Source organism: Phaseolus vulgaris, chromosome 10 (assembly GCF_051622355.1).
Source record: "Phaseolus vulgaris cultivar YP4 chromosome 10, ASM5162235v1, whole genome shotgun sequence".
NCBI lineage: Eukaryota > Viridiplantae > Streptophyta > Magnoliopsida > Fabales > Fabaceae > Phaseolus > Phaseolus vulgaris.
The window spans coordinates 16609729-16681817 of record NC_143507.1 but is presented as its reverse complement, the minus strand read 5'-3'; the positions used below and the strand labels follow the sequence as shown (position 1 = coordinate 16681817).

The 72089-nt window shown below is 38.3% G+C and overlaps 2 protein-coding genes across 2 annotated transcripts; one reads left to right on the top strand and one right to left on the bottom strand.

Annotated features, from left to right (window-relative positions):
* The first annotated feature begins 47327 nt into the window (after positions 1–47327).
* Positions 47328–47966, top strand: LOC137817847 (uncharacterized). The gene has a single exon (XM_068621072.1). It carries the CDS (start codon positions 47328–47330, stop codon positions 47964–47966), a length of 639 nt encoding a protein of 212 aa, XP_068477173.1.
* An 18034-nt stretch (positions 47967–66000) lies between these two features.
* LOC137817845 (uncharacterized) lies at positions 66001–67357 on the bottom strand. Its single transcript, XM_068621071.1, has 2 exons — positions 67310–67357; positions 66001–66555 (listed from the first exon to the last, which is right to left on the bottom strand). The coding sequence occupies exons 1-2, from the start codon at positions 67355–67357 to the stop codon at positions 66001–66003; spliced, it is 603 nt and encodes a 200-aa protein (XP_068477172.1).
* Between the last annotated feature and the right edge of the window lie 4732 nt (positions 67358–72089).

Sequence of the window (72089 nt, the reverse complement as noted above, 5' to 3'; positions counted from 1 at the left end):
TTTCTTCTTCTCTGGCACACGGGTCGGACCTTGGGGTCCATGGTGAGGCGGTGGCATAGAAAATCTGGGTCAATGCCTGGCATGTCCGAGGCGAACCATGCGAAGGCGTCCAGATGGCGCAATATCACCTCTGCCACCTGGTTTTGTTCCTCTTTGTTTAACGATCTACCCAACTTGAACGTCTTACCACCGATCTGCCTCTCCACCACATTCTCAGCCGGCTCAGGCCGCCTCTTCCTAGCGTTCTCTACGCGAGATACGCCTACACGGTCTTCCTCCATGGGTATTGCCTCCACAGGCTCCTCCTCCATGGGTACCGTCTCCACAGGCGCCTCCTCCATGGGTGGGTGTTCCACCACCATGAAGACGCCCCTCCTTGTTTTAAGGCTATTCTCATAGCACTTCTTGGCTTCTTTCTAATCGGATTTGATCACGACCACCCTTCCACTGAGGTCGGGCAGCTTCAACTTCATATGGCGTGTAGATGACACCCCCCTCAGCCAATTCAAGGTTGGCCTTCCCAACAAGATGTTATATGCCGAGTCGGCGTTTACCACCAAGTATCTTATGTTTTCTGTGCGAGACGCAGTGCCATCTGTAAAAGTCGTCCTCAGCTCCAGATAGCCACGCACCTCCGCCTAATCCCCTGCAAAACCATACAAACATCCCATGTATGGCCTAAGCTGATTAGCAGACAGCTGCAACTTATTAAACGTAGGCCAGAACATCACATCCGCCGAGCTGCCCTGGTCTACCAGCACTCAATGAACTTTCCTTCCCGCAGTTACGACCGAAATCACCACGGGGTCGTTATCGTGTGGGACGACGTCACGAAGATCATCCTTCGTGAACGTGAGATCGACATCATGCGAGTCGTCTGCCACCTGCTCTGTTATTGACATTACTGAACGCACGTACCTCTTGCGCTGAGAGGCAGTGCACCCTCCACCCGAAAATCCACCTGAGATGGTGTGGATTTCCCCGTGGATGGGCATCTCGTGGGCTTGGTCCTCTGCTGATGCTGTCAAGGCCTCGGTCCCTGATGACCCCGCCAGGTAGTCATTCAGGAAACCGCTCTTCACAAACAAATCCAGTTGATGGCCCAATGCCAAGCAGCTGTTGATCGAATGACCAAACGCCTGATAGAACTCGCACCATGCATCATTGTGCAGTCCCAACACCTTATCCTTCTTCGTCGGCATCTTCAACCTATCCGCTATGTTGGGCACAGTGATCAGGTCTTTCAACTCCACCACGAAGTTGTGCCTCAATGGCTTGTTTCCCCCTGAGCGCCCCTTGGCCTAGGGCTTCCTGGCCTCATAAGGCTGTTTCCTTCCCTGAGTCTTCTTGCCCGCCACGGCCTCATGCACTCTCATGGGTTGTGCACGCGGCGGTGCACAACGATGTGTGGGGACCACGCACGCGCGCTTTTCAACTACTTCTCCTTCTATTGCAATGTGCGCCATCGCACGACGCCTGATTTCAGCAAAAGTCTTGGGGCGACTGCTAATGAGCGATTCGCTGAACGGTCCAGGGCAAAATCCCTACTTGAACGCATGGACTATCATCGTCTCATTAGTGGTGTTGACCCTCACCACCTGTGCCCCAAAACAATTAACAAATTCTTTCAACGTTTCCCCATGATACTGCCTCACATCAAAAAGATCATAAGAAATAGGTGGGGGAGCGCTGTTCGCGATGTACTGTTCCTTGAACAATTGCGACAGCTGTGCAAACGAAGTCACGTGGCCATCTGGGAGACTGATGAACCAGTCCATCGCCACCCCCACCAACGTGCTCATAAACAACTTGCACCTCGTCAGAACCGCCAACCAGCATCATCTGTGTGTGAAACGCAGTGAGGTGCGCCTCTGGATCTTCCACCCCAGTGAACGTAGCCTTCGGCCCTACGAACGTTGATGGTATTACCGCATCCATGATTGTCTGCGAGAAGGGCATGGGGAACTCTCTAGGAGGCGTAAAGCATTCTTGATGCTCTGTTTCACGACTCCCAGACTTGTTGCGCAACCTGCGACGTAACTCCTCGTTAGTGTTGTGCAACTCTTCGTTTCTATCTTGCTAAGCCGCAAGATCCAGCTAGATGCGCTCCTGCTCTGCCCTCAACGCCGCCATCGCCTCCTGAAGGCCCTGCATCATCCCCATCACCTGCTGCAAGGTTAAGGCCTCATTCCCTACGCGCGCTGTAGCACTTTGCCTGGTATTCCTCATTCTTGGACGCTTCTTGGAGAATCTTGGACTGTTCTGTCAAATCTTGGAGCTTTCTTCGGTGAATCTGAGCAAACCTTGAGGATTCTTGATGAACTTTTCAAGAATCTTGAAGAACCTTCACGAACTTCCACGACTCTCACTGAATCTTCTACTTCTTGCGGTGAAACAGATGTTTCGGCCGGTTGACTTGGATCACCTTCGTGCGTATCTTCGAACTACGCTTCAAGAGCCTCTTCGCTTTTGTTCCAACGTTCCCTTTTCTGCGCCATGAACACCTGAAACAGAGAGACAAATGGCGCCCTCACGGCCGTTTGCACTCTGACGATCAAGTCAGCTTACTGTACAGGAAACACCAAACACCTCTCGTCGCAGACACCGTAAGATCAATGTCCAGAGAAAGGTGTAATTGAATTCTCTCAAATGTGTTAACTGGTATGCGAATGTGTGAAAACGTACCTCACTTTGTCTTTTGTAAAATCTTATATACCTTTGCCAGTGTTTCTGCCACGTGTCTGCCTCTGACTTAAGCTTCTCTGTGTGTGCACCTTCACGACATTGTAACCCAGACTTAGGCAAATCCCAGTGCGTGAGGTGGCCCTCTCTAAGTGCATCTGTCGCGGGATGATCCCTCGGGCGTCAACTCATACGCCCAATATCTGAGGGGTCATCCATGTTGACGTACCCTGCCCTTTCACGTGCCATGCATGCAGATTGCCCCTAGGACGTGACCCTTACGAGTCATATCGGTCCCAGTGGTTCTCTAACTGTGGTGCGCTCCGCCGCTTCCCCATACCCAATGCACGGATCCTTCGTGACCGGGGCCCCTCCATACTGGTAGCTGGGGTGTGGCTTTCAAGCCACCCTTTCTAACTCGTATTTACCCTTCAGGGTGCCGAGGTCCGAGGCCTCCACGCCCTAACACGGTGTCGCCTCCTCCTCGGCTCCCCTTGCCTGTGAGCCTGGTAAGGCTCCTTCCTGGTCAATTGAACCTCCTTTGTGGGCCTAACCCTCGGGGTCCCATTTTGACTTTTGGTCAACGACCGAGACCGAGATCCGGACGGTACAAATACTAATAATATTAATAATACTAATAATATTAATAATACTAATAATACTAATTATATTAATAATACTAATAATACTAATTATATTAATAATAATATGTATAAATAATATTAATAATAATATGTATAAATAATATTAATAATAATATGTATAAATAATATTAATAATAATATGTATAAATCTATACCTATATATAAAGGGGATTCTCCTCTTAACTGTTCTTAATTTTTTTTCCTATTTTATCCTTATATTAATATTTAATTTTATTATTGTATTATGGTCATTGTGTCATTTCTTATTCTCCTCTTAACTGCTCTTAATTTTTTTTCCATTTTATCTTTACTTAATAATTTATTGTATTAATTTATTTTGGTTATTTGGACATTTTATGATTTCAAAAATTAATAAAATAATTTTTTAATTTTAAAATTTATTTTATTTGTTATTATTTAACTGGAGAGAGTGGACAGAGTGGAGAGAGTGGAGAGATTGATTAGTTACTTTTCTGTTTTAAAGATCTTCTTCTCTATTAAATAAAAAATTAAAGATATTTGTAATATTTTGTGGACCACTTTAGCAGGAGAGTGGAGATTTGGTACGTTACTTTTCTGATTTAAACTGATATTCTTTTTTATTAAAATTGTAGAATTTTAAAATTGATTTAAGAAACAGATTTTATGATTCTACACTACACATAACCCACGTATCCTACTTTCCACTTTCTCTCTCCTATATAGGTACCTACTACCCACTTTCTCTCTCCACTACACATAACACCTTCTTTTTTTTACCATACTTCTCACTTTCTTTTCTCTTTCCTTTTCACTTTCATGTAAAATCATACTTTCATTTCTTTGATTAATCTTTCTGAAACCCTAATTTGACATTTGTTTCATGAAATTGTAATTGAAGTTTGTGACTCAAAAAGTTGCGCGCTTCATCACAACAATAGGTAATTCTCTTTATATGCATTTCAATTTGTAAAACACTAATTTGTCTTCTGAAATTGTGATTGAAACATGTGACTAGAGGGATAAGAAGGACTCAACAAGAGGAGACAGAGGTACATGATGAAAGTCATCATAAGACCCTTTTTGGTAACAATTTTATGGATTTAAATGAAATCATACAGAGCATTAACTAAACTATATTCTCATTTTCTCATAATTTACGAAAAAGTTACTTCCAATTTGATTTTAAGTTTTCTGTCATCACCATTTCTTTATCTTTGCTCTTCCTCTATATTTTCTTCTTTTAGGTTTTGATTTTTGAAATCATCTTAACTTTTCATAAAGTAATGATTTTAGAGACCACCTTCAAAATAGGTTCTCTCACCAAAGAGCATTATGTAGAGAAGGTATGTCATCGTGTTCTTAAATTTATGTTTTACATGTTATACTAATATTTTTTTTGTTTTTTTATTTGTTAATTGTAGAGAGTTAATATTCATAGCAAAATAGAGGAATCAGAGAAGGAAAAACTGAGTTTCGTTGTCGCACTCACTCCCCCAATCGTAAGGTTCTAACACGAAGGAACATTAGATTTGGGTTCGAAAGATGAGAACAATTTAAACGAGTCTCTATACAGGTCCAAGGGTCCAAGGTGAAGAAAAGAGAAGCAGATTTCATTGCATTTTCTTCTTTTGTATATAATATTTTTCAAACAAGGATGAATTTTTGGTTTATTGTTTAATGGTGTCATATGTATTGTAATGATTGTCATATATTATTGGTTGTTTATAGACCTAATGAAAAATATTGGTTTAATTCCTATAATTGATCAAATATTAAAAATTAATAAAAAAAATATGAAACTCACATTCTATTTAATTATTTTTTCGATTGAGTTTGTAGTTTTAAATAAATTTTAACTATTACCAAATACATATATTTTTATCCATAATTAATAAAATATTAAAAATTATAAAAAAATATGAAACTCAAATTCTATTTAATTATTTTCTATTTTGAGAGACGGTTTTGAATTCAAATAGTAATTTTGAATTTTAAATTTTGAAAATTCATTCATTCTCTTTACCATATGTAACTTTTAATTACCGCTCTCCACTATTTTATTAACCTACTCTTTAACTGTATACTCTTTAACTTCTCATTTTAATGTTATGAAGAGAAATTGTTTTTGAAGAATAAAAAAATACTAAAGAAAGAAAAATAAAAAATGCGGATACACACTACTCTTTTAACTGTATACTCTTTAACTTCTCATTTTAATGTTATTAAGAGAAATTGTTTTTGAAAAATAAAAAAAAAATACTAAAGAAACAGAAATAAAAAATGCGGATACACAAGCACGTCAGTATTTGTGTTCCCGCTAGTAATATAAATAATAATATGTATAAATAATATTAATAATAATATGTATAAATAATATTAATAATAATATGTATAAATAATATTAATAATAATATGTATGAATAATAATAATAATAATAATATGTATAAATAATATTAATAATAATAAGTATAATAAAAATGTAATATGACCAAAGAACTTTTCTGGTCTAGTGGTCAATGTTTCCTTAGTCACTAAAAGGACCTGGGTTCGAGTCCTGCCTGTTGCAGTTTGCTTCCAATATTAATATTAATTAGGGACTTGGGTTCGAGTCCTATCCAGTGCAGTGCAGTTTGCGTCTCAATTCGACTTCTCTATAAAAAAATGTTGCATCAAAATACGTCTTCTCTATAAAATGTTTTATTCGTTTTCTTCGTTGCTTAATTTCGAACAAGTGTCATTCTTTATGTGTCTCAATTTGACTTCTCTTTCAAAACTTATGATTGTTTGTCTTCGTTGCCTTATATCGAGCCACTTTAATTTTTTATTCGTATGAGCAAAGTCAATTCTTATCGAATTCACTTTTTCAAAAGTCCAACTTCAACTGGGAAAGCTCAACTCACACTAGCAGAAGCTCAACTTTTTTTCAAAAACATCTTTGGCCTTTATAACTACGTAAATATTGATTTTATAAGTAAGAGCAAGGTCAATTTTTGTCGAATCCAAATAAAAATTCCAAAAATATTTCCTTTATCTTTAATATGTTTTTTGTTTATTTTCTCGAGAAAAAATAAACATTCTACAAAACCATACATTCATTTTCCAAATTTAATTAAAGGTACTTAGAATGAACGTTGTAGGTGCTCACACCTTTCCTACACGTATCTAACTCCCGAACCCTAAATCTGATTTCATAAACCTTTTTTGGGTTTCCTGTAGTGTTCCATAATAAACTGTGGTGACAACTCCTCTATTTTCCAAAGTTTTAAGCTTTTTCATCGTCCCATCGTAATCGTGGTTGCGATAAATGATGGCTCCATTGGGATGTCTTTTTCAAGAGTTGATCCTTATTAACTAAATCAATAAAACGAGAGTGGTTTTCAGAGTGTTTATCTTTTCCTTTTCTTTTTGTATATATGCATGCTTGTTTATTGTAATTTTTTTTATTATTGGAACGTAGGATATAAAACATGTGCTATATCAACCTCGAAATCTTCTGGATGTTTTGCAGATGAGGGGTTGGGTATGCATTTCATCCTCCCTTCATATTTATACATATCATGAGTGGGGTTTAGAGTTTAGGGTTTGGGATTTAGGGTAAGCTTAAAATTATAATTATTAGTGTATCAATGTCATTTGGATGTACTTCCTTTTTTGCTTTTGTGAGAACCCTATCTAGAATTTGTTTCCTTCATTTGTATTCCTATATCAAGTTGATTCCCAAATGTTGTGGGAAATGTTGTGAAGCCAGCCATAACTCTAGTGGCCTTATGCCTTAAGGGATTAGGAGCTACCATGTGTGAGTGTGCATCTATTATCATAAATCTGTAAGTGTTGCTATGCTAAAGCTCGTTTAGGGATCAAAATGGAGATTTTTGCATTCCTCTACACATCAATAAGTGTATCACATTAGGGTTTAGGGTTTATAGACTCTTGACAGACCCGTTTGATGAAAAAGAAATAAAGGATGCCATTTGGAATTGCGATGGTCATAAAAGTCCTGACCCTAATGGAGTAACATTCAGTTTCATTAAAAACAACTGGTGTTTACTAGAAAAGGATGTGTTGGGAGCAGTAAAATTCTTGTACAGAGAGGGGAAGATCCCGAAGGGTTCTAATGCTTCATTCTTAACGTTGATCCCAAAGTCTGAGAATCCTCAATCCCTTGAAGAGTACAGACTTATATCTCTCGTCGGTTGTCTGTACAAGATTCTGACAAAAGTGCTATCTAATAGGATTAAAAAAGTTATTGAGAAGGTGATAGATGGATCACAATAAGCCTTTTTGTCCATTAGAGGATTGTTAGATAGTGTCCTTGTTGTGAATGAGGTTGTGGACGATTTGAAAAGAAGGGAGAAAATGGGGGTGATTGTGAAACTTGATTTTGAGAAGGCATATGATTCGATAAGTTGGGAGTTCTTATTCTACATGATGGGAAGATTAGGGTTTTGCGGAAAATGGGTTCAGTGGATTAGAGCATGCCTTGAATCAGCTACTGACTCAGTTTTGGTAAACGGCAGCCCGACAAAAGAATTCAAACCAACTAGAGGTCTTAGATAGGGGGATCCGATGACACAGTTTTTGTTTCTGATTGTCGCACAAGGTTTATTTGGGTTAGTAAAACAAGCGACAAGAAAAAAACTTGCTATCAGGTATTAAAATAGGGGATATAAAGGTGGAGGTGGATCTACTCCAATTTTGCGGATGATACACTTTTTTTTATGTGAATCAAACGTGCATAATATTAGGTGCATTAAGGCCATATTAAGATGTTTTGAATTAAGCTCGAGTCTCAGAGTAAACTTCTTTAAGAGCAAGATAGGTGCAATTGGAGTAGATAGATATGAGGTTAAAATGTATTTAGAAATACTTCATTGCAGCTTAATGAATATACCCTTCACATACTTAGGCTTAACTATAGGTGGTAACCCATCTAGGTGTTCTTTTTGGGAGCCTGTGGTATCGAAGATAAGGAAGAAACTTTCTGTATGGAAGGGGAGGAACCTGTCATTTGCGGGAAGAGTGTGCCTTATAAAATCTGTTATCAACGCTATACAACTTTTTTACCTATCCTTTTTTAAAGCACCAATTGGAGTGTGCAAGGAGATTACAAAATTACAGAGAAAGTTCTTGTGGGATAATATTTGTAAAGCGAAAGATGAGGGAGGTCTAGGTATTAAGCGTATCGAGTTATTCAATAAGGCACTATTGGCAAAATGGTTATGGAGACTGGGTTCCACTAAGTATGGACTTTGGAAGGAGGTCTTAGAATCTAAGTATGGTTTGAGGTGGTTGTTAAACTCATATGTACTGAAATGAAACAGGCTCACATCTAGATGGTGGTTAGATTTATTCAAAGTTAGTATTTCAGATCAAGGAGACAACTGGTTCAATCAGAATATGGTTTGGAAGGTAGGATCAGGGGTGAAGATCAAATTCTGGGAAGATGAATGGATAGCCAATGGTCAACTCAAAGTAAGATATGAAAGAATATACAATAACTCTGAGCTTAAAGAAAAACCTATTGATAGCTTTGGAAGTTGGAACGCAGATGGGTGGGAGTGGAAATTCAGTTGGAGAAGAGATTGGTTTGAATGGGAAAAAACTATGGTAGAGGATTTTATGTCAATAATATCACAGGTGTCACTACAACCTGATAAAGAGGATTTAAGGACATGGAACGATCCTCAATCATATACATTTTCAGTAAAATTTGCTTATAATAAGTTAGTTCACCACGGGTCTGGGGGGTATCAGTGTTTGGTTCTCTTTGGAATTTAAAGGTCATGCCCTCAACCATGTTTTTGTGTGGAGGGCCTTCTCGAACAGGTTAGCGACAAAACAGAACCTGCACAAAAGGGGTGTGTCATTAGGAGATACTTTATGCGTTTTATGTGGAAGGGAAGAGGAGACAACTGCACACATCCTCCTTTCATGTAGGGAATGAAGTAAAGTTTGGAATATGTGTTTTAGCTGGATGGGAATTAGTTCTGTGAACCACAATGAGTTGATTTATCATTTTGAACAATTCTCTTGTATGTGCTTTAACAAGGAAGGCAATAGGTTATCGAAAAGCCTTTGGGTCTCAATAGTATGGAGTATATGGAAGCATAGAAACAGGGTTATCTTTAACCAAGCAAAGATAGACGCAAAGGAGATTTTTACCATGGCACAAGTACAATCGTGGGTATGGTTGAAACATAAAAGAAAAAAAAGTTACCTTCTCCTTTTCTGATTGGATCTTATCATCTTTAACATGTGTGAACATGATAACTAGTTAAGTGAATAAATGTGTTTTTAATTTTTCATAATTTGATGCATGTATATCACAGGAGACATTACAATCTTCAATTTATTTTGCATGATAGGTTGGATGTGGTAATAAATATTGCATAATTTATTCAAGGCCAAGTGATGTGAATGTAACTACAAGAACACATGATTCTTGACATTCTTAGGAACAACTTGAGCTGGATTTGAAAGGCACTTTACTTTAGAATTGGATCAATGTTCTAAATTCAAGAACTCACCAAAACTAAGCACCAACCAAGACTCATATGGAAGTCCATGTATTGTCAAATTGAATCAAAACAAAAGGAAAGAAGAACAAGAATTAAAACTGGACAGAATTTAAAAGCTAGCTACTGAACCAAAACAGAATTAAGAACACAATGCTGGAAACACAAAATTAAACGGTAGAAAAAGGAGTAAACTCTAGGAATCAAAACTACCGAATGGAAAATTGAAGAAAAGGGAAGAAGAACACTTATAGAAGAAGATGCTTGCTGGATTTTGAGAATTGGAAGAAGCCATTCACGCCACTTGGAACCTTGAACCAAGATAAGTGATGGAGTGCCACCACTTGAAGCTCACCATAGCTCACAAGATAAGGCAAAGAAGAGGAAGACTCAAAACTCACAAATTCTCTCCAAAATTGAGTATAGTCTCTCTACTATAAAATTCCAATCTGAATTGTGAAGGACCTAAGCCCTCCTTTTATAGGAGTAAGGGCTGGTCATTTACATAGCTTATTCCCTAAGCTACCCAAAAAACTCCTAAGATCACACCCCCTTACTAAGCTCACTCCCCAAGCTTCTAGAATTTGCTAAGCTAAAGCCTAAAGATGCTTTTACAAAAGAGGTGTCTCATGTTTCCCTCTAAGCACCTTTCTAAACATTATTCTATATTATTTACAATTTAAAAGAAACTATAAAGAGAGATATTTAATATGAAGCCTATTATTTGAGAGTTTGTAGACTTCTTTATCTTTAGGCTTGATCTTCTCTTTGACTTCTTTTAATTTGTGAGAAGACTAGAAGGAAGAACTTCAAATGTGTAGGTGAAAATCCTCTTCCTTCATTAATAAAATCCTCTCCTAGTGGATATCCATCATACTCCCCGAGTTGGAGAGAATTCGTCCACGAATTCAGTACTCCTGCATAAAACAAAGTCAGTTTGCTATTATATAAGAGAAGACAAGAAGAAATGGGCAAACATGACTTATCACTTTGAAATGTTGGGAGTTCAGAAAAAGATGGTCTATACACAGACCATGTTGGAAAAGATTGTTTAGGAATGATATTATTTGGTAAAATAGGAAATATGAAAAAATCATCCTTAACATTCTTTATCCAATATGGTGTGGAAGTAGGAACCTTAGGTAATGAAAATGACAAAGAAGAAGAAGACCTTGTAGGCGTAGCACGAGTCAACAAAAGTGATTGAGTTGAGAAGGTATTAAGACTCGGTTTATCATGTACTTCAATTTCCTTTTCATTTTCTTTTTGAGTTTCTTTGGGATTGGTCCTATATGCTAGACGATGTGGTAAAGAAACCCTGGGCATTAAGTCTATTTGGTGTTCAATCCCTCTTAAAGGTGGTAAGCCTTTAGGAGGATCTTGAATCACATCTTCACAGTCCTTTACCAAATTGTCCAAACATGTGGGACTATCCTTAGCCGACTCACAGTCAATAGTCCTAGGAATAGCTAAAAAAATAGGCTTTTGAGTAACTATTACCCTTTTAACTTGTTGTGTGGACATGAGAAGGCTTCTCTTGGAATTTTTTATATCATTTTCTTTCTCTCTTTTTTCTCTCATTTTAACTTGGTCCTCATGTACTTCCTTTGGAGAGAGAGACTTAAGAGTGACTTTGTGTCCATGGAAGTGAAAAGACATTTTGTTGGTAAAGCCATCATGAAAAACTTTTCTATCAAATTGCCATGGCCTACCTAAAAGAATATGTGTGGCTTCCATTGGGACAACATCACACAAGACCTCATCTTTATATTTACCAATAGAAAATGTAATGAGGACTTGCTTGTTAACAACTATCTCACCCACCTCACTCAACCATTGTAACTTGTAGGGCTTGGCATGAGAGATGGTAGGCAATCCAAGTTTGTCTACCACTCTTGTGCTTGCCACATTCGCACAACTCCCCCCATCCACAATCAAAGAGCATACTCTATCACTAATAAGACACCTTGAATGAAAAATATTTTCTCTTTGAGTTTCATCAAAAGGTTTTAAAACTTGTCCAAGCATGCGTCTTATTACTAATAGGTCACCCTCATGTGGGCTTTCACTTTCACTCTCACTTGGGGATCTAGAAGGTGAGGAATGTCTAGAAGATTCGGACCCATGCTCACTACTATCTACCCCATCATGCATATATATAGCTCGTTTAGAAGGGCAATTAGAAGCAATATGTCCATAGCTTAAGCATTTAAAACACTTCTTACTAGACGATTTAGGTGGTGATTTAGGCCTAGAATTGGAAGTGGAAGGCTTAGACTCTCTAGGTTTGAAAGTAGAGTCCTTAGAAGGGATATTTGAAAAAGAGTTATTTTTATTTTTCCAAGAAGAGTGGTAGTAGTTATCCTTAGAAGAATTTTTGAAAGCATTTTTCCTTGCAAGTTGATTTTCAATTTTGCTAGCAAGGTGCACCACATTTTCCAAAGAAGAATATTCTTGTAACTCTACCACGTCTTGAATGTCCCTTCGAAGGCCACTCACAAACCTAGCTATCTTAGCTTCCTCACTCTCATCCATATTAAGTCGAATTAAAAGCGTGTCTAGTTGTTTAAAGTAATCATCCACACTTAGCGTGCCTTGATGAAACCGTTGGAGTTTCAACATTAGGTCTTTCCTAAAGTGTGGGGGTACGAATCTAGCGCGTAAACATGCTTTCAAATCGTTCCAAGAGACCACGGGCGGCCTCTTGTGTAGGTCAATGTCCATGAGGTATTGATGCCACCATTGCATGGCATAGTCCAAAAATTCTAAAGAAGCTAACTTAACCCTATGCTCATCCCTAACCCCATTTACATCAAAAATTTGGTCAACCTTAGCCTCCCATCCTAAGTATACATTGGGATCACTATCACCACTAAAACTAGGAAGTTTTACATTTGGAGAACAAGGGCCAGCCACATGTTGGCGCCTCTCTTCATGGTGATGATGTCTTGGCCTTGGATTATCTTCATAATAACCATGGGAGTGCCTTGAAGAATGCCGACTAGGAGGAGGAGTTCTTCTCTCACGGTTTTGATGCATTTCTTCTCGGTTTAACTCCAAACTTTGGAGCCGTGCTTCCATCTTCCTTATCACCTCAAGATAGTGAGCATTGGATTGCTTGGCATTCTTTAAGTCTTCATAAAGGGCTGCCTTTTGTGGTGAGCACGGTTTGGAGGACTCTCCACTAGAGAAATGAGCCATGAGCAGAAAATACACAAAAACAGCAAACAAAAACAGTGAAAGAAACTTGTTAAACAATTAAAAACAGTGAGATATAGGTTGCTGGAAAATGCCCAAGAAAGCACTCAAACCACTCCAAGAAAATATTTTGTCCTCAACCAAGCCTTGCTTGTGAATTGGAGTAGCTTCAAGTGAAATATGTTACAGCAAACCAACTTACTTAAGAACAAGTCTCCACACAACTTTAAGAAGAACAAAAAGACAAGCAAGAAAAAGGTGTAAACAATAAAAGCTAAACCAAAAACAGAGAGTAATGTATGACAAACTAGAAAGAATATGAATGAAAGACAATCAAGAAAAATAAGGAACTCAATGAATAAAGAAGGCACACAAAAAGAGTCCTAAAGAAAAGTGCTAGAGTAGATTAAAGAAAACAGAAAACAGCTACTGGAATTTTTTTTTTTTTTAAAAGCAAACTGTGCTATGTTTACAGATTTAACTGTACCGATTGAAAGCGAACTGGAATGTGAAAAATTAACCACAGAAACTTCAATGTCTTAACTCAAAAATGGCACTGGAATGAGGTAAAAACAGTAAGCCAATTGAGAGAAATAAATTTTTCAAAATTGCTGCCCAATTACCGTATTCTTTTCGGCAGTATTGTACACTTTTCGTATTTTATTTATCATTTTTTGTGTACTTGGAATTTTTGAGTGATTCTTTTTTCTATGCTTTTGTAACACTTTGAAGTATGTAAATCCAAATTTTCAGAAATTTCCTATGAGCCAATTAATTGCAGTAAATTGAAAACAGTAGCACGTTTGTAAGAAAACAGAGGAGCCTATTTAGGAATGAAAAACAGTATGATGAACTAGCAAAGACATAATGGAAATTGTGTAAAGGAACTTGTATAGAATGAAAATACAAGCATGAACTCAAATCTAAAAAGGAAAATGCACAAAGGATCAAGCAATAAACTCAAAAAACAGAAAGTAAACCAAAGCAAGAAACAATTAAAGCAATAAAAGTACTACTAGAAGTAATGACAATTATGGAATAACATGACTAAGACAAAACTTGACATGATTACAAAATTAAAAGACATATAACAAGATATAACCACAAGTGAAAGGAAGCTTAAGGTCAGCTCTAGGAAGGAGAATGCCATTCCAAAAGAGCAGCCATACTCATATGAACAATGAGTGCTAAAGTCCTTTTCACAAACACATGGTGTAACAAAAGAAAACAGCAAGAAAACTCAAAATAAATCCTAAAACAGAATGGTAAACAACTTGAATTAAAGAGCTCTTGAAAGTGAAGTGCAATACAACTCAAGAATTAAGCAAAAACAAGCCTAGACTCTAGATACCACATGATGTGAATGTAACTACAAGAACACATGATTCTTGACATTCTTAGGAACAACTTGAGCTGGATTTGAAAGGCACTTTACTTTAGAATTGGATCAATGTTCTAAATTCAAGAACTCACCAAAACTAAGCACCAACCAAGACTCATATGGAAGTCCATGTATTGTCAAATTGAATCAAAACAAAAGGAAAGAAGAACAAGAATTAAAACTGGACAGAATTTAAAAGCTAGCTACTGAACCAAAACAGAATTAAGAACACAATGCTGGAAACACAAAATTAAACGGTAGAAAAAGGAGTAAACTCTAGGAATCAAAACTACCGAATGGAAAATTGAAGAAAAGGGAAGAAGAACACTTATAGAAGAAGATGCTTGCTGGATTTTGAGAATTGGAAGAAGCCATTCACGCCACTTGGAACCTTGAACCAAGATAAGTGATGGAGTGCCACCACTTGAAGCTCACCATAGCTCACAAGATAAGGCAAAGAAGAGGAAGACTCAAAACTCACAAATTCTCTCCAAAATTGAGTATAGTCTCTCTACTATAAAATTCCAATCTGAATTGTGAAGGACCTAAGCCCTCCTTTTATAGGAGTAAGGGCTGGTCATTTACATAGCTTATTCCCTAAGCTACCCAAAAAACTCCTAAGATCACACCCCCTTACTAAGCTCACTCCCCAAGCTTCTAGAATTTGCTAAGCTAAAGCCTAAAGATGCTTTTACAAAAGAGGTGTCTCATGTTTCCCTCTAAGCACCTTTCTAAACATTATTCTATATTATTTACAATTTAAAAGAAACTATAAAGAGAGATATTTAATATGAAGCCTATTATTTGAGAGTTTGTAGACTTCTTTATCTTTAGGCTTGATCTTCTCTTTGACTTCTTTTAATTTGTGAGAAGACTAGAAGGAAGAACTTCAAATGTGTAGGTGAAAATCCTCTTCCTTCATTAATAAAATCCTCTCCTAGTGGATATCCATCACCAAGGTTATGGTTTGTATTGTCTCTTTGTTTTAGTTTGAGAGGTGGGGAAGGTGGTTTTATTGGTGCAGGTACAGCTGGCAGGGAGCAGGGTATTAATCCTGTAAAAGGAGAATGAAGAGTGAAAAGATCTCGAAAGGTAGATGGATGAGTAAGTGGTGGTTCGAAGATGTTATCATTCAAGGAATGTGAAGATTAAAACAAGTAAATTACTTTGGGGTTGAAAAGATGGAAGGAGGTTATTGAAATCCTTCTGAAGTTAGATAAAGCCAAGACAATTTTTTTGTGGCTTTTATGCCTGGCACCATTGCTATTGGTGATGATTTTATTCAAGTAGGTGTTATGATAGGTTATTTGGTTACACGTGGAAATCTTTGATAACATTGTGTTGTTGTACAAAGCATTTTCTGTTGGAGTATGTAAGAGCCTGAGCATATAGTAAGAAAGTTTTTTGGGGTTCTGATTTAGTGATTGGTTATGCTGCTATCATGCTTAGGTTTTGTTTAGTAGCATAGGCTTTGTAAGAAGTTTTAAACAGGGTTTTTGCATGACACCGTAATAGGATCGATTTTTACAAGTATCTTAGTCTAGTTTTGGATGTGTTTGTATAAGGGTTGGAACACTTCTAAAGTATCTCATTTAATTTAATTTCTTTAATTCTTTGAAAAAAAATAAAAAAAATAAGTGTATCACATTTACATCCACGTATCAGGATTAAGTATCTCATGAGGTACAAACATGCATTAGTTTTTATTGTGATTTGATCATTTGAGTCACATTGTTAGTTGCATTTTGTCTTCATTCATCAATGACGTAATGTAAATAAGATTTTATTTTGACTCTGCCTTTGTAAAAATTATATTTAAATAAATTTTATATTTATTTAAGTTGTACGTTTTGAAATGCTAAATATTTTATAGATATTCTCTCTCTACTTATAGTAAATTAATAGATTTGTGATGATGGTACACTTACAATATTCATCTCTAATTTAAACAATTATTTTATAATGAACAATTTCCAACTATATTTCAAACAATTATTTTAGAAAAGAACAATTATGGGAACAAGAAATGTAAAAGCCCAGACTAAAATGAACTGATAAATAAAAACAAGAAAATAAATTAAATTAAATTTTTGTGACGAGTGAAAATAAATTCTTACCTTTAAGTTGGATAAAAGTTTTTTTTTAACTTCTAAAATCATTACAGTACAATATTAATTGATTTACCTTTCGGGAAAAGTTAATTGAACCTACCTCCTTAACTTATTTATAGAGATATTTGTTTATTAAAGCAATACCATGTTTGAAATCAATATCCGACCAAACTAATATTGCATGCAAATAAGAAGTCCTTATCATCGTTTGCATAATACATCCATAGGTTGTCACATGCATACGTATAGTTATTTCATGCATATCATACATCTTGACATGCATTTATATTTCATTCCATAACGTTCTCTTTTCCTTTAAAAGGAATTTTTAAAAAATTGAAAAAATTACACTACAATAAATTTAAATTTAACTATTTTCCATTTCAATGTTACCAAATTCATGGTATATTGCTGAGTAAAAAATAATGAAAAATAAAAATAAAAACAAAATGAAAAATGATCACATGCAGGATCATTTGTCTTCTTTGACACAATCTTCAAATTCAAAACATTTTGACAATTTAATTTTTAAAGGATAAAAAGTAGACATTTTCTTTTGAAACAATCATATACATTATGTTTGAAGTCTCCAACCTTTTTGCATTCCAAAAAGAAAACCGAAAAGGATTGTGGTAGCAACTGCTATCACTAAAGAACGTCACATTGGGGCAGATTTGTTGAATTTAAGGCAAATAAAAATTGTACCTGTTTGGAGAAATGGGGCCAGGCACGGTCGGTTGACGTAATGAGATTGCTGACGTGTCGATCTTCTTCTCCTTCAGTCGGTCGTTCCTTCTTGGTGTCTACTTCGGTCGGGCGGGGGAGGGTACCTGCGAAGGCACTCCGACGCTCAAGTAAGTATGAGATTCTAAGCGCGGTTTCGTAAGTGAATGAAAACGTACCTTTCTCTGGCTTGAGCACAGTATTTATAGGATTGCCTAATGGGCTTTCTATCCCTTGGGCTCAGGGTGGTTATGGATATGTCTTGCCAGTCGTGCTCCGGAATACCCGGGGAACATATCTTCTTAAAACGCATATTCCTTATTCTTCGGAGGTGTATCTTAACCACCTTAGCTTGTCACATAAATGCCCTTACATTTATTGTGCATTCGGTCGGTCGGTCATGTGCATTCGTCCGGTGCCTACCGGTACACTTGCCCCCCAGGCTCGAGGTGAATAAAAGCCGAAGAGTCGTAATGATTGTTGTGCCTTTTGAGGTGTCAGACATTAAATTTAACGGAATGACGGGACGTTCGCATTAGCGAAGAATATTTTCGGTTAGGCATCGGAAAAGCGGGCTGCCTGCATGGAGCACCCCTGGAGGACGACCGGTACGACATAGAAAAAATAGTAGTTGATGGAAAGCTGGTGCCGGCCAACCCCGATGATAATTTAGATGAGGAGGCCGAGGCGGAGACCCCTGGCCCACAGTCGGACACCTCTTTTGAAGAGTTAATGAACAATGTGCCATAGAAAATTGTTGGACCCGACATGTGGGCAATACACACTTGCATTTTGAATATTTTATAATTTCAGCTAATATTTGTAGTGCGTAAGCCGAACGATAATTTCTAAACGTGGTTTGATTTATACAAGTAATGATTTACGAATTCGGGTGCCGAACGAGGCATAGGTAATTTCGATTTTCGAAAAAATAAGGTAATGCGGATGCCGAACGAGACACAAATAATTCCAATTATGGTATAATAAGATAATTCGGGTGCCGAACGAGACATAGATAATTCTGATTACATTAAAGTAATAAGATAATTTTGATGCCGAACGAGGCATAGATAATTCCGATTACGTTAAAGTAATAAGATAATTCTGATGCCGGACGAGGCATAAATAATTCTGATTACGTTAAAGTAATAAGATAATTCGGGTGCCGAACGAGGCATAGATAATTATGATTACATTAAAGTAATAAGATAATTCTGATCCCGAAAGAGGCATAAATAATTCCAATTACGTTAAAATAAGATAATTCTGATGCCGAACGAGGCATAAATAATTCTGATTACATTAAAGTAATAAGATAATTCTTATGCCGAACGAGGCATAAATAATTCCGATTACGTTAAAATAAGATAATTCTGATGCCGAACGAGGCATAAATAATTCTGATTACATTAAAGTAATAAGATAATTCGGATGCCGAACGAGGCATAAATAATTTTGATTACATTAAAGTAATAAGATAATTCTGATGCCGAACGAGGCATAAATAATTCTGATTACATTAAAGTAATAAGATAATTCTGATGCCGAATTCTGATGCCGAACGAGGCATAAATAATTCTGATTACATTAAAGTAATAAGATAATTCTGATGCCGAACGAGGCATAAATAATTCTGATTACATTAAAGTAATAAGATAATTCTGATGCCGAACGAGGCATAAATAATTCTGATTACGTTAGTAATAATGATAATTCTGATGCCGAATTCTGATGCCGAACGAGGCATAAATAATTCTGATTACATTAAAGTAATAAGATAATTCTGATGCCGAACGAGGCATAAATAATTCTGATTACGTTAGTAATAATGCGAATGCCGAACGAGGCATAAATTGAGAGTAATAAAAGGAATAGGGGACTTGGATTTTGATTTATAGTGCCTCGTTAAAACCTTCTCGGTAGTAAACCCTCCTTAGGGAAAAACCGACTGAGTGAGGAAAGAGTACACTTTCATTAAGTTCAACTGTAATAAAATTTGAGATTCGTGGCATTCCACGTTCTCGGTATGTCCTTCCCAGACAAATGTTCTAAATAATAGGCTCCACCGGCTGCTGTGTCTGCTATGCGGAATGGTCCTTCCCAATTGCTAGAAAATTTGCCTCCTTCCTTCCGGGTGCTACTTCGCATTCGCCATACTAAGTCGCCTTTGTGGAACAGTCTTGGTTTGACCTTGGAGTGGTTCGGACGGTTCGTTCGGTCTCGACTTCTCTTTCTTTGCTCGGGGTTTGGTCTTTGAGGACTCCGGATCCGACGGCTTTGAACCGTTGGTGGTAATCAATGTGTTCCACGATTTGCATGAATTTGGTTGCTCGAGTTCGAAGGTCTTCCATGTCTTGAGGCGACTTCTTGATGAGACTCAGTAAAACGGCTCGGCCGGATGGCCGAGACCAAATGGTGCAATGCAACTTCCTGCTTGAGCCCTCGGATGTTCATACATGCTTTGTTGAACCTATCTAAAAAGGTTGAGAGATTCACCTTTTTCTTGTTGTACCGCTAGGAGAGACATGGAGGACATGTGATGCGGTCGGCTGGTGGCATACTGAGTAGAGAATTTTACGGCTAAGACGTCGAAGTCGTCAATGGAATTCGGAGACAGCTCTGTAAACCAAGTAAGAGGTTCTCCCTGGAGCGACGTGGGGAATACTTTACACCACACATTGTTATCTGTGGTTATCTGAGGTTTGAATCATAGTCATCTGTTCTGCCATAGCGTCGTTGTTGTTCCTTGTTGCAACCATTATAGCTTTAAAAATTGAAATCTTGCCTCGGCCCCACGGTGGGCGCCAATTGTACCTGTTTGGAGAAATGGGGCCCAGGCACGGTCGGTTGACGTAATGAGATTGCTGACGTGTCGATCTTCTTCTCCTTCAGTCGGTCGTTCCTTCTTGGTGTCTACTTCGGTCGGGCGGGGGAGGGTACCTGCGAAGGCACTCCGACGCTCAAGTAAGTATGAGATTCTAAGCGCGGTTTCGTAAGTGAATGAAAACGTACCTTTCTCTGGCTTGAGCACAGTATTTATAGGATTGCCTAATGGGCTTTCTATCCCTTGGGCTCAGGGTGGTTATGGATATGTCTTGCCAGTCGTGCTCCGGAATACCCGGGGAACATATCTTCTTAAAACGCATATTCCTTATTCTTCGAAGGTGTATCTTAACCACCTTAGCTTGTCACATAAATGCCCTTACATTTATTGTGCATTCGGTCGGTCGGTCATGTGCATTCGTCCGGTGCCTACCGGTACAAAAATAATTTAGAATTTAGACAATTTAGAATTTAATGAAGCCAACAGAATACTTTGTAATAGAAGAAGCCAATACAAGAACTTAAATTTCAAAGGTAACACATCACACTAGAATTTTACAAGAAATTACAGCGTGAAGACCTTTAATGAAGCCACCCAAAGTAGAATGCTAACAACTTTTTATTTAAAACCTTTGGGTGAATTGAGGTTAAAGTAGACGCAAAAAGAAGTGTTGTAAAAGTACAAAAAAAAAGTGTTGCTAGCTTCTTTTTATCCGTAAACCATGACTCACGAGTCTCAGTGAGACTTATAAATACCCTATTTGGAAGCAATGATGGATGCATATCGAGCTTTGAAAAAGCCCACAACTCTCTCTCTTTGGGGCAGGCTCTCTTTGACAACAGGATGGTTGGTGTATTCTTCACTCCATTTGGAAAGCTTTGGAAACTTCTGAGAGACTAGCAGTTTCAAACCCACAGCCTCTTCAATCGCAGGGAGCCAGAAAGCTATGAAGCCTGCGGCTATGTCCACTAGGCCAATACTCTCTCCTCCAAAGAACTTTTGTTTCAGTTCATCCTCGAGAATCTGAAGAGCATCAAGTGATTCCTCAGTGCCTTTCTCTCGTTCCTCCTCGTTTGCAGTAAATGCAGCTTTTATTATTGCAGGTATACACTAGATTGAGAGAAAATTGAAGATTCATAATAAGTGATAACCATTGACTATCCATCAATAGGCAATGATACTTAAATCTATATTTTAACTTAACTTATTCATTTTCAAAAGGATTACGTAATAAATAATCTTGTGCTTATGTTCTTTCCTAAGGCTATAAGGCTAGGTAATCATAATTTAAATAATCATATGCTCACCATTGAATATTTCTAAAATATGTGTGATCTAATTTCATACATTATTTACATCATATATGTGATATGAAAAAAATACAGACACTCACTCACTCTTTAAATTCTCTCTAAAAGAAACACTGTTCTTTGTAATTCTCTCTATTGTATTTCTTTCTGTGGTGCTTCTTACAAATGAGAGAGCATCCTTTTTATAGGCTTTAGGAAGCTCTTCTAGAAAGATCTACATTATGACCTTAAAATCCCACTAACACCATAATTAAAATCCCACTTACAACTTTTGACCTTTCACCTATCCAAACCCTCATTCTATAATATTCTAGTAACTTCTAATTTTAAAACCCACAAACTAACATTTAAAGTTTATTCAACAAAACTCCCCCATAAACTTAAATGTTTCTACCATCCATCATGCCAATCATCTTCTTGTATTTGTCGAAAAATACTTTCGGTAGCGGTTTTGTGAAGATATCCACAACTTGATCCTGACTCGCCACATGCACCAATTCCACACTTCCTTTCTTCACATGATCACGGATAAAGTGAAAACGAACGTCAATGTGTTTGCTTCTTTCATGGTTCACTGGGTTCTTTGCCAACTCATTTGCTGATTTGTTGTCAACTTGAATCACAGTTGCATCTAGTTGTTTTAGCTCCATCTTACTCAACAAGTTTCTCAGCCATATCGCATGACATACACACCAAGATGCTGCCACATATTCAGCTTCACACGTTGATAGCGTCACGATCGGTTGCTTCTTTGAAAGCCAAGAAAATGTTGTGTTGCCCATAAAGAATACATATCCCGATGTACATTTCCGATCATCTATGTCTCCACACCAATCACTGTCAGAGTAACCCACCAACTTGTAATCTTTTGCTTTTGAGTAGAACAATCCAAGTGATACAGTACCTTGGATGTACCGTAGGACTCGCTTCAACGCCTTCCAATGTGAGTAAACTGGTTCCTCCATGAATCGACTTATGATGCCGACACTTAATGAAAGATCCGGCCTTGTGCATGTGAGATAACGAAGGCTTCCTACCAAACTCCGGTATCTACTTGCATCAACACGTTCTCCTCCATCGAACTTTGAGAGTTTTGCACCTGGTTCCATTGGTATTGATACTGGGTTGCAATTTTCCATCTTGTACTTCTTCAAAATCTCCTTTGCATATGTCTCCTGTGATACCAAAATACCTGTCTCTTTTTGTCTAACTTCCAAGCCAAGGAAAAACTTCATCAATTCCAAATCTGTCATCTCAAATTCCCGTCTCATTGTGCCCTTAAACTCTTCTATCATATCATTATTGTTACCCATAAAAATGAGATCATCAACATAAAGAGCAACAAATATCATGTTACCTCCATTGTTCTTTGCGTAAAGAGCATGCTCGTAAGGACATTGCTTGAACCCGTTCTCCTTGAAGTATGTATCGATACGAGTATTCCATGCCCGTGGTGCTTGCTTCAACCCGTAAAGTGCCTTCTTCAATTTTAGCACCTTCTTCTCCTCTCTGATTTTCATGTACCCAGGTGGTTGTTCGATGTAGACTTCTTCTTCAAGCACACCATTCAAGAATGCCGACTTGACATCCATTTGAAATATTGGCCATTTAAATTGAGCCGCTTGGGAAATGAGCAATCGAATTATCTCCATTCTTACAACGGGAGCAAACACCTCATCGTAGTCAATTCCCTCCTTTTGTTTGTATCCCTTCGCAACGAGTCGCGCCTTGTACCTCTCTATCTCGCCTTGAACATTCATCTTTTTCTTGAATATCCACTTCACACCAATGGGCTGACTTCCCTCTGGCAATTCTGTTAGCTCCCATGTGTTGTTGCGGTCAATCGCTTTAATCTCCTCATCCATGGCAGTTTGCCACTTCTTGTCTCGCAGTGCCTCTTCAAAGCTGATATTTTCAGCATCTGCCAAAAGACATACTAGGTGTACCTCATTTGTCGAATCATACAAATGATGCAAACTTCGAATTTTAGGTTGTCGTGGTTCATCTTCATCATCGGTTGTTTCAGAATTTATACTTGTCGGTGATGATTCTCCAACTTCAATCATAACCTTTGAAGAATTGTTCCAATCCCACTCGCTTGCTTCATTTATTTGCACATCACGACTCACCGTCACCTTCTTGCTTATTGGATCAAGTAGCTTGTACCCTTTTGTCTTCTCATCATACCCAATAAAAACATACCTTTTGCTTTTGTCTTCGAGCTTCGTTCTTCGTTGATCTGGTACGTGTGCATAAGCCACACTACCAAACACTTTGAGATGAGAAACTGTTGGCTTTTGTCCGCTCCATGCCTCTTGTGGTGTTTGATCATCTAACTTCACATGTGGACATCGATTTTGCACATAGATGGCGCATTGCACAGCTTCCGCCCAAAATTCCTTTGGCATCTTTTTGCTCTTAAGCATTGATCGAACCATGTCGAGAATGGTCCGATTCTTCCTCTCGGCCACACCATTTTGTTGAGGAGTGTATGGTGCAGTTAGAAATCGCCTTATGCCTTGCTCCTCACAATACTCCATGAAAGCCGTTGAAGTATACTCGCCACCTCTATCAGATCGTACAACTTTGATCTGTTTATCAGTTGTCCTCTCCACCATCACCTTGAACTTTTTGAACACCTCAAATGCCTCGGATTTTTCTTTCAGAAAGTAAACCCAAGTTTTCTGTGAGAAATCATCAATGAAGGTAATGAAATACCTTTTACCGCTGAAGGACTCTGGAGTAATTGGTCCACATATGTCGGTATGAATCAATTCGAGAGGTTGCTTAGCCCAATATTGAGCCTTCTTTGGAAACGAGGTTCTCACATGCTTGCTGAGCACACATTCTTCACAAATTTTCCCTCGTAGTCCATGTTGGGTAGCCCGTGCACCATATTCTTCTTCGCTAACTCTTTTAGGCCACCATGATGTATGATGGAGATCAAGCTCAAGAGAACATGGAGGCCACTCATCAAGCTCAATAAGAGGTGGAGGCACAAATGGAGGACGCCCATGGAGGTCAAAGTCCACCTCAAAGGATTACAAGAAGCATGTTCAAAGCTTTGGGAGCTAGAGGACATTTATTTTCTCTTTTTGTAGTTTCTTTAGTTGAAGGTGCTTAGAGGGAAACTTTAGAAACCTCTTTTGTTATAGCATCTTTTAGGCTTTAGTTAGGAGCTTTAGGGGGGTGTGTTAGTAGATAGGTGTAGAAGTAGAATAGGAGGTGCCAAAGTGAAGGAAGGAGTCACACCTTCCTCATGGCTTGAAATAGGCGCCGGTTTTAGCTAGCTTTGGGAGGGAAATTTGAATTGTTTTAGCTTGCATTTTCAGCACCTTAGGCTATATATAGAGGTGCTCTCTTTGTAAAATTCAGATTGGAATTAATCTAAGAAAACTCTACTCAAATTTTGAGTGAACTTTGGAGAGCTTTGAGCCTTCTTCTCTAGTCTTATCTTGATGGATCATTGGAGTCCTCAAGTGGCGGCATCACTCTCATCTAGGAGCATTCCACACTTCTAGTGGCGAGATCATCCAACATTCTTCCATCTTCATGAGCACTCTCTTCTCCTTCCTTTCTTCTCTTTCTATTGTTTTTGTTAGCTTGTGTTCTTGAGTTTTAGTTTGGTGTTCTTGCTGTTTTTTTATGAGTTTTGGTTCGACAGTTTTATATTTCAGTCCATTCATCTTGTTCCTTTGCTTTTCTTACTCTTTTGTTCGGTTCAATTTGACTAAAATTGGTTCATCCAAATGAGTTTGGGATTTGGTACTAGTTTTTGGTGAGTTCTTGTCTTAGAACAATGATCCAACTCTAAGAAAAGTGCCTCTATAATGTCCAACTCAAGGTGATTCCTAAGAAGGTCAAGAACCTTTCTCTTCTAAGCTAGTGGAATTGTATGCACTTGTTAGGGCTTTGTTTACTTGGCAACACTATCTTTTTCCCAAAGAATTTGTGATACATAGTGATCATGAATCTCTTAAATATTTGAAAAGCCAAAACAAACTTAACAAGAGGCATGCTAAGTGGGTGGAATTTATTGAGCAATTTCCTTATGTGATCAAACACAAGCAAGGCAAAATAAATATTGTGGCGGATGCTCTTTCTAGAAGATACACCTTGCTAAATCTTTTAACCTCTCAAGATCTTGGTTTTGATCACATTAAGGAACTTTATCATGATGACCTTGATTTTTCTCCCATCTATCAAGAGTGTCTTAAAGGAGGACACAAAGATTTTTTTATTCAAGATGGCTTTCTTTTTAAAGGAAAACGTCTTTGTGTTCCCCAATGCTCTATTAGATTATCTCTTGTTAGAGAAGCTCATGAGGGGGGTTTAATGGGACATTTTGGGGTTGCTAAAACTTTGGATGTGTTGCATGAACATTTCTTTTGGCCTCATATGCATAAACATGTTCATAGTTTGTGTGATAAATGCATAGCTTGCCGCAAAGCTAAGTCTAAAATGCATCCCCATGGTCTTTATACTCCTCTTCCTATCCCTTCAATGCCTTGGGTAGATATATCTATGGATTTCATCTTAGGCTTACCCAAGACATCAAAGGGAAAGGACTCCATTTTTGTGGTAGTGGATCGTTTTTCAAAGATGGCTCACTTTATTCCTTGCCACAAAGTGGATGATGCATGCCACATTGCAAACCTCTTCTTCCAAGAAGTGGTTCGCTTGCATGGGATTCCTAGGTGTATAGTGTCCGATAGAGATCCTAAGTTCTTGAGTCACTTTTGGAAGACCTTGTGGGGCAAGCTTGGAACTAAGCTTTTATTTTCTACCACTTGCCACCCACAAACTGATGGTCAAACCGAGGTGGTGAATAGAACTTTGGGACAACTATTGAGATGCTTTATTTCGGGGAATCCTAGAGTGTGGGAGAATTTACTACCTCATGTTGAGTTTGCATATAACCGAGTAGTAAATTCTACCACCTCCCATTCTCCTTTTGAGGTGGTCTATGGGTTTAATCCCCTAACACCTCTTGATCTTCTTCCTATTCCCCTTCTTGAAGATGTCTTGTGCAAAGATGGGGATGAAAAGGCTTCTTTTGTGAAAACTTTGCATAAAGACATCAAGAAGAGAATTGAGAAGAAGGTTGGCAAGTATGCTGAACTTGCCAATAAAAGGAGAAAAGCATTGTTGTTTGATGAGGGCGATTGGGTTTGGCTTCACTTGAGGAAGGATCGTTTTCCTACTCAAAGGAAGTCCAAACTAATGCCTCGAGGGGATGGACCTTTCCAGGTCCTCAAGAGGATTAATGACAATGCTTATGAGTTAGATATGCCTGATACATTCTTAGGTAGTCATACTTTTAATGTCAGCGATCTAACTCCTTTTTCTGTAGGTCTCCAGAATTTGTGGTCGAATTCTCTCCAACTCGGGGAGTATGATGGAGATCAAGCTCAAGAGAACATGGAGGCCACTTATCAAGCTCAATAAGAGGTGGAGGCACAAATGGAGGACGCCCATGGAGGTCAAAGTCCACCTCAAAGGATTACAAGAAGCATGTTCAAAGCTTTGGGAGCTAGAGGACATTTATTTTCTCTTTTTGTAGTTTCTTTAGTTGAAGGTGCTTAGAGGGAAACTTTAGAAACCTCTTTTGTTATAGCATCTTTTAGGCTTTAGTTAGGAGCTTTAGGGGGGTGTGTTAGTAGATAGGTGTAGAAGTAGAATAGGAGGTGCCAAAGTGAAGGAAGGAGTCACACCTTCCTCATGGCTTGAAATAGGCGCCGGTTTTAGCTAGCTTTGGGAGGGAAATTTGAATTGTTTTAGCTTGCATTTTCAGCACCTTAGGCTATATATAGAGGTGCTCTCTTTGTAAAATTCAGATTGGAATTAATCTAAGAAAACTCTACTCAAATTTTGAGTGAACTTTGGAGAGCTTTGAGCCTTCTTCTCTAGTCTTATCTTGATGGATCATTGGAGTCCTCAAGTGGCGGCATCACTCTCATCTAGGAGCATTCCACACTTCTAGTGGCGAGATCATCCAACATTCTTCCATCTTCATGAGCACTCTCTTCTCCTTCCTTTCTTCTCTTTCTATTGTTTTTGTTAGCTTGTGTTCTTGAGTTTTAGTTTGGTGTTCTTGCTGTTTTTTTATGAGTTTTGGTTCGGCAGTTTTATATTTCAGTCCATTCATCTTGTTCCTTTGCTTTTCTTACTCTTTTGTTCGGTTCAATTTGACTAAAATTGGTTCATCCAAATGAGTTTGGGATTTGGTACTAGTTTTTGGTGAGTTCTTGTCTTAGAACAATGATCCAACTCTAAGAAAAGTGCCTCTATAATGTCCAACTCAAGGTGATTCCTAAGAAGGTCAAGAACCTTTCTCTTCTAAGCTAGTGGAATCACATCAATGTAGGTGACCAAAACGGAGATGCCACAATGATGCCTTATCTTCTATGTTGACTTGCAAACATTTTTCTCGTATGCTTCTCAAATTCATCTTGTACATCCGATTTCTTGCCATCTCGATTCGAGCAACCAAACGCCCTTTCTTGTCCTTCAAGTGTAGTAGCCGATCTTTCAAAAATATCGAGTAACCTTTCTCCGTGAGTTGTCCCATACTCAAAATATTGGTCTTGAGGTCTGGTACGTAATAAACATCTTGGAGTGACCCAATTAAGCCATCCTTTTGTAAGTAGCAAACCGTACCTTGCCCTTTGACCTCCACCTTTGATGCATCTCCAAATGAAACATGACCATCCTCAATCTTTTGCATATCTTTGAATAGGTACTCGTGACCGCACATATGGTTGCTTGCTCCTGAGTCGAGGTACCACAAAGTATCATTGTTAATGTTGACTTCATCTTGAGCCATCAAGAGAACACCTTCATTCGTTTCGACTTCCAAGGCTAGGTTGGTTGTTTCTTCTATCTTTATATCAGCACGACAATCTTTTGCAAAATGCCCCACTTTACCACAATTGTAACATTTGTCAGAGTTACAATCCTTCGCATAATGACCATATTTGTGACATTTGTAGCACTTGATGTTGGAATAATTCGATCGGCCGCCTCTTCCTCTACCACGTCCTCTTCCACGCCAATTTGGTTGGCTCGACTGTTCCTTCTCCTTATAGTACCCTTCATGGTTGCTGCCTTTTCCACCACGACCGTTTCCACGACTTCCACGACCACGCCCTCTATATTGAGAATTTTGATGATAGAGTACCTTTTCGTCTTTGATTGACGCCTTGGTTTGAAGTGCTTGCTCGAGTGTTTCTTCCTTTTTCTTCTTCTTCCGTTGCTCGTGTGCCTCGAGAGAACCGGCAAGCTCGTCGACTGTGAGTTTCGCAAGGTCCTTTGACTCCTCTATCGCGCACACAATACTCTCAAAATTGTCTGTTAATGTTCTCAAAATCTTCTCCACAACTCGTGCATCGGTCAACGTTTCACCGTTTCGGTTGAGTTGATTCACCAGAGCCTGTACACGCGTGATGTAGTCAGATACACTTTCTGACCCCATCATCTTCATATTCTCCAACTCGCCACGCAGAGTTTGTAGACGCACTTGCTTAACTTGGTCAGCTCCTTTGAACACCTTCTCCAATATGTCCCATGCTTCCTTTGAAGTGGACGCACCAGCAATCTTCTCAAAAATTGCCTCATCAACAGCTCTATACAACATGTACAAAGCTGCCTTATCTTTCGATCGCATCTCTTTCAATGCCTTGGTTTGAGCTGCCGTATAACTCGTGGTATTTGTTGGTTCTTCAAAACCTTCTTCGACCACCTCCCATGAATCCTGAGAACCGAGAAGAGCTTTCATTTGAATGCTCCAGTTGTCATATCTGGTCGCCTTCGTTAACCGTGGTAGCGGTATTTGACCCGTCACATTCGCCATTGGCTCTGATACCAAATTGAAAAAAAAACAGACACTCACTCACTCTTTAAATTCTCTCTAAAAGAAACACTGTTCTTTGTAATTCTCTCTATTGTATTTCTTTCTGTGGTGCTTCTTACAAATGAGAGAGCATCCTTTTTATAGGCTTTAGGAAGCTCTTCTAGAAAGATCTACATTATGACCTTAAAATCCCACTAACACCATAATTAAAATCCCACTTACAACTTTTGACCTTTCACCTATCCAAACCCTCATTCTATAATATCCTAGTAACTTCTAATTTTAAAACCCACAAACTAACATTTAAAGTTTATTCAACATGATAGATTCTCAAAACGAGCGTAAATTCACTACCACAGGTTTTGAAGGCCATTTCTCTGAAGTGTTAGCTAAGTTGATGGTAATTTGTTATTAATCTTTAAATTGATTTTTAATTCAAATAATTTAGTGTGATATTGATATATTTTATTATAAAATTTATTTAATTTAATGTTGACTTAGATAACACTAATAAAACATATTTTTAATATTAATTTAATTTATGTGGATCTCTATATATTAGTGAGTGTAATTTCTAACAAATCTCGTACAACTCTTTCATCAAAGACCGACTCTATTCTTATAATTAACATCAAAATAAAATTTAAGGTAAGTCAATTAGTTACTATAATTAACATTCCGTGGCTAATGAGGTGAGGGATGTGGGTTGCTCAAATCAAGGGGTTGACCTTGTTAGACGACTATTCTCGTTGGTTGACTTGGTCGCCGTTGACTTCAATTCCAAGATCTAGCTCCGTCTATCTCTAGTGGAATATGTTCTTTCCTTTGGAATGTTGGAACATGGTGTCGTTGAGACAGAGGGGGCCCTACATGTTGATTGCACTCCGACGATCAAGTCAGTACAGGACTTATAGAAACCAAAAGTAACTAGTTTCAGTCTTAGAAATAACCTACCTTTACCTTGGATCTCAAGTCCCTTTTATAGCCTACCTCTTGTAACAACTTTCTATCATGAGAGTCTCTTCTCAACTAAAATCCTATGCAATAGGAAGATATTCTGTTCTAGGGCACATTCTCTTAGCGTCGGTGCTGAACAGAATCCTTCCTTCATTGGAGTGCATCAAATCTTAACAGAATAACCGCCAGGGTACCAACTCATGTACTAGCATCAGGTGATGTGAGTTAATTAGGAGATGATTCATTAGTTGACATTTTTAAGAATTAGGATCAAGATTCTCAAGCAATTCAAGAACACAAACAAAGACAATGAAGAACATCACAAACCGAATAGAAACCCATTTCAAGAAGATGAACCGATTGAAAACACAACTAAAGACACATGAACCGAATAGTGTTGAACCAAGTGTGTTCAAGCTTTGAAGAATCCAAACCCTTTGAAGGTTGATGAAAGGCTGGATGTGCTTGTTGTTGCTGAGCTGTCTTTAGATAGGATCTGGGGTAGATTAATTGTATATATCCACTCTTGATTGAATCCAAAGCATAAGCATTCTCAAACCTTTTAATTGAAAAGTGTTTTTCAAACTAAGTGAAAAACAACATGTTGTTTTGTCGAAACAACCAATTGTTTTATACTTAGGAGTTTTTAGAAAGGTTGAAAACTGTTTTTAATGGTTGACTTGCTGTCAAACCAAAACAACCGATTGATTTGTGGAAACAACCGATTGTTTGTTTTGGGACCATAACAGAAAACTATTTTGTGCTTTGACTGAGCAATAAATGATTTTCTAATTGTTTACGCTCCAGTTTTTAATGCTTTGACCAATCTTTAAATGCTATTAATAGTTTGTTAAGATTATGCAACAAACAACTTTGTTTTAATATAGAAAAATAGATTTGAGTTTTTCACTGAGTTTTTTGCTTAAGAGAAAAGTTGAGAATTGCTTAGAGATTGCATTGATCAAAGAGTGTGAGATAGGATTTTCATATTGTATTGATTTCAGATCTTTTCTGTAACAAGTGTAATCCTTTGTACTTTGAAAGAAACTTTGTGTGTATTGCTGAGAAGTGTTGTGTGTTCTTGAGGGGATCAAGATCAACAATCTTAGTGGTGTTGTGCTGGACCAAAGGAAGTGTGTGTCTTGAGGGGATCAAGGTCACTTCTTTGGTTGTGTTGTAAGTAATTTAGGGTTGATTGCTTAGTGGATTCCCCAGTGGTTTCTGGAAAGACTGGATGTAGCTCTGGGTTTAGAGTGAACCAGTATAAACCTCTGTGTGCATTCTCTCTATCCTTAATCTCTTTAAATTCAGTTTTTATATTTGTGAACTGGTATAAACAACCGATTGTTTCTGCGAAACAACCGATTGTTTTTCTGGTGCTGTGCTTATTTGCTTTGTGTTTTGGCAAACTGAATTCTGATTCAAGTGTTTCTCGAAGTAATTTCATTCTTGACTTAAAAGTTTGTGAAAACCCTCTTTAAACCATTCACCCCCCCTCTAGTTTAAAGTCATACATTCTAACAATTGGCATCAAGAGCTTGGTTCTTAAAATTTATTCAAGTGTGATCCTAAAACTGTTTTTAATGGCTGATAGACTACCTTTTGGGGAAGGTGCTTCAATCAATAGACCACCTCTGTTTTGTGGTTTGAAATACGAATTTTGGAAAGTCAGAATTAAAATCTTTGTGGAATCACTTGACAAAGGTATTTGGGATGCAATTGAAAATGGTCCTTTTGTCTCAAAATTTGAAAAAGATGGATCTTCCATTGAAAAGCCTTGGTCTCAATGGATTGATTCTGAAAGAAAGAAGGCCAAATTTGATTGCATTGCTAAAAACATAATAACCTCTGCCTTAAATTCATATGAGGTTTTCATGGTCTCTCAATGCAAATTAGCAAAGGAAATGTGGGACACCTTGGAGGTAACCCATGAAGGTACCAATGAGGTGAAGAGAGCTAGAAAGCATATTCTAATCCAAGAGTATGAAATGTTCAGAATGCTCAAGGGTGAGACAATTGCTGAAGTCCAGAAAAGATTCACGCACATCATCAATCATCTCATGAGCCTTGACAAGACCTTTGAAAAGGAAAAGCTAAACATCAAGATTCTCAAATGTCTTGATAAAGCTTGGCAACCTAAGGTAACTGCAATATCTGAATCTAAAGATCAAACATCATTGAGTATGGCTTCTTGATGGAGATCAAGATCAAGAAGCAATGGAAGCCAATAATCAAGGACAAGAAGAGGTAGAGGCCCAAGTGGTAGACGCTCAGGGAGTCAATAGCCCACCTCATAGGCTTACAAGAAGCAAATTTAAGGAATTAGGAAATAGTGGAAGATTATTTTCTCTTTTAATAGTTTCTTGTGTAATAAAAGGTGCTTAGAGGGAAACATTAGACACCTCTTTTGTCAAAGCATCTTTAGGCTTTAGTTTAGGAAATTCTATAAGCTTGGGAGTGAACTCAGTAGGGGGGGCGTGAGCTTAGGAGCTTTTTTGGGTAGCTTAGGGAATAAGCTATGTAATGACCGGCCCTTGCTCCTATAAAAGGAGGGCTTAGGCCCTTCATAATTCAGATTGGAATTTGGCTATAGAGAAACTCTACTCAAATTGAGAGAGAATTGTGTGAGAACTTTGTCTTCTCCTCTACCTTGTCTTATCTTGAGTGCCTTGGTTCTCTCAAGTGGCGGCATTTGCTCACTTATCTTGGAGCCTTCACACTTCAAGTGGCGTGACCATTAACCAAGCTCTCCATCCTCATAAGTTCTTCTCTCCTTCATCTTTTCATTTCATTTCCAAGTTCATTCGATTTCAAAAACATGTCTAGGTTCTTTCTATTCGGTGTTTTGAGTTTAATTTATTCTAGTGTTCGGTTCTTATGCTCTTTTGCTGGATTCAGTTGTTTCTTCTTCATTTCTTCTTAATTTTTTCGGTGCATTTAATTCCTTAAGTTTTTTAAACGGTGCATTTGCTTTCTTGTTCAATTTAATCGGTTCAATTGGCAAGAGATGGATCTTCCATGTGAGTTTGGTGTTTGGTGCAAGTTTTGGTGAGTTCTTGAAACATAGAACATTGATCCAATTCTATTAAAAGTGCCTATTCATTCTCCAACTCAAGTTGATTCCATAAAATGTCAAAGAATCATCTACATCTAGCTAGTGGAATCATATCTTGTGGTATCTAGAGTTTAGGTTTGTTCTTGTTTGATTTTGAGTTGTTTTGCACTTTTAATTCAAGAGCTCTATAATTCTTGTTGTTTATCTTTCTGTTTTAAGGCTTAATTTGAGTTTTATTGCTGTTTTCTAATTTGTGCCTATCATGTGTTTGTGTCTTTTCCTTTTTAAATCCATACAAGTTTTGTCATAGTCATGTTTTTCCAAGAATGTCATCACTTCTTGTAGTACTTTTATTGTATTTTTTTGTTTCTTGCTTTGGTATAATACAGTTTTTCTGAACTTGTGTCTTGATCCTTTGTGCATTTTCTGTTTTAGTATTGAGTTCATACTTGTATTTTAGATCTATACAAGTTCTTATACATCATTTCCATTATGTCTTTGCTAGTTTTTAATTCTGTTTTTCATTCCTGTTAGGATTCCTCTGTTTTTCTGAAAACGTGCTCACTGTTTCGATTTATTGCAATTGATTTACTTACTGGAAAATTCTGAAATTCTGGATTTGTGTTCTTCAAAGTGTTATAAAAGAGTATAAAAAAGAAGTACTTAAAAATTCAAAGTACAAAAAAAATGATAAATAAAATACCAAAAGTGTGCAATTCTGCCGAAAAAATACAGTAATCTGGCAGTGATTTTTGAAAATTTATCACAATTAATTGGCTTACTGTTTTTAAGTGATTCCAGTGTCATTGTTGAGCTAAGATCTTGAACTTTCTGTGGTTACAATTTCATAATCCAGTTCGCTTTAAATCATTCCAGATAAATCGGTGAACATCAAGCACAGTTTGCATAAATTTTTTTTTTCAGTAGTTCTGTTTTTTGTTTTCTTCATCTACTTTAGTGCTTTTCTTTAGGTATCTTTTGTGTGCCTTCTTTTTCATTGAGTACCTTATTTTCTTGCTTGTCTTTTGTTCATTAATCTTTGAGTTTGTCATATATCTAGTATTCCTTTTGTTAAAGCCTTTCTTGCTTATACCTTTTCTTGTTTGTCTTTCTTTATTCATTGGTTTTGTGGTGAATTGCTTTGAGATTGTGTGCTCTTGCTTTGACATATTTCATTTGAGGATACTAAAGGCCTCAAGATCAGATTGGTAAAGAGGAGTATTCTTTCTTTGGAGTGATTTTAAGTGACACTTCACTTTCGGCATTTTGGTTCCAACTTCTTTTTGCTAACCTTGTTTTCTTAACTTTGTTTGCTGTTTTCTTTTATAAATGGCTTCATATTCCAGTGGTGAGTCTTACAAACAGCATTCTCCTAGCAAAGCTTCTGTTCTTGGTGAATTAAAAGAGGCAAAGCGAACCATTACATTCCAAGATGAAGCTATTAGACGGTTGGAGGAAAAATTGCAAAGCATTGAAATGAAGCAAGCTAGGTCCTCTCATTCTATCCATGGAGAGCGTCATTTTCATAGACCTTCATCTAGAGGCTCGTCCAATGATCATGGCCGTGAAGAGGAACATAGAAGAAGGAGACCTCAACCCCACTTTCATGGATATAGACCTCATGCTCATGGAGATAGACATCACCGTGAAGATGGATACTACCAAGACGCAAAGGCTAAGCTTCCTTCGGTCAAAATTCCTAGTTTCAATGGGGATAGTGATCCTAATGTGTACCTAGATTGGGAGGCTAAATGTGAAATTTTTTTGAGATCCATGAGGTCCAAGATGACCACAAGTTTAAGCTAGCCACCTTAGAGTTTAGTGATTATGCCATGAAAGGGTGGCATAGTTTTGTAAAGGACATTATCTATCACAAGGGTCCTCCCGTGGACTCTTGGAACTCTTTAAAGGATCAAATGCGCCTTAGGTTGGTGCCACCACACTTTAGGAAAGACCTCATGTTGAGACTCCAACGTTTCAACAAGGCACGCTAAGTGTGGATGCTTATTTCAAAGAATTAGAAATGCTTTTGCTTAAGGTAGATATGCGTGAGAGTGAGGAAGCTTTGATAGCTAGGTCTGTGAGTGTTCTAAGGAAGGATATTCAAGATATTGTTGAGCTTCAAGAGTATTCATCATTGGGTTCTTTGGTTCATCTTGCAATGAAGGTGGAAGCCCAAATTGCTAAGAAAAATACTTTCAAAAATGCTCCCAATGATGGTTACTGCAACAATTCTTGGAAGAACAAAAAGTATTTTTCTAAATTTCCTTCTAAAGATTCTTCTTTCAAACCAAAGGAATCTAAGCCTTCTACTTCTATGCCTAAATCACCAACTAAATCGTCTAGTAAGAAATGCTTTAAGTGTATGGGTTATGGTCACATTGCGGCTAATTGTCCTTCTAAAAGGAATATGTTTGTGCATAATGGCATTGTCATGAGTGAGCATGATTCGGATTCACCTAGGCATTCTTCACATTCTAGAGCATCTAGTGAGAATGAGAGTGAAAGTCCACTTGAAGGAGATTTGTTAGTTGTGAGAAGACTTCTTCGACAAGTTTCACAACCTTTTAATGAAAGTCAAAGGGAAAATATTTTCCATACAAGATTTCTTATTCAAAACAACATTTGTTCCTTAATAGTGGATGAGGGTAGTTGTGCTAATGTGGCTAGTACAAGAGTAGTAGATAAACTTGGATTGCCTACTATCTCTCATACAAAGCCCAACAAATTGCAATGGCTTAGTGAAGTAGGAGAAATAGTTGTGAATAAGCAAGTCCTCATCCATTTATCTATTGGAAAATACAAAGATGAGGTATTATGTGATGTTGTGCCCATGGAAGCAACACATGTTCTTTTGGGAAGGCCTTGGCAATATGATAGAAAAGTTTTTCATGATGGCTTTACCAACAAACTTTCTTTTGATTTCCATGGTCACAAGGTTACTTTGAAATCCCTCTCTCTAAGAGAAGTCCATGAGGACCAAATTCTTATGAAGAAAAAGAGGGAGAGTGAAAAAGAAAAAAGTCCTAAGCCTATGCTTCTTGTGTCTAGGCATGAGGTTCAAAGGGAAATAGTGGCTCACAATCCTATATTCTTAGCTATCCCTAGACCTCTTAAGTTAGAACCTCTTGTTGATAGTCCTCATTGCTTGGATAATTTGGTAAAGGAATTTCAAGATGTGTTTCAAGATCCTCCAAACGGCCTTCCACCTTTGAGAGGGATTGAACACCAAATTGATTTGATTCCAAGATCTTCTTTACCCAATCGTCCGGCCTATAGGACCAATCCAAGTGAAACCAAGGAAATTCGCCAACAAATTGAGGCTTTGATTGAAAAAGGTTGGGTCCAAGATAGCATGAACCCTTGTGCTATGCCTATTATCCTTGTCCCTAAGAAAGATGGCTCATGGAGGATGTGTTCGGATTGTAGGGCTATCAATAACATTACAATTAAGTATAGGCATCCCATACCTAGGCTTGATGATTTGTTGGATGAATTGCATGGTTCTAAAATTTTCACAAAGATTGATCTTAAAAGCGGCTACAATCAAATCCGTATAAAACCGGGTAATGAATGGAAGATGGCCTTTAAGACCAACTTTGGTTTATATGAGTGGTTAGTTATGCCATTTGGTTTAACTAATGCTCCAAGTACTTTCATGCGCCTCATGCATCATGTTTTGAGACCTTTCATTGGTAAGTTTGTTGTTGTTTATTTTGATGATATCCTCATTTATAGCTTATCTTTGAATGACCATAGGTTGCATGTTAGACAAGTCTTGGAAACCCTTAGGAAGGAACATTTGTATGCTAACCTTGCTAAATGTATGTTTGCACTTGATCATATAGAATTCCTAGGGTTTGTTGTGAGTAGCAAAGGGGTCCATGTGGATCAAGCTGAGAATTGGGAAGAAGGTTGACAAGTATGCTGAACTTGCCAATAAAAGGAGAAAAGCATTGTTATTTAATGAGGGTGATTAGGTTTGGCTTCACTTGAGAAAAGATCGTTTTCCTACTCAAAGGAAGTCCAAACTAATTCCTCGTGGTGATGGACCTTTCCAAGTCCTAAAGAGGATTAATAACAATGCTTATGAGTTAGATATGCCTGATACATACCTTGGTAGTCATACTTTTAATATTAGTGATCTAACTCCTTTCTCTGTAGGTCTCCAGAATTCGTGGTCGAATTCTCTCCAACTCGGGGAGTATGATGGAGATCAAGATCAAGAAGCAATGGAAGCCAATAATCAAGGACAAGAAGAGGTAGAGGCCCAAGTGGTAAACGCTCAAGGAGTCAATAGCCCACCTCATAGGCTTATAAGAAGCACATTTAAGGAATTAGGAAATAGTGGGAGATTATTTTCTCTTTTAATAGTTTCTTGTGTAATAAAAGGTTCTTAGAGGGAAACATTAGACACCTCTTTTGTCAAAGCATCTTTAGGCTTTAGTTTTGGAAATTCTAGAAGCTTGGGAGTGAGCTCAGTAGGGGGGGGGGGGCGTGAGCTTAGGAGCTTTTTTGGGTAGCTTAGGGAATAAGCTATGTAATGACCGGCCCTTGCTCCTATAAAAGAAGGGCTTAGGTCCTTCATAATTCAGATTGGAATTTGGCTATAGAGAAACTCTACTCAAATTGAGAGAGAATTGTGTGAGAACTTTCTCTTCTCCTCTACCTTGTCTTATCTTGAGTGCCTTGGTTCTCTCAAGTGGCGGCATTTGCTCACTTATCTAGGAGCCTTCACATTTCAAGTGGCGTGATCATTAACCAAGCTCTCCATCCTCATAAGTTCTTCTCTCCTTCATCTTTTCATTTCATTTCCAAGTTCATTCGATTTCTAAAACATGTCTAGGTTCTTTCTATTCGGTGTCTTGAGCTTAATTTCTTGTAGTGTTCGGTTCTTATGCTCTTTTGCTGGATTCAGTTGTTTCTTCTTCATTTCTTCTTAATTTGTTTGGTGCATTTCATTCCTTAAGCTTTTTAAACGGTGCATTTGCTTTCTTGTTCAATTTAATCGGTTCAATTGGCAAGAGATGGATCTTCCATGTGAGTTTGGTGTTTGGTGCAAGTTTTGGTGAGTTCTTGAAACATAAAACATTGATCCAATTCTATTAAAAGTGCTTATTCATTCTTCGACTCAAGTTGATTCCATAAAATGTCAAAGAATCATCTACATCTAGCTAGTGGAATCATATCACTTCTTTGTTTGGCAAACTTAGGGAACATGAGTTAGAGATGAATCGACTCAATGTTCAAGAAAGTGAAGACAAGCATGTAAGGAGTATTGCCTTAAAAGCTGTCAAGCACAAAGGCAAGCAAGAATCCAGTGATGATAGTGATGAAGAGAACCTTAGTTTGCTATCCAGAAAGTTTAGCAAATTCTTGAAAAGGAACTGCAACAAAGACAACAACAAAGAAAGGTATGGAAACAAAAAATCCAATGATTTTAATTCCAATAACTATACTTGTTTTGGTTGTGGTGAGCAAGGGCACATAAAGGCAGATTGCCCAAACAAAGAAAGCAAGGAGAAGAAGTCAAGCTACAAAGAAAAGAAGGGAAAGACTAAAAGGTCCTACATAGCTTGGGATGAGAATGAAGTATCCTCATCAAGCTCATAATCTAGTGAAGAAGAAAGGGCAAATATATGCTTGATTGCTGAAGGAAATGACGAGTCTTGCAGCTCAAGTGAAGTAAGTTCATGTGCTTCTTTAAATGAACAAAATTATAGTGAATTGCTTGAAGCTTTTCAAGAAACACATGATGAAGCTAATTGATTGGTTCTTTCAAACAACCAATTGAAAGAACTTGACAGCTGGCTTGAAAAGAGAGTGAGGCACTTGAAGAAGAGTTGGAAAAATCAAAAAGGGATTTTAAAAATCTTGAAACTCATTTCAAAAGCTCTTCTTGCAAGTGTGACACTCTCATTTGTGAAAATTGTGAAAACCTTGAAAAGAAAGTGCATTATCTTGTTAATATTGTGGATAAGCTTTCAAAAGGAAAATCTAACTTTGAGAATGTCTTGGCATCTCAAAACTGTGTTTTTGGAAAAGCTGGTTTAGGTTTTAATCCACAAAACAAACAAGATAAGTTTTCAAAAAAAAAAAATTCAAGAAAGCCAGTAAAACAACCGATTGTTAAGTTGAAACAACCGGTTGTTACATGCTTTTATTGCATGAAGAAAGGCCATTCGGTTAGATTCTGCAAAATAAGAAAGTTTTCAGTTCACAGAGGCTTCAAGAAATGGATTCCTAAAGGTTGTGAGGTTTCAAATGAGAAAAAGAAACCAAATGGACACACATTTGTAAGGGGACCAAACCTTGTTGCTTGAATTCATGTTTATGCAGGAAATCTAGAGAAATATGAGGGACTGAGTCATTTGATCAAGTTCTTGGAAGAAAAAGTTTAACATTGAAGCTGAATCAATGTTCTGTATCTGTCCAAAGGCTCTCAATGGTCAAAAGAGGCTTCTTGATCAAAAGCATATGGCTGATTGAAGGAACATCATAAAGGATAAGACCTTCCTTATCTTTATCTTTAATTCCTGTTTATGTTCATATTCATGCTTAAATATCTCTTTTAAAATGTTCAAATTCATCTGCTTTGAATCCTTTTTGCTCATGTTTAAAAATTCAAAATCAGTTTTAATGCTGCAGAAAAACAACCGATTGTTTCCTCGAAACAACCGATTGTTTTGTGTCTGACAGCACTGTGAAAAGAATGGATTTAATTCTTTTTGAAATTATGTTTGTTGTAGATCACATTTATGAAAGAATCCTTGGTCAATGAAGCTGTGTTGAAAGCTGATCACATTTTTGAAATTTGGTTATACAATTGCTGAGAGGTTCCTTCAGTGACTAGGGAAAATTTAACCACTACAACAGTCAACTTCTTGTGTATAATTATGATTTTTATTATACTTATTATTAATAATAATACTAATAATACTAATAATATTAATAATATTTATAATACTAATAATATTAATAATACTAATAATATTAATAATACTAATAATACTAATAATATTAATAATACTAATAATACTAAAAATACTAATAATATTAATAATACTAAAAATATTTTATAATACTAATAATACTAATAACATTAATAATACTAATAATATTAATAATAAAAATAATATTAATAATACTAATAATATTTTATAATACTAATAATATTAATAATACTAATAAAATTAATAATACTAATAATATTAATAATACTAATAATATTAATAATATGAATATAATATTAATAATATTAATAAAATAAATATAATATTAATAATACTAATAATATTAATAATATGAATATAATATTAATAATATTAATAAAATGAATATAATATTAATAATATGAATATAATAATAATATGAAATATAATATTAATAATATGAATATAATATTAACAATATTATTAATAACATTAAAAATATTATTAATATTATTAATAATATTAAGAATATGAATATTGAATATAATATTAATAATATGAATATAATTTATATTATTATTATTATTATAAATTGTATAAATTATATTAATAATAATATGTATAAATTATATTAATAATATGTATAAATTATATTAATAATAATAAGTATAAATTATTTTAATAATAATATGTATAAATTATATTAATAACATGTATAAATTATATTAATAATAATAAGTATAAATTATATTAATAATAATATGTATAAGTTATATTAATAATAATAAGTATAAATTGTATTAATAATAATATGTATAAATTGTATAAATAATAATATGTATAAATTGTATTAATAATAATAAGTATAATAAAAATGGTAATATGACCAAAGAACTTGTCTGGTCTAGTGATTGATGCTTCCTTGGTTTCTGAAGGGTCTTGGGTTCGATTTTTGCCTAAAACCTACAATTTGCTTCCAATATTAATTTTGGACTTGGGTTCGAGTCCTATCCAGTGCAGATGGCTTCTTATAAAAGACTTTTGTGGTTGATGAAAGGGAAGATGAACATGCCACTTGGAAGGTGAATAGGCTCCAAGATGAGTGAAGGTTGCCGCCACTTGAGAGCTCCCAAAGACTCACAAGATAAGACTAGGAGAAGGAGGACAAGTCTCACAAAATCTCTCTCAATTTGAGAGGAGTAACTTTACTTTCAAAATTCAATATCAATGTGTCTTTACAAGAGCCAAGCTCCTCTTTATATAGTGTAGAGGGTCGGTCATAACAAGGCAAAAGGAAGTGAAAAGGCCCGCCCCAAACAAGTCACTCCTATTCTAGAAAATGTGACTTTTCCACTATTTATCTTTTATGTTCTATTTTAAATCTATTCTAAAGATACTACAAAAAGAGACATTAATTGATGTTCATCTCCTAAAGTTTGTGCTTTGCTTCTAGTAATTCTTTGAGGCATGATAGATGAAGTAATCATAGGTTGGGCTTGGGCCTCAGATTGGGCTTGAGTTTGTTGGGCTTGGGCCTCAAGCGTCCTCTCTCCTTGGTCTACATCATCAGGGGTCCAATCTGCTTCACGTAGGCACCCTCGGTGAGGCGCTACGTATCATACATGCAACCTGCTCATTGTGCCCTAACACACATAGGCTTAGGTTTGGAGGAAACATGTTTCTCGCATTAGACCCATACGCACTAAGCGTACCCCTAAGTCCATTATTACCCCTTGCTGACCGCCTGGGCCTTAAACACAGGGGGTTACATTAAGTATATGGAAAAGAGTTAACACATCTCTTGAGCCCAACCACATGACCCATCAACTTGGTGCCAAAATTGAGTTGACCTATTTGAGGCAGATGCTGAACTTTGACCAGCGAGCACTGAGCTCTGAGCGCTCTGGTTCAGTACAAAAGCCTCCCAGGCTCGAGATGACTTGCTTCTTCGAAGGGGCTATCTGCTCTCCCTTGGTGCCTTATGTGTCTTGTGGGTAGTGGCGCACACAGCGCGACGGATGAAGCATTTTTGAGTGGATGTTTCACCATACTCCATCACAGGCACATACGTGGCCTTTCATCAACGACCAGGACTTATTGCCCCTTACCCTTCCCAACATTGGGTTATATAACGTTTGAAACTTCGTCGTTTTCTCACTATTCCATTTCCTTCTACGAAACTCAAACTCTTTGAACTTCCTTCCTCATTCTGAGTAACCTCCTCGCCTCAACTCGTTCTTCGAAACAAGGTACCTCCCCTGATTCATGAGCATGCACTAATACCATTTAATGATTTCATTATGATTTTATCAATTGTTCTAGGACTGTTTTTGCATTCGTTCGATTCTAATTGTTATTTCTATTATCTTCGTTGCTTTGAATGCGCGTTTGTTTTTCATTGCCTGAATGAGTGCCTGTGTCTCGCTTGTTTGCTTTCCTTTGTTTTGGATATTTTGAGTGATGGACTATCGAGCCATGTACCCCTGGGGTTCTGATACTCTCTTAAGAGAAACCTCCGTATACACCTGGTCCGAGGAAATAGTACATTATATGAAGAGTGAGTGACCAAAAAAGTGTATCCTAGGTAGGGAGAATGATAGGGGTCTAAAGGTAGTGCCTTGTAGGGAGGATAACCAATCTGCTGCGATGAATCCTGATGGAAAAACACGCTTATTCTATTAGTGATTTTTGTAATTTCTTCTTTGGATGAATGATGAAGGAGATATGATGAGCGGAAGCATTAAAGAAACTCAAGAGGAGTTTCCATCGATTGAAGTGTAGTTAGGAATTTGTGAGAGTGAGAGGTGAGGCTAACTCACTAGGAAAGAGTCCAGGCTAAGTCTTGAAGGAGACTAACCTAGGGAGAACTTAAGAACAAGTAGAATGGCCAAAAATAGGCAACATTTCATTACTATTTCCAAGTTAAAGAAATACATGTATAAGAGACTCCTATTTATAGGAGAAAGTCTCTCAAAAACTCCTAAATGAGAGTGACAAGTGTTACCACCTTATTGGTGCAAAACCTCTCCATTAAGGAATTGACATGTGGAGACTCATGCCTTCCTTGCCTACATTTCTATTTGCACCCCTCTTTTACTATTTTACACATTACTTTGTTTTCTATCTACATCTTTCTCTACTTTGGCCCAAGATACAAGGCCTAAAACTTCTTAACTACTCTATACAATTTTTACAAGGCTAAGAAGAAGAAAAAGACTCTACAAACTCTTCATTAAAGCTCGATCTTCGTCTATCTTCTTGGCCGAAAGTTTCGAGGCTGGACAGTTTCCATCATTCCCTCCCTCTTGAAAAGATCTGTCCTCAGATCTAAATGATGCTCAATGACAACAGCCTCTGTTTATTTGATGTTTTCCTCTTGGGTCAAATGTCAATCTACATTAAACATCAAACAAACATGAGATAAATTTCTGTTTTAGAGGAAAATTAAAACAAAAGAAAACTAAACAAAAATAAGGCATGTTCCTGCCGGTTGACCAGATTGTGGTTAGTGCGTAGCTGCGACTCGCGTATCAAAGACTCCCTCGTTCTTGATTCCAGATCTTCACCCTACACCGTCGTGAGTACCTGAAACAGAGAAGAACAATGGGCGCCCTAGCGGCCATTTGCACTCCGACACTCAAGTTAGTAGGCAGAAAACACTATGCACCTCCGTATCGGAACATTGTAATTGTGGTGCTTTGAAGGCGCGTAACTGTATTCTAACAAACTTCTCTCTGGTACTCAAATCACCCGTGCGTATAGTGTGTAAGCTCACAAATGACTCAAGTGTGTGTAAGAATGTCAGAACGTACCTCACTAAGCTTTCAAAAAAGCTTATATACCTTGGGTTTCAGTGCTGATGCCACGTGTCACTTATGACTTAAGCGCAACTCCACGTGGAAGGCCTTACGACGCTGTAACCCAACTTAGGGAAATTCCAGCACGTAAGTCTTCCCTCCTCGAAGTGCATCTGGCGTAGGGGGTGACTACCTGGGTGCCAACTCATGCGCCCCAGCCCTTAGTCACTCGCCCTGGGAGTATCTTAGCCTTCCTCTCGCACCATTCGCGTAGAGTACCCTGGGACGTGGCCCTCTCCCGGGTCATATCTGTCCCAGCGATTCTCCAAAGGTGGCGTGGGTCGCCACGTCCTACACCTCACGCATGGGTACTTCACGAGTCATGTCACTCCCTGTTGGTACTGGGAACATGGCCTTGAAGCCACCTTTCTATTCTCTTTATTACTGTTCTGATGTACCGAGGCCTGAGGCCTCCACACCCGTGCCGTGGCCTCTCACTGTGCCACCCCCTCCACGGTCTTCCCTACCCGTGGGTATCGGGGGGTGGCACCATCTGGCCCAACGCACGCTCTCAGAATAACGGTTCACGCCTTTAAGGTGGGTGACGCCTAAACCCGCCGACGCCCAAAGCGGCGACGCCCACACCCGACGACGTCCACACCTGGCGACGCTCACACCTGGCGACGCTCACACCTGGCGACGCCCACACCTGGCGACGCCCACACCTAGCGACGCCCAAGGCGGTCAACGCTTACCTTCCTCCTTGGAGCCCCTTGGTGAGTCCCATCGTATGTTTGACTTTGGTCAACGCCCAAGGACGGGTCGGCACAAGGCCCTTGATCTTTAAATTTCTTTTTAAAGAAAAACATAAGGCCCCTTTCAAAAATATTTTTGTTCACTTTGTGTTGTTTATTGCCCAAGCTATGCAACACAAAGTTTGGTTTTTGAGATTTTTGTAAAGAAGAATGAGCATTATATGATTGAAAAGAAGAGTTCAAAGTATTGCAATCCCCCCTTTAAGGATTCTTTCTCTGCCATGCTTTTAGGGGGTGTCATAAAAGACTTTTCTTCTTTGTGGGTTTCCTCTTCTTCTTCCTTTTCAACCAAACATTCTTCTGTATTTTCTATGGAGGAAACATTTATATCTATATCTGGTTCAGCTCCAAACATAGATTTTTCTGCAAGCACATACTCACAAGGGTTTTCTAGAGAAGATAAAATGTTATCGATATCTGATTCAACTCCAGGAAAAGAGATTTTTGTATTTTTCTTTTCTATCATCACTTTTTCTTTCTTTTTCTTTCTCTTATCTATCTTCCCTTTCGTCCTCCTCTCTTTCTCTTTTCTCCTTCTCTTCTTTCTTTCTTACAAGAGCTTGAAATTTTTCTTTAAACTCTTTTTTCTCTTCTAATATATTATTTTTCTCCATATATAAAGGTTCTTCCTTTTTCTACAAGCTCTTTTATTTCTTCTCTAAGCTTCTTCTCTTTTACAGATGAAATCAGAACAAAATTTCTTCTCACACACATTTTCAATTCATCCCAATTGCATATTTCTGATTTTCTGCCAATTCTAACATTAGTTTCCCTTTGTGTCCACCAAGACCTAGCATAATCTTGAAAACTGAGGGTGGCTAAGGGTACTTTTCTTTCCTCACTCACATGGTGGCAGACAAAAAGTTGTTCTACCTTCATTTTCCAGTCTAAATATGTTTCAACATTTTCTTTTCCATAGAAATGAGGTAGATCTACCCTAACCTCTTTTGAGCTTTCTTTTCTTTCTTTTCTAACTCTTCTAGGTGGGGGTTGATAGTATTCATTAATTCTAAGACTCTTTTCCTCAAAAGAATCATTCACCCTAGAGCTAGATGCATGAGAATTTTTTTATTTATTTAATGTATTCATTCCTTTCATTAACCTTTTTCAACTCTTTTTGTAATTGTACCGACCAGTGCACAGGCGTAGTTGATTGCTAGTGGGTGTGGGCCACGTAAGCTGGGTCCCATGAGCAGCAGGGGCCAGCGCCTCGCAGACGACACGCCTAGGGCGTCGAGGAGAGGTCAGACCTCGATCATGTGTGGTGGGTCCCACTAGCGGTATGCCCAGAGTGTCGCGTAGATAGTAGCCCAAGGGATCGAGGAGTGGTTAGACATCGGTCATCAGGATATGAAGTCAAATAGCAGAGCTGGACCACGAGAGGTGGATCCCAGACCACTCATCAGTTGTGAGTTAGGGAGAAGCCTAGGTCACGAGGGCCCATGCGTGTGGTGTGGATGGTGTTCAAGCGTAACACAAGTAAAGAGCCACTGGAAAATATACGACCTAAGAGGGTCACGTTCCAGGGGTGAGCTGCATGCATACCACGTGAACGACTAGGACGGTCCCAGGACGGGTGACCCCAGAGATCAGGTGCACGAGTTGGCACCCAGGTGGTCATCCCGTCAAAGGTTGCACTCCAGTTAGGGAGCCTTACGCGTTAGGTTGCCCTAAGAGTGGGTGATAGCGGCGCTAGGACCCACCCTCAGAAATCCTAATTTGGGTAGCGGAAACAGTGGAAACCCTGGACTATATAAAGGGTAGTAATAAACCTAACAAGGTACGTTATTCACTTGCGCCACTTCACACACACAATTTACACAGAGCTTTTACGCTTAATAGTTTTGGTGTTTCCCAGCCCTAAGATTGACTTGAGCGTCAGAGTGCAAACGGCCTCTAGGGAGCCCTATGTCTTTGTGATTTCAGGTGTTAGATCGAAAGAAGGCACAAACGAAGGCACAGAGAATCGGGCGTGTGATTATCGTGAGACGTACAAAGGCAATCGAGTCAACCGGCAGGAACATTTAGCGCACACCGTGAGGCACGATTTAAAACATTATCCCATCCGCGAGAACAAGAAAGATCAAGAAAGATGAGAAATACAAGGCAAGGATCCGTTGCATCGAATGGAGGCAAAAACCTCACCCTGCAACAGATCATGGAAACGATGTAGGCTCTCCATGAAACGATGGTTGCATCGAGAGCGGATGAAGAGCGCATCCAGATTGATTTGGCTGCCTCGCTGGCAAGGAATGAAGAACTGCAAAGAGCCAACGAGGAATTGCATAGGGGGTTGCGGAATCAAGGGGGGGAGCGTGAGATGGAAGATCAATAAGTCACGACGCCACCCAGAGAATTCCCAATGCCATTTTCGCAGGCGATCATGGACGCCATGATACCAGCCACGTTCATGGGCCCTAAAGCCACCTTCACGGGTGTAGAGGACCCAGAGGCTCACCTCACGGCCTTCCATATGCATATGATGTTGGTCGGAAGTACTGACGCAATGCGATGAAAGTTGTTCATGAGCACTCTGGTAGGTACGGTGATGGAGTGGTTCATCAGCCTCCCTGATGGCCACATAACATCGTTCACGCAGCTGTCCAAGTTGTTCAGGGAGCAGTACATCGCAAATCGGGCTCCCCCACCTATCTGTTACAATCTCTTTGACGTAAGACAATATCAGGGAGAGTCTCTGAAAGACTTCCTTAACTGTTTTGGAGCACAGGTGGTGAGGCTAAACACCAAGGACGAAACGATAATGGTGCACACGTTCAGAAAGGGCATTGTGCCAGGGCCTTTTAGTGAATCACTCATCAGAAACCGTCCCAAAACTTTCTGCGAAATAAGGCGTCGGGCGATGGCTCACATTGCTGCAGAGGGAGAAGTCAACGAGAAGTGCACGTGTGTTGTTCCCGCGCGTCCACGAGCACCAGGTCGACCTCAACCCCTGAGGGTACACAAGGCAACGACAGAGAAGAAGACCCCAGCGAAGCAGCAACCCTACCAACTCAGAAAGCCCCAAACCAAGGGGCATGCAAGGGAGAATATGCCACCAAGGCACAACTTCATGGTAGAATTAAAGGACCTCATCGCTATCCCCAACGTAGTAGAGAGACTGAAGATACCCGCAAAGATCGACAAGAAGTTGGGGCCCAAAAAGAACGCCTGGTGTGAGTTCCACTAAGCATTTGGCCACCCCATACGCAACTGTTTGGCGTTGGGTCACCAGCTGGACGAGTTGGTGAAGAACGACTTCCTGAAGGATTACTTGCAGGTAACACAGAGTGCCGAGGACGTGGCGGTGACAGGGGATGACCAAGGGCATAAAATCCCCGTGCATGGTGAAATCCACACCATTTCGGGAGGTTTTTCTGGAGGAGGGTGCACCGCTTCTTAGCGAAAGAAGTATGCACGAGCAGTGATGTCGGTAGAAGCACAAGAGGCAGATGACGCCCTTGACATTGACCTTGTCTTTGTTGGGTTTAATAGTGCCAAAGTTCAAGAGGGGGGGAGGGGGGGTGAATTGACCTTTTAAAACTTTCTCGCAGAAACAGTGTTTAACACAGTTTTACAGAAAATAAATCGATTTATGTGAAAATGAACAGATTTATTTCAGCACTGTTTTTTTTTTTAAAAGCGTTTATACAGCAAGGTTAATCACAAGATTATGCAGATAGATTTTCCAGATGCACACACACAGATATCAGATTAAAAAAACAGTGAAACACAAAACAGCAAACTTCAATTTCAAGCAAGTGATTAAGGTTCAATTGATAGCATGCCAATTAATTGAGTTACCTTTACAAACAACCTGTTCCAGTGGCTTTTAACAAACTGTGAGTGTTCTTCTTGATGTCAAGCAATTTTCCAGAAATTAAGAACAATGAATCACAGAACAACAAGCTTCAACTTTAAGCAATTGTTTAAGGTTCAATTAATGGCTTTGACAATTTCTTGAGCAACCTATCACAGTCAATCTGTTCCAGTGGATTTTAGCAGATTATATATGTTCTTATCAGATTCAAACAACTTTTTCAGAAATTAAGAACAGTATACATAGTGCCCAGAAAGAATAGATTTATTTTCAATTGAACAGATTTATTTCTTTGTTGTTTTATCAATTATGCAGAAACGAAATTGCAGAGAGTGAGAGAGAATGAACACAAGCAGTTATACTGGTTCACTCAACTGAGCTACATCCAGTCTTCACCAAAACCAGGTGGAAATCACTAAAACACAGTACAACCAAGTACAATTCCCACTGTTCTTGAAACCTACAAGAACTTAGGTACTCTTGCTGAAAAAACCTATTTCAGCTCACACACACACTCTCCAAGAAAACCTATCAAGAAGAGTGTTCAACCAGTAGGCAAGATTGAGGATACAAAGATCTGCCTTAAACCAGTAGGCAAGATTGCTAGAACAGTAGCAGCACCTCACACCAAGCTTTTGGAACCAAACCAAGAACAAGCACTTTGTGATTTTCGAAATCTTTGAAGAACAAATGCTAATCCTTTGTAAACTTTTGATTCTCTGCTGTAAAACTTGTTTTTACAAATGTATGAACGATTATTAACTCAGAAACAAGTTTTCATTTTATAGAAAACCAACTTATAACAGAATTTTGAAAAACAGTTAAAGCTGTTATAAAATGAACAAATTGAAAATAAAATGAACAGATTTAATTTCAAAAGCAGTTAGAGAATTTGTTAAGTGAGGAGACTTAGTCAACCATTCTGGTGCAGAGATAAAACTAAAATCGTTTAAGCTTGACATGGCACCAGAGACAAAAAGAATCTATTCATTTACAGATGAACAGATTTATTTTTCAAAACGAAAACAGAGAAAGTTTAACTATTTAAAACTCAGTCGTTTTGAAAGATAGAAGACTTAGTCAAAATACATGATGCACAAAATCTAATTTTTACAAGAGTTAGCCAAGGCATCAGTGTAAAAATGAATCTGTTTATTTGGAAAAGAACATATTTATTTTTATGCAGTAAACGTGTTTTTTTGTAAAACATGTGAAAAACAGTTTAAGAAAACTTATGTTTGTTCTTATCACATGGCCAGTGGTTATGAGGTGAGTTACTCAGCAAAAAGCCCACTCTTAGACAACCTCTAAGCACTACCTAAGACACACTTAAAGCAAAGCAAAATACAAATGAAATGTACATAGAAGTCTTCATCAAACACAATCTTGAAGGGGCAGCAACCGTCTTCAACAGCACTGCACCAGATTTTAAACCAGAAAAACAACAGCAGTATTGCATAGCATAAGACATGGTTTTAAGGTGCAGAATTAACTCCTTGTTTCAGTTTTCAGCAACTATTTTTCTCCCCCTTTGGATTCATCAAACAGCATATGAGCATAGGGAAAGAAAATATGAAACAGAAACCATAACCATAAAAATCCAGAAAAATAAAACCATATTGTTTAGCATTACAAACTTTTGAAAAATGATAAAAACAGCATTAAACAACAGAAGACTACTGATCCTTGTAGTAAAGCTCTGCAAGCTGTGCCTGAACCCCTTCAATCTGATCATCAAGGTGTTGAAACCTTGCATGAGTAGTCTCAAAGTATGCCCTTTGTTCTGCTGACATTACATCAAGACGATACAGCACTTGCCTCTCAAACATAGACATTGGTTCTCCTCGGTATTCTGGAGCTTGATAGGCAACTATGGCATTTGCAGCAACTTCCTCATGTACAGATTGGGTAGCAGGTGAGTCATCATCCATAGGAACAGCTTCATCTTCATCCTCATGTTCTGCTTGAGGGTCCTTCTCCTTGAGAACCACCCACTTGTCCTCAATTTTGTGAAAACCCATTTTGGTGAGAGTTGAATTATCAATCTCACTTACAGCTTTAATAGGGTCGTTTCTCTCATTTGTAACATCAACACCAAAGTAATCAATTAATTTGGAAACAAGAATAGCATAGGGAAAACGGTAATCGGCCAACCTTTTTTACTTGAGCATGTGTTCATTGACAATGAACACCCAGTTTACCTTAATCTGGTTCATGATGCAATATAGGAGAATGAGATCCTCTTCATGTAAGACAGCATGGTTTGTCCCTCTAGGAATCAGTTGCCATGCTATGATGTATGCAACTAGGCGTGGAGTGAGGTTCAAATGCCCTGCATGGAACCTGTTTATACTCTCTGTAGGATTCCTCATGCAACTCTTATAATATTGCAGCTTGTTGAATTCTGAAATTTCACTGGTATTTCCCTTTCCTACTTTCAATCCAGCATATTTTATTCCAGCCACAGAGTTCCACACCTCACTTGTGATTTTCATCTTAATTCCTTTCACATAAGAGACAACATTCTTCCCATCCAATGTGAGGTTAGTATAAAACACCTTAACCAAGTCAGGATAAACATTACCCGTTAATTCCAACATATTTTTTCAGTTTCTAGTGCTTCAACACAGCCCTTGTTTCTACCAGTTTTTCAGATTTCAGCCAGTTGAAATCCAGCACTTTGGGTATGTTGATCTGCTTCCTGCTTGTCTCATGAATGTAGGCATTGATGCCTTCTTCATTTCCAGCGAACCATCCTTCTAACACACCTTGAAAGGTGGTTTGCTTCCCCTTATTTTTCTGTTTCTTGGAAGAAGAAGCCATGGTTGAACCTGAATTCTTTTCTTGGTTTCAAATGGTGAGAACAGAAAACGAATAACCAATGTGGGTAGCAAGTATTCACACAGATTTATATAGAAATGAATGGGTTGATATGGCAGTTATGAGTGGATATGCATGAAGATTTTATGCTCTGAATTTGTGCAGAGAATATTTGAAAATGTGCAACAAATATTTAGGGTCACGATGCATATACTCATGCCTTTATTGAGCACCCAAACCATCAAATCGGTTACATAACCATGACCAAAACCGTCAAAGGTACAGAGGTTAATGCCCACTAGGTCAGTCAAGCAGTCAAAGATCAAAATTTCTCTTTCCTAGTCATCAATGCATATTAGTGCAGAAAATAAACACATTCAATTACGAATAAACAGATTTAATTTTTCATTGTTAGGCACAATTGACATTTATAATACCCAATTCATTAAGCAGAAAATTAAACCTATCTTTGGCTAATGGTTTTGTGAACAAATCAGCAAGTTGTAAGTCAGTACCAATGAACTTAATATCACATGTTCCATTAGATATGTGTTCCCTTAGAAAATGATGCCTAATTTCAATGTGTTTGGTTCTTGAATGCATGACAGGATTTTTGGTTAAGTTGATTGCACTTGTATTATCACACAGCAGAGGTATATGGTTAAGTAAGATACCAAAATCATTCAATTGTTTTCTTAGCCATATAGTTTGAGCACAACAACTCCCTGCTGCAATGTATTCTGCTTCAGCAGTGGAAAGAGCTACACAAGCCTGCTTTTTGCATTGCCATGAGATCAAGCTTGATCCAAGCAGATGACAGGTTCCACTTGTACTCTTCCTGTCAATTTTGCAACCTGCAAAATCTGAATCAGAATAACCAGTTAAGCTTAATGAAATATTACCTGGATACCACAAGCCAACTTCTTTAGTTCCTTGCAAATACTTCAAAATCCTTTTGACAACATTGTAGTGTGATTCTTTAGGAGCAGATTGAAACCTTGCACACATGCACACTGCAAACATTATATCTGGCCTGCTGGCAGTGAGATACAGTAGTGATCCTATGAGTCCTCTGTATTTGGTTTCATCAACATAAATTCCAACTTCATCATGATCTAAATGACAGCTTGTTGAGAAGGGTGTGCTGATTGGTTTACACTTGTCCATTTCAAATTTCTTCAGCAGATCCTTGCAATACTTAGTTTGACTTAAGAAAATGCCATCCTTGAGTTGTTTGACCTGCAAGCCTAGAAAATAGTTCAACTCACCCATCATTGACATTTCAAACTCACTCTTCATGACTTTCACGAAAGCTTCACACAATTCTCCATTGTTTGATCCAAAAATGATATCATCCACACATACTTGTACTAGAATTGAGTCATCTCCTTTCTTCTTAATGAACAAGGTCTTATCTGATGTGCCTCTGTCATAGCCTTGTGAGGTGAGAAAATCACTTAGCCTCTCATACCATTGCCTAGGAGCTTGCTTGAGTCCATAGAGAGCCTTTTGGAGTTTGAACACATATTCTGGATGTTGATGGTCTTCAAAACCTGGTGGTTGTGAAACAAATACCTCTTCATTTATATAGCCATTTAGAAAGGCACTTTTCACATCCATTTGAAATAGCTTGAACCCTTTGATGCAGGAGAAGGCAAGCAGCAGTCTAACAGCTTCTAACCGAGCCACTGGTGCATATGTCTCATCATAGTCTATTCCTTCTTCTTGATTGTACCCTTTAGCTACAAGCCTAGCCTTGTTTCTGGTGATCACTCCATGCTCATCCATCTTGTTTCTAAATACCCAATTTGTTCCAATTACATTCATCTCAGGTATTCTAGGAACAAGAGTCCAGACCTCATTAAGAGCAAATTGATTCAGTTCCTCTTGCATGGCTAAAATCCAGTTGCTATCCTTGAGAGCTTCATTCAAATTCTTGTGTTCAACTTGAGATACAAAGGCCATTGCTTCACAGAAATTGTTCAAGGATTTTCTAGTTGACACTCCTTTCTCAATGTTCCCAATGACATTATCAAGTGTTAAATCTCTTGGGGTTTTCCACTCTTTTGGCAAACCTGCAGCTGCAGTAGATTCTTGTATAGCATGTGTATCAGCAGTATCAAAATGAATCGATTCATTTTGATTTAAAACAGATTTAAATTCATTACTGTCAGGGTTATCAGCAGCAGTTTTAGATATGCTATGATCAGTTTCATCAAAAACAACATGCATTGATTCTTCTACTATAAGCAACCTTTTATTGAAGACTCTATATGCATGGCCATTCAAAGCATAACCAATGTGCACACCTTCATCAGATTTAGCATCAAACTTACCAAGATTTTCTTTGCCATTATTCAATACAAAGCATTTACACCGAAATACTCTAAGGTGGCTTACACTAGGTTTTCTGCCCTTATACAATTCATATGGGGTTTTCTTAAGAATTGGTCTTATTAAGGTCCTATTTAAGACATAACCTGCAGTATAAACAACATCAACCTAAAAATACTTAGGTAGCTTAGATTCATTTAACATAGTTCTAGCTAGTTCCTCTAGTGATCTATTTTTCCTTTCAACTACACCATTTTGTTGGGGTGTCCTAGGGGCTGAAAAGGTATGAGCTATCCCATGCTTCTCACAGAACCTCTCAAACTTAGTATTTTGAAACTCTCCCCCATGATCACTTCGAATTGATTTAATGCAGCAACCATTTTCATTTTGCAGAATTTTTGCTAATTTCTTAAAGGCAGTGTAAGCATCATGTTTATGTGCAAGAAATAAAGTCCATGTAAATCTAGAGTAATCATCCACAACAACTAAAGCATACAAATTTCCAGCCAAGCTAGCAACTCTAGATGGACCAAATAAGTCCATATGTAACACATCCAATGGATTTTTTGTAGAGACAATATCCTTTAACTTGAAAGAGGATTTGATTTGTTTACCTTTCACACAAGCATCACAAAGCCTGTTGTTCTGAAATTTAATGTTAGGCAAACCAGAAACTAAATCTTTAGATTTCACATGGCCAGTGGTTATGAGGTGAGTTACTCAGCAAAAAGCCCACTCTTAGACAACCTCTAAGCACTACCTAAGACACACTTAAAGCAAAGCAAAATACAAATGAAATGTACATAGAAGTCTTCATCAAACACAATCTTGAAGGGGCAGCAACCGTCTTCAACAGTCTTCACCAAGGTCGACCTCTGAGATGTTGTCCCACACGACAATGACCCGGTGGTGATCTCAACAGTAACCGCTGGGAGGAAGGTACACCGTGTACTGGTGGATCAAGGAAATTTTGGCATACGTGATGTTCTGGACAACTTTCAACAAGTTGCAGTTGTCCCCTGACCTGCTAAGGCCTTATACTGGCTGTTTCTACGGTTTTGCGGGAGACCAGGTGGAGGTGCGTGGGCACCTAGAGCTGAGGACCACCTTCACAGACGGTGTCGCGTCCCGTGCAGAGAACATCAGGTACCTCGTCGTCAACGCCCCCTCTACATATAACGTACTGCTAGGTAGACCTACGCTAAACAGATTAAGGGCGGTATCGTCGACAAGGCACATGAAGATGAAGCTGCCTGACTTGGGGGGAAGGTGATTACCATCAAGTTAGATCAGAAGGAGGCTAAGAGATGTTACAAGAACAGCCTCAAGACGAAGAGGGGGGTGTTCATGGTTACCACCAGGGCGCCAAGTGAAGAAGGGGTTGCCCCATTAGAGATAGCCCGAGCAGAGATCGCCTGAGAGAGGCGACCTGAACCAGCCGAAGAGGTCATGGAGAGGGAAATTGGAGGTAGGACGTTTAAGCTTGGCAAGTCACTAGGCCAAGCAGCATAGGACTAGATCGCTGAGGTCATAACACGACATCTGGATGCCTTTGCATGGTCCGCTTCAAACATGCCAGGCATAGACTCAGACTTCTTGTGCCACCGCCTCACCATGGACCCCAAGGTCAGGCCTATTCACCAGCGAAGAAGGAAGTTCAACAAAGAGAGGCGACATATCATTAAAAAAGAGACAAAAAAGTTGTTGAGCGACGACCACATAAGAGAGATCCAGTACCCTGAGTGGTTGGCCAATGTGGTTTTGGTGAAGAAGGACAACGGGAAGTGGAGGATAGCGTTGACATCACCGACCTCAACAAAGCATGCCCAAAGGACTTCTATCCTCTACCAAGCATTGACGCCTTGGTAGACAGTGCCTCGGGCTGTAAGATGCTCAGCTTCTAAGATGCACCCTAGGGACGAGTGCAAGACAGCGTTCATGATAGAGTTGTCTTGTTACTGCTACACCGTGATGCCCTTCGGGCTCAAGAACGCAAGTGCCACTTACCAGAGGCTGATGGACTGAGTGCTAGCGCCCATGATAGGGCGAAACGTGCAGGCCTACATAGACGACATGGTGGTGACCTCGCAGGTGAAAGATCAACATGTGGTTGACTTAGAAGAGCTATTTACCCCAATAGCCAAGTACAGACTGAAGCTGAACCCCGAGAAGTGCGTGTTCAGGGTGGAAGCGGGTAAGTTCTTGGGTTTCCTTCTCACCGAGCGTGGGATAGAGGCGAACCCTGAGAAGTGCGTTGCAATCCTTGCAATGAGAAGCCCAATCTCAGTAAAGGAGGTGCAATAGTTAACAGGGCGGATGGCCGCTCTGTCCAGATTTGTATCAGCTGGAGGAGACAAGGGTCACCCTTACTTCTAGTGTCTAAGGAGGAACAGCAGGTTCATTTGGACCAGGGAGTGCGAAGAGGCGTTCCTCAAGCTGAAAGCACAGTCCTTTAGTGTTGTGCAAACCACAACTAGGTACTCCGCTCCGCCTGTACTTCACTGTGACGGAGCGAGCAATCAGTTCGGTCCTCGTGCAGGAGCAGAACCAAGTTCAAAAGCCTATATACTTTGTGAGTAAAGTATTGCAAGGGCCTGAGGTGAGGTACCAGGCCCCAGAGAAGGCGGCCTTGGCAGTGGTGTTCTCGGCGAGGAGACTTCGCCATTATTTCCAAAGTTTTATAGTGGTGGTGATGACAAACCTGCCTATCTGCAAGGTCTTGCAAAAACCGGATGTGGCGGGAAGGATGGTACAATGGGCAGTGGAACTCTTAGAGTTTGATGTCCAGTACGAGCCCCAAGGTCCTATTAAAGGCCAAGTTTACGCAGATTTCGTGGTAGAGCTCTCCTTGGCAGATGCACACCAAGAGGAAGCCAACTTCCGGTGGGTGCTCTCTATAGACGGGTCCTCTAACCAACAAGGTAGCGGGGCAGGCGTCATCTTGGAGGGGCCGAACGGGCTATTGATCGAGCAGGTCTTACGGTTCGCCTTCAAGACCAGTAATAATCTGGCGGAGTACGAAGCCCTCATTGCAGGCATGTTATTGGTGAAGGAGATGGGAGCACAGAGCATGTTAGCAAAGAGTGATTCCCTATTAACACAGGCCAGGTGACTGGTGAATACCAGGCCAAAGGATCCTCAGATGGCTGCCTACCTAGGGTATGTCCAGATTCTGAAGGGATCATTTGTTAAAATGGATGGCTTTAAACTAGAGGGGGGTGAATTGTTTAAATAGGGTTTTCGCTAACTTTTAAAACAAGAATGAAATTATCTCAAGAAACAATTGATAAGAAATTCAGTTTGCCAAAACAGCAATAAAAAGAAGCAGTACCAGAAAAACAATCGGGTGTTTCACAGAAACAATCGGTTGTTTATACCAGCAAACAACAAACAAAACTGAATTTAAAGAGTTAGGGATAGAGAGATTGCACACAGATGTTTATACTGGTTCACTCCAAATCCAGAGCTACATCCAGTCTTCTCAGAAACCCTTAGGAAATCCACTAAGCAATCACAACTTGATCACTTACACCACAACCAAGAAAGTGACCTTGAACACCTCAAGACACACACTCTTCTTGGCCAACACACCAACACTAAGATTGTTGATCTTGATCCCCTCAAGAACACACAACCAATCTCAGCAAACACAGAAACGAAACTTGTTTTACAGAGTACAAGGATTACACTTGTTACAGAAGATAATCTGAAATCAATACAAGCAGAATCCTATTCCACACACTTTGATCAATCACAAACTCTAAGCAACCTCAGCTCTTTGAAAAACTCAAAAAACTCTTTTTAAAATCTTGTAAAAGATTGTTACTCAAATCTGTTTTTCTGAATTTATTCAAAGATGTTGTTTGTTATCAAATTTTAAAAAACTCTTAAATTGCATTAAAAGATTGGTCAAAGCATTTAATGACTGGAGCGTAAGCAGTTAAATCATTTAAAGCTCAGTCAAAGATAAAACAATTTTTTTGTTATGGTCCCAAAACAAACAATTGGTTGTTTCCTCGATTAACCATTTGAAAAACAGTTTTCAATCTTTTCTCAAAACATCTAAGTATAAACAATCGGTTGTTTCGACAAAACAATCGGTTGTTTTAACTTAGTTTGAAAACATTTTACTTTCACAAAGATTGAGATTGCCTATGCTTTAGATTCGATCAAGGGGTGGATTACAACACTCAAACTACCCCAGAACTAGACTAAACCAGCACAGCAACGACAAGCACAGCCAAGGCTTCAACATCCTTCAAAGGGTTTGGATTCTTCAAAGCTTGAACACCACTTGGTTCAACAATCTCCCCATATTTGATGAAGACAAATCCCTGATGCTTGTGTTTGATCTGATTGAATCTGAAGCAGTACCTGTAAAAATAGCATTTATACTATCCAATGCTTCTTACAGCAGCAGGTTAGATTTTTATGTATTCAAAGCATAAAACATGATAAACAATCGGTTGTTTACACGAAACAATCGGTTGTTTTTATCAGCAGCAGCAGAAAACAGCTTTAAATCAGAGATTTAACAGTTTATACAGTATCAGATAAAGATATACAAGAACCAATTAATTCTCCCCCTATTTGTCTTCACAAATAGACTTTAGCATTTATCAAAACAGATTTAGGAGAGATTATTAAGATCAAGAATACCTAACTCATTTCAAAGGAAGAAAAACCTCTCTTTTGGTAATGGCTTCGTGAAGATGTCAGCTAACTACAGTTTGGTCTCCACAAACTTCACTTCATAGTTCCCTTTGTTTACATGATCCCTGATGAAATGATGCCTTATCTCAATATGTTTGGTCCTTGAGTGCTGAATCTGATTTTTGGTAAGATTGATGGCACTTGTGTTATCACACATCAAAGGAACCTTGCTGATTTGTAATCCAAAGTCTGCAAGTTGTTGTTTTAGCCACAGAATCTGTGCACAACAGTTTCCAGCAGCAATGTATTCAAGAACCTTGCTTCTTGCTATGCCATGAGATTAGGCTTGAGCCAAGAAGGTGGCAAGTTCCACTTGTGCTCTTTCTATCTAGCTTGCAACCTGCAAAGTTAAAATCTGAATAACCAATTAAATGAATTTGAGAGTGAGAAGGATACCATAATCCAACAGATGATGTTCCTTTGAGATATTTCAGAATTCTTTTTGCAGCTTTGAAGTGTGACTCTTTAGGATTTGCTTGATATCTTGCACATAGACACACCGCAAACATGATGTCTGGCCTACTAGCTGTTAGATAAAGCAAAGATCCAATCAATCCTCTGTATTTTGTTTGATCTACACTCTTTCCAGCAGCATCCGCATCCATGTAACAGCTTGATGGCATTGAAGTGCTTGCTTCTTTGCAACTCTCAATTTCAAATTTCTTGAGAATCCCCTTGCAATACTTTGATTGACTTAAGAAGATCCCATCCTTTGTTTGCTTAACCTGCAATCCAAGAAAGAAAGACAATTCTCCCATCATAGACATTTCAAACTCACCTTTCATTGCAGCCACAAATTCTTCACACAAACTATCTTGTGTAGCACCAAAGATGATATCATCAACATAGATTTGCATAAGAATTATTTCTGCATTTGACTTCTTGATGAAGAGAGTCTTGTCTACCATTCCCCTTTCATATCCATGAGATAGAAGGACGTTGCTAAGCCTCTCATACCACTGTCTTAGAGCTTGCTTCAGTCCATACAAAGCTTTCTTCAACTTGAAGACATGGTTAGGATACTTATGATCTTCAAAGCCCGGTGGTTGATCTACATAGACTTCCTCATTGATGTAGCCATTCAAGAAGGCACTCTTGACATCCATTTGGAAGAGTTTAAAACCACTCATACATGCAAAAGCCAGCAGCATCCTCACAGCCTCCAATCTAGCAACAAGAGCAAAGGTCTCACCATAATCTATGCCCTCTTCTTGATTGTAGCCTTTGACAACTAGCCTTGCTTTGTTCCTTGTGATCACACCATCCTCATCTAGCTTGTTCCTGAAAACCCATTTCGAACCAATAATATTCATTTCATTAGTTTTAGGGACAAGAAACCATACCTCATTCCTTGCAAACTGATTCAACTCTTCATGCATAGCTTCAACCCACTTCTCATCCTTGAGAGCTTCCTCAATTGACTTTGGTTCAATTTGAGAGACAAAAGTTGTGTGCCTGAAGAAGTTTGAGATGGAGTACGTGTGCAGACACCTTCCTTTATCTGCCCTATGATGTTATCCACTGACAGATCTCTAGGAATCCTCCACTCCTTGGGCAGCTCACTCTGTTGCAGAATTTCAATCGGTTGTTTCTGTGAATCAACAGGTTGTTTTTCTACACAGATTTCTAGCTTCTCCAAACTGATGCTCTGTTCATCTTCTTCAGCACTGGTCTTTGGGATTTGATTGATTCTGCGATCTACCTTATCAAAGACAACGTGAACTGATTCTTCTACAATCATCAACCTCTTGTTGTAGACTCTATATGCATGACTTGTGAGTGAATACCCTATGAAGATACCAAGGTCCGCTTTCTCGTCAAACTTTCCCAAGTTTTTCTTTCCATTGTTGAGAACGAAACAGCTGCAGTCAAAGACTTTGAGATGACTGATGTTAGGCTTCCTTCCATTGAAGAGTTCATATGGAGTTTTCTTCAAAATAGGCCTTACCCTATTCATCACATAACATGAGGTGCTCACTGCGTCTGCCCAAAAGTACTTAGGAAGTGATGATTCACTAAGCATTGTCCTTGCTAGCTCTTCAAGAGACCTGTTCTTTCTCTCTATTACTCCATTCTGTTGTGGTGTTATTGGAGCAGAGAAGTTGTGCAGAATCCCCATCTTCTCACAGAATTTGCTGAACTTCTCATTCTGAAATTCTCCTCCATGATCACTTCTAATAGAACCTATGTTGTTGTTCTTTGTGTTCTGCAACCTTCTTGCTAACTTCTTAAAAGCAGAAAAGGCATCACTCTTTGATTCCAAGAAAAGAGTCCAAGTGTACCTAGAAAAGTCATCAACAATAACAAGAGCATTATAATTTCCACCAAGACTCATAGTTCTTGAGGGTCCAAAGAGATCCATGTGAAGAAGTTCAAGAGGTTTCAAGGATGAAACAACATTTTAAATTTTGAAAGAAATTATCACTGGTTTCCCCTTTTGGCATGCTTCACAAATGTGATCCCTCTCAAACTTTAGTTTTGGCAGCCCAATCACAAGATCCTTTGAAATTAGCTTGTTCAAGTGATTCATGTGAATATGAGCAATTCTTCTATGCCAAAGCCAAGATTCATCTTGCTTGGATAGAAGACATCCAATTGAACATGGTGAAGAGATATCTAGAAGATACACATTATTAACTCTCTTACCTACCAACATTACCTCTTTGGTGTTGGGTAGACAAATTTCACATGTGTTTGCCTTGAACATCACTTGATATCCCTTGTCACAAATTTGGCTAATGCTCAGCAGATTATGCTTTAGGCCTTCTACATAAAGCACATCATGAATTACCAAGATGTCTTTGTCTCCTATGGATCCTCTCCCAAGAATCCTTCCTTTGTTGTTGTCTCCATAGGTGACATGACCCTATTGCTTAAAGGAGATGCTCAAGATCTTTGATTTGTTCCCTGTCATGTGCTTGGAGCATCCACTATCCAAGTACCACAGTTGCTTGCTCTCCTCCAAGATTTCCTATAAAAAAGATTTTCAAGTACAAAGATTTGGTCCCCTTATGAATGTGGGTCCATTTGGTTTACACTCATCAATTAAAGCTTTACTACTCTTAGGAATCCACTTCATAAGACCTTTAGGAACAACATATTTTCTAATTTTACAGAACCTCACAAAATGGCCTCTTTTCATGCAATAGAAGCATGTAACAATCGGTTGTTTCGATGGGCCAATCGATTGTTTTTCTGGCATTTTCGAAAATGATTTTGAAAATCTATCTTGTTTGTTTTGTGGATTAAAACCCAATCCAGCTTTTCCAAAAACACAATTTTGAGATGCTAGAACACTCTCAAAGTTGGATTGGCCTTTAGAAAGCTTATCCACAGTTTTAACAAGATAGTGGACCTTCTTTTCAAGATTTTCTCAATTTTCACAAACTAGAGTATCACACTTGCAAGAGGAGTTTTTGTAAATGATTTCAAGATTTTCAAAATCTGTTTTTGAATTTTCTAATTCCTCTTCCAGTGTCTTTACTTTGTTTTCAAGCCAGTTGTTCTTTTCTTTTAACCGATTGTTCAAGAGAGCCAATCGGTTGGCTTCTTCATGTGTTTCTTGAAAGGCTTGAAGCAATTGACCATAATTTTCAGAGTTTGAGGAGTTTGATGAACTTACACTACTTGAGTCATCCTCCTTTCTGGCCATGAAGCAAATGTTGAGGCTTTTCTTATTTTGCCTTTTTTTCCTTCTTGCTTGACTCTTTGTCATTGCCTCCTTTGGTTAATTGTGTCCATGAGCAGCCTTGAGTGTGTCCCACATATCCTTAGCAGTTTTGCATTTTGATATCCTGAAAAATTCATTAGTATCTAGTGCAGAAGCTATTATGTTTTAAGCAATACAATTAAGCTTGGCCATCTTACATTCATCATTGGTCCATTGAGACCAAGGTTTTGCAATGAAAGAACCATTCTTTTTAAACTTTGGAATGTAAGGACCATTCTCAATTGAATCCCAAATTCCTTGATCAATAGATTCCATAAAGATTTTCATTCTTGGTTCCCAATATTTATAATTCAATCCACAAAATAAAGGTGGTTTGTAGATTGAACCACCTTCCTCAAAAGATAGTTTTCCAGCCATAGAATTTTTTTTTTTGGATCAACTTGAATAACTTTCAAGAACCAAGCTCTTGATGCCAATTGTTAGAATATATGACTTTAAACTAGAGGGGGGGTGAATTGTTTAAAGAGAGTTTTCGCAATCTATTCGGCCTTGAATGAAATTACTTCGAGAAAACCTTGATTAAGAAATCAGTTTTTCAAAACATAAAGCAAACAGCACAACACTAGTAAAAACAATCGGTTGTTTTACCAAAACAATCGGTTGTTTATACCAGTTAAAAAATATCAAAACTGAATTTAAAGAGTTAGGGATAGAGAGAATGCACACAGATGTTTATACTGGTTCACTCCAAAACCAGAGCTACATCCAGTCTTTTTAGAAACCCTCTGAGGAAATCCACTAAGCAATCACAACTTGATCACTTACACCACAACCAAGAAAGTGACCTTGAACACCTCAAGACACACACGCTTCTTGGCCAACACACCAACACTAAGATTGTTGATCTTGATCCCCTCAAGAACACACAGCCAATCTCAACAACCACAGAAACGAAACTTGTTTCACAGAGTTTAAGGATTACACTTGTTACAGAAGATAATCTGAAATCAATACAAGCAGAATCCTATTCCACACACTTTGATCAATCACAAACTTTCAGCAATCTCAGCTCTTTGAAAAACTCAAAAACTCTTAGCAAAATACTTGTCAAAGATTAATTCTCAAATCTGTTTTTCTGAATTTATTCAAAGATGTAGTTTGTTATCAAATCTCAACAAACTCTTAAATTGCATTAAAAGATTGGTCAGAGCATTTAATGACTGGAACGTAAGCAGTTAAATCATTTAAAGCTCAGTCAAAGATAAAACAGTTTTTTTGTTATGGTCCCAAAGCAAACAATCGGTTGTTTCCTCGAATCAATTGGTTGTTTTGGTTTTAACAGCTTTACCATTTGAAAAACAGTTTTCAAATCTTTTCTCAAAACATCTAAGTATAAACAATCGGTTGTTTCGACAAAACAATCGGTTGTTTTAACTTAGTTTGAAAACATTTTACTTTCACAAAGATTGAGAATGTATATGCTTTACATTCGATCAAGGGGTGGATTACAACACTCAAACTACCCCAGAACTAGACTAAACCAGCACAACAACAGCAAGCACAACCAAGGCTTCAACATCCTTCAAAGGGTTTGGATTCTTCAAAGCTTGAACACCACTTGGTTCAACAAAGCATGTATCCAGTCTTGGGGGACGAAGCAATGCAGGTTTGCTTGGTCGAAGGAGGAGAAACCTGGATAACGCCCTACAAGCGCTACCTGGCTTATGGGATACTCCCATTGGAATCCGCAGAGGCCAGGAAAATCAAGAAAAATTCTTCCAAGTACACTCACAGTGACGGAGAGTTGTTCAAACATGGGTTCACCCACCCAATTTTGGTATGTGTAAGGGGAGACCAATGCGCACGTATAATGGCAGAACTCCACGAAGGGATATGTGGGAGTCACATCGGTGGAGGATCTCTACCATCGAAGGCCATTCGTGCGGGATATTATTGGCCGACCGTAAGGGAAGACTGCACAAGGTATGCACAACAGTGCAAGAAGTGTCAACAACACGCTGACTGGCACAAGGCACCGCTAGAGGAGCTCAGGTCGATTTACAACTCTTGGCCATTTCATACATGGGGGATCGACATCCTGGGACCTTTTCCTCTGGCGATAAGGCAGATGAAGTACCTCATGGTCGCCATGGAGTACTTCACAAAGTGGATCAAGGCTGAGCCAATAGCGTAGATCACAACCCACAAGATCACGCACTTCGTGTGGAAGAATATAGTGTGCCGCTTTAGGGTGCCGAAGCGTTTGACGTCTTACAATGGCACACAGTTTGCAAGTCAACAGCTGGGCAAGTTATTCTCAGAAGTTGGAATAAAGCAGGTGTTCGCATCAGTCGAGCACCCCAGACGAATGGGCAGGTCGAGTCTGCCAACAGAGTCCTGCTCAGAGGTCTGAAGAGGAGGCTCGAGAAGGCCAAAGGAACTTGGGCAGAGGAAGTTCCTAGAATTGTGTGGGCTTACCACACCACTCCCAAGTCCACCACCAGAGAGACACCCTTCAACTTGAGTGTTGGTCCACCTTCCAAGTCTACTCTTTGATAGTTTTCGTTATTTAGAGTATCTAACCTGAGTGTTGGCTTACACACCAAGTCTACTCCTAACACCTATGTGGTGCTTTGCTACCACATGGTTGGTTCTTTTTCACATAACGCCCGAGCATGGGTGGTTCTACTAATGCCAAGGTGGGTCGCTCTCTATACCTTTAGCTATGTACTTTTAGGTATTGTTGGTTTAGTACCCTCTGGACTCAGAATCCTACTAAGCATAGAGCGTACTGCCTCATAGTGTATGCTTTCGAGTGTCTGGGCTTAAAATCTTAGCAAGCCAAATCATCTTTCCCTAACTTAAGTCAATCAACCTTAGTTATGCCTAACTATGTTTCGAGGCACCTGAGCTCATAGTCTTACTGAGCAAAGGTCGCCCTTTCTGATATCCAATTATAGATATTTTTTTTTCATAACTTGTTGGCCTTTAGAATGTCTGATCTGGGTGTCATCTCACACACCATGTCTACTCTATTAAGGCCTTTCAGTCGGAGAATCTGACTTGGCTTACATGCCAAGTCTACTTTTGAACAATTTTTATTACTTGGAGTATCTGACTTGGGTGTTGGCTTACACGCCAAGTATACTCCCCCCTCCAGAGTCTCAATCCGTATACTCCGTTTCTGAGTGCCTCTACCATGCAGAATGAGTCGGTCCACTTGGGAGACAACTTGTTATCCAACTGGTAGGGGTGAGCTTTCCGCATCACCAGGTCGGCAGCTTGGAACTGTCGGGTCTAAGCTTGGACCTTTGTTTCTGCTCTACCCTTCACCTTCCTCTCTTTGTTAGAATTTTCTATCACTAAGTTCTGGAACCGCGGTGAGCTCTCCTGGATCTCCACAGGGATCATGGCGTCTGTTCCATACACCAGGCTGAAGGGTGTTTCCTTCGTGGTGGATTGTGGAGTGGTGTGGTAGGCCCACAAGATTCGGGGTACCTCATCATCCCAGGTCCCTTTAGCCTTCTCCAACCTCCTCTTCAGCCTCTGAACAAGACTCTGTTGGCAGAATCAACCTGTCTGTTTGTCTAAGGGTGCTCTACCGAGGCGAAAACCTGCTTGACACAGCTTACCTAGCTGCTAGTTTGCGAACTGGGTGTCGTTGTCAGACACCAAACATTTTGGAATCCAAAAACGACAGATAATGTTCTTCCACACGAAGTGCTGAACCTTGTGGGCAGTTATCTGTGCCACGGGTTCAGCTTCTACCCACTTGGTAAAGTACTCAATGACCACCACTAGGTACTTCATTTGACGAATCGCTAGTGGGAAAAATCCCAAGATGTCTATTCCCCATGTGTGGAAAGGTCAAGGGCTATGTATGGACCGCGACTCCTCTGGGGGTGCATGATGCCAATCAACATGCTTCTGACATTGATTGCAACGTTGTGCGTACTTCATGCAATCTTCCCTCATGGTCGGCCAATAATACCCCGCCCAAACAGCATTCAGGGAGAGAGCTCGTCCCTCAACATGACTCCTACAGATGCCTTCATGGAGCTCTGCCATGATGCGCATACACTGATCCCCACTCACGCATGTGAGGATAGCGTGTGTGTAGCCATGTCTAAACAACTTCCCATCTGCCACGGTATACCTCCCTGAGTTCTTCTTAGTCACCTTGGCCTCCACGGTCTCTGCTGGGAGCATTCCATCAGCAAGGTAACTCCGATATGGTGTCATCCAGGTTTTGCCTACGTCGACCTGACAGATGTCCAGCAATTCCTCTCCCAACAAGCCATAGGCGCTTACCTTAGGCACCTTCAGTGTTTCTTGCGTTAATGATTGATGCTCTCTTCTTCCACCCTCTAAAGTCTCCACCTGTTGGACCTCTTCCGCATAGACTGCGGCGGTTCTGGGTGACTTCAAGCAATAAAAAAAATGTATATTGTGGCGGTTATTTTCGTATAAACTAGCGTTTATAACCGCCACAATATATGCTTAATGCCCGCCACAAAGTTTAATGTGGCGGTTTTACGCTACCCGCCACAACACCCGCTACTTTAAACATAGTGTAAGTAGTGACAGTTTTTATATGTAAGTAGTGTTAGTTATAACTATCTCAATTTACATTTATTGAAGAAGATTCTAGCGCTATAATATACGTAAGTAGTGGCGTTTTTAACTGGCATAATTTTAATTCTGAATAAATAAAATTTAACCACCACTTTTTTATAATCCTTTTTATAATCTGTTTTATACAATTATAAAATTTAACCACCACTTTTTCATAATAAAATAAAATAATGTATAAAGTTATAATCATCCATTCATTTCATTCAAAATTAAAGCACACATATCTCAAAATCCTTCCTATATAATATACAATCATTAGGACATGCATGTATCTTTTATACTTCATACCCATCAGACAAAGAATCTTTTGGGCCTCATGATTACGAATAGGTAGAGTATTTCCCTCTGGAATCATATCCTTCAACAACTGAAGCAATTTCGTGGATCTTTTATCAATCCATCTATTTATTACCTTCAAATTCATCAATCTTAACACCACCGACAACCGTGTGAAGTTAGTTGATCCAAGAAAGAATGGAGTCTCCGAATCGCTTGACATACTTTCATATCCATGCACTTCTACAAAATACTCAGCTCAAACATCACGAATCTTGTCCTCCAATTGATCATCATGTACTACATCATCCATGGCGAACTGAACATATTCTTCGGATACCGAAACACTTGGTAAATTTAATAATTCACCATGCAATGTTCAAGTTGTATAAGATCATAGAAACCCATAACACAGAAGGTGCTCCCTAATTTTGTTAACATCCAATCTCCTTCTGTTCAAAAAATTAACCCACAGAAACCTAAACTTTACTCCATCATAACCACTACTACTAGCGTTACATTGCACAAATTGTATAAATTCTTCTACTCCTTTTTCATACTCATCACTTATGCGAATGGAGTTAATCCAATCTCGATCCATTATGTTCTGTAATGGCCATTGAGGTGTTCACTAATGCATTTGAAATCTCACATTTTTATTACAGGTATGAACTTATCTCATTCAAAAAGATTCACTTTTATTATAATTTAATAGTACATAACTTTAATCAAGATTCCTTATATTTAACGAAATTTCGGTAGCATTTCACATTGGTCTTCAAGTGACATGAAATGAAAGTGGTGACACAAAATCTCCACAACCAAATATGCACCCGAAGAACAACATGAAATACTATGAACCAAAATTACGTAAAATATATGCATGCCAATTACAAGTTACGTACTACTGAACTAATAAAAAATTATTGTTCTTCTCAAATTGTCCACCTGGATAATTCAAGACTCAATATAATTATTGTCACTGCAAAATGTTTTAAAAAAATTGCAATAAGAGGAATAATAGACAAATACTTGTATTAAATATCAAACGGGAAACTAAGGGTTTCTCATACAGGAAAAAATTGTTGAGAGTCGAACACCCCAACTTAAGACCATTACGTATCAAAGAATTATAAATATACATGTAATATAAAATTAACAAATTTAATCATACATACAATTATACATAATAAAAAATATCAATTAAAAATAAATAAATTATTTATAATATAATTACAAAATATAAATAAAAATCATTAAATTAATTATGAATACTAAATAATATTACTCTAGTTACAATCTAACAAATTAATAATTCTATTCTAACCTAACAATTAACATAATATAAATTAATAATAAATACAAATTATAATAAATACTAAAATATACAAATTAGAAATAATAAAGAAAATATTAAAACGAAATTAAAAACACCAACACGGAGTGAAGGGAAACGGTGGTGGTGGCAACAACGATAGTGGTGGCAACAGATAGAAGAGGCAAAACGAAGGCAATGAACCGAATGAATGGAATGAGAAATGACCAATGAGAGAAAGAGCAATAAACAATGGGAGAATGTCGCAATGAGTGTGAATGTTGTTGAACAAGGTGCTATAATGTCTCCAAATCCAAGAGGAATGCTTGAAGACCTTTGCTGTTGGTTTTCTATATGAGTCTAGTAGTGATAGAGATCAAGTAACAGAGGATTTTACTAATGGAGGAAGAAGCCATCCACCCAAACACTTAATGTTCTTCCTTCTAGTCTTCTCAAAAATTAAAGAAGAATTAAATAAAGAGAGGACCAAGCGTAAAGCCAAAAGAAGACTACAAGCATTCAACAATGGGCTCCAATTAATATCTCTCTTTATAGTTTCTTTTGTATAAATTTGTAAATAATATAGAATAGCTTTAGGATGTGCTAAAGAGGGAAACCTTAAAGACACCTCCATTGTATAGAACTTTAGGCGCTAGTTTTAGGAAAAATCTAGAAAGTTGTCTCTTCACACTCCTTTAGGTGCTAGAATAGAAGGAGTTAGAAGGTGACCTTTCAAAAGCTTCTCTTGTAAGCTTTTCTTGTACTTTGTGACCAACCCTCTCTATTATAAAAGGGGTGCTTAGGTCTTTGAAATAAAAAAAATTGATTTTTGAGTAAAGAACCTCTCCCAAATTGGTGAGTGAATTGAGAGAGACTTGTGTCTTCTTCTCTTCTAGTCTTATCTTGAGTGCATTCTTGGACTCTCAAGTGGCGGCAACTACACTCATCTTCAAGCCTTTCATCCTTCAAGTGGTGTGCACATCTCCAAGAGCTACAATCACATAAGTTTCCTAGTTCTTTTCATCTTCTTCATCCATTTCCATTCCAAAACAAACTCTAAAACATGTCTTTGATGTTTTCTAGTCATTTTAATCGGTAGAATTTGCTTGTTTTGTGTTTTTGTTCGGTAGTTTCTTCTAGTTTGCTGTTCTTGTGGTTTTGGTTGTGTTTCCTCGTGTTTTAATCGGTTCATTTGTGTTCTCTCTTGTTTTAATCGGTTCATATGCCATATTATGGGTTTCTATGTGAGTTTGGCTTGGTTACTTGTGTTTTGGTGAGTTCTTGAATGTTAAGAACATTGATCCAATTCTTAAAAAGTGCCTAATCATATTCCAACTCTTGTTGAATCCATAACATATTTATATCATATCCATATCATGTTTTTGATAGCATATCATGTGGTATCATGAGTCTTAGGTTTGTTCTTATGTGTGTTTGAGTTGTTTTGGCACTTTTAATTCAAGAACTTTACATTATTGTTGTTACCTTTCTGTTTTAGGTTTTTTTTTTTTCTTTTTCTTGCTGTTTTCTTATTCTTATTACATTGTGTTTGTGTCATTTTGATTTTTGAGTCCTTATAAGTTTTGTCAAAGTCATGTTTCTCCAAAAATGTTATCAATTCTACGTAGTCCTTTTGTTGATAATTTTTGTTTCTTGATTTTGTTTTGAGTACAGTTTTATTTGTTTCTTTTCTTGATCCTTTGGTGCTTTTTCTTTTTAGTTTTGATTTCATACTTGTGTAATAGACCTATACAAGTTCTTAAACATCACTTCTATTATGTCTTTTGATGTTCTTAATTCTGTTTTTCATTCTAGTTAGGTTTCCTCTATTTTCTTGAAAACGGGCTGACTGTTTCGATTTATTGCAATTTCTTTGCTTACTGGAAATTTCTGAAATTCTGGATTTGAGTTCTTCCAAGTGTTATAAAATATTAGAAAAAAGAAGTACATTAAAATTCCAAGTACAAAAAAATGATAAATGAAATACGTCCAGTGTGTAATTCTGGCACAAAAAATACGGTAATCTAGCAGTGATTTTGCAAAATTTATCACAATTAATTGGCATACTGTTATTGTGTAATTCCAGTGCCATTGTTGAGATAAGATCTTGAACTTTCTGTCGTTTAAATTTCATAATCCAGTTTGCATTATACATTTCCAGATAAATCTATAAAGTCACGCATAGTTTATAAAAAAAATAAAAATTCCAGTAGTTCTGTTTTTTGTTGTTTTCTTCATCTATTCTAGTGTTTTTCTTTAGGTTTCTTTTGTGTGCCATCCTTTTAATTAGTACCTTAATTTTCTTGGTTGTCTTTTCTTCACTATTATTTGAGTTTGTCATATATCTTGTATTCCTTTTGCTATAGCCTTTCTTGCTTACACCTTTTCTTGCTTGTCTTTTATTGTTCTTTAAGTTTGTGGTGTATTGGCTTTGAGAAAGAGTGTTTTTGCTTTGACATATTTCATTTGAGAGTTACAAGGCCTCAAGAGCAGATTGGTTGAGGGAAGTATTCTTTCTTGGAGTGACTTGAGTGACTTTTAATTTTCAGTACATCACTATAATTGTTCCATTTGCTAACCTTGTTTTTTTCCTTAATATTATTTGCTATTGTGTTTGTTGTTTTCTTTGTCCAATGGATACATATTCAAATGCTGAATCTTCCAAACCACATTCTACTCATAAAGCTTATGTTCTTAATGAGTTAAAAAGAAGCAAAACGAGCCCTTGCTCTCAAAGATGAAGCTATGCAAAAGTTGGAAGATAGATTAGCAATCAAAGATGATGTTATGCTAAAATTGGAGGAAAGATTAGCAAAACTTGAATTAAAGCAAGAAAGATCCTCACATTCCATCCATGGAAGACATCATTCTCCTAGACATTCTTCCAAAGGTTCTTCCAATGCTCACGGCCATGGAAAAGAACATAGAAGAAGGAGGCATCACCATCATTATCATGGAGAGAGCTATCACCGTGAACAAAGAAATCACCAAGAAGCAAAGCCTCAACTTTGTTTTGTAAAAGTACCTAGCTTTAGTGGTGATAATGATCCTAATGTGTATTTAGATTGGGAGGCTAAATGTGAACAAATTTTTAAAGCCTATGAGGTCCATGAAGACCAAAAGGTGAAAATAGCCTCTTTAGAATTCATAGATTATGCCATAAAATGGTGGCATAACATTGTAATGGACATTGGATATAACAAGAGACCTCCCGTGGTTTCTTGGAACGATTTGAAAGAGTGTGTACACCTTAGATTCGTGCCACCACACTTTAGGAAAGACCTATTGTTGAAGCTCCAATGGTTTCAACAAGGCACACTAAGTGTGGATGCTTACTTTAAGGAGTTAGAAACGCTTTTACTCAAAGTAGACATGGATGAAAGTAAGGAAGCTAAGATGTTGAAGCTGGAGGAAGCTTCTTCCCTACCAAGACTTGATGTGTGTTTGATGAAGAAAATGGCTTGAGTGCTTTGAAGATTGTAATAGGTTTTTAGATTCATTTGTAATTAGGCTTGTAAGTGTGTATGATTGCCTTTTGCTGTATAACCTATCCTAGATGCCTAACCAAGTCTAGATCAAGCACATGATGTGGTTAAATGGTTTTTGAAAAGCTTTTTAAAATGTTTTTAACAGTTTTAAAACAGTACACAAATAAATCTGTTATATGGAGAAAGAATCTGTTTATTTCTTCTCTGTTAAAAGGCTTTTCTAAATTTCTGTTAGGGCACCA

Excerpts from the sequence above, each read along its gene's own strand:
- LOC137817847 (XM_068621072.1), top strand. The coding sequence starts at position 47,328 with ATGGAGTGGTTCATCAGCCTCCCTGATGGCCACATAACATCGTTCACG.
- LOC137817845 (XM_068621071.1), bottom strand. The coding sequence starts at position 67,357 with ATGGATGATGTAGTACATGATGATCAATTGGAGGACAAGATTCGTGAT. Across the intron at positions 66,556-67,309 it reads TGGAGGACAAGATTCGTGAT|TCACCCAGAACCGCCGCAGT; the intron begins GTTTGAGCTGAG and ends TATTGCTTGAAG.